We start from the raw sequence: 68,597 nt of genomic DNA on the forward strand, positions 1-68,597 counted from the left end.
TTGTGTCCCACCTCTGATGTTGGAGAAGAGGCAGGGAACTGTTTTAGGAAGGGTCTCTGACCCAGTAGGGTCCCTTGGAGAGATCCCTCCTTTCACTGGAGCACCTGGCCATTGGGGGAAAGACCACCCCATCCTGGGGGGGCCCTGTCCACTGGGGGAGCAAGATTGCCCCCATGGGACAGAGGGGGGAATCAGAGGCGGTATCATGATGTCACATTCGGAACTCAGTAACCTGAACAGATGTTTGCAGGGTTGCTGTAGACGTGTTGGTCCCAGGATATGAGAGACAAGGTGGACGAGGTGATCATTTGTATTGGACCAATATCTGTTGGTGGAAGGAACAAGCTTGCAAGCTACATCATTGTGAAGAAGAACTCTGTGTAGTATGAAAGCTTGTCCTTTCCACCAAGAGTAATTGGTGCAATAAAAGATATCACCTCACCCACCTTCTCTCTCTCTTGATTGGCTGCGGTCATTTATTCAAATAAGTGAATTCACCATATATTCAGATGAGGGAATTAAATCATTTGCATAAAGTCTCCAGAGTTCTTGACTTTTCCCACTAAGAGACACAATTGCTCACAGGTCAACAACACTGAAGGCAGGAGGGCTGTTTGCCAATCAAGTTGCCTATGGAAATCAGTGCACCTTCATTGTGTATTGAGAGAATCTGAACAATTTGCTCTCCAGGGCACTGTTTATTGATTGGCTCCTCCATCAGTCTTAGTGTTTTCTGCACCTCTCAGTCTATGTCTATTGCCTTATAATGTGGCCCGAAGACTCTAGTCCCCATTGCCAGTTACTGTGGCCCCTAGACTCTAGATACTGTTGTCATGTAATAGGGCTAGTGGACTGTAGCTTAGTCCCTGCCATTCACCTCCATGTTTCCCAGTTCTCCTCTGATCTAAGTCTGTGTGTTCCAGGTGAATGGGCACCCAGTGCCTCTCCCGGCGAAGATCTCAGATGCTGTGTCTGTGCGCGAGTCTCAGGGTGGCGTGCCTGTGGTCCAGGCCTTGGGGATGATGGTTCTGTTCAGCCCCAGTGAGGAGGTGACAGTGAGGGTCAGCGAGAGCCTGGCTAATTTCAACGATGACATCTGATGACCTGCTGCTGCCCAGCTATGGGGTGGTGGGGAACATCACCAAGGTCATTGATGCCTGGAAGGCCAGAGACTTCTCTGGGTGGTGAGTGGCTCTGCAGATGCTGCCCTCTCCTCTGATCTTTCTATGATGGCCTATAGGTACCTCCCTGGGGAGGAGATTTCTGATAGCAGAAGGCTTCTTAATCTAGCAGACAAAGGCAGAGTAGGTCCCAGTGTCTGAAAGATGATGTTAGAAAGGTTCAGATCAGAAATAAGATGCAACTTTTTCCACAGAGAAAATAATTAACCATTGGAGCACCTCACCCAGGGGTGACAGATTCTCCATTGCTTGCTAGTCTTTATATCTCGACAGACCAACCATCTGAAAGATACATTGCAGTCCAGCCACAAGCTACTGATCGTGAAAGCATCCCCTTACATGGCAGCCTAGTGTAGTTCTTTCCACACTGCAGGAAATTCCCTGGCCTGTGCTGACTACATGACCTAATGGTCCCTTCTGGCCTTAAAAATCAATGAATTAATTGCAAAGGAATCTTACTGAGACATCTTCCCAGTCCCGAGGGAGGCTGACTCATTCCTCTCCTGTTTTTGTCTTCTAGTCACATCTAAACAAAATCCTGGCTGCTGAAGCATCTTCCCTCCCTGGAGTGGATCCTGCTGCCATCTTAGCTAGGAATTGCTCATAGTGCCATAACTGTAGCCCTTGTGACTTTCTGTGTCCTCTAGGTATTTAATGAGAAAAAGACTTTGTTCTGATTGTCAATAAAAACAAATAAACCTGCAGATATGATTGTGAAGCAATAAACTCATTTTTGCAAACTTCATCCAGTGATTTTATTATCACAGCCAGTTTCTTTCTATCTTAATGTCATTTCCTGACACAATGGAAGAGAAGAAGACAGTCTTTTTATTCCATGTCTGCACAGCGTCGAGCACAATGGAGTGATGGTCCATGACAAGGGCTCCCAGATGCAACCACAATACAGGTAATAGAGGTAATAATAATAATGATGCATTCTGCTAGTAAAACTCATGAGTATGGATGAAGTTTAGCCCAAGAGGTAGAAAAAGTCTGTTTCTCAAATGGAATGTCTTCATTTGCATTTCCCATGGTAGCTGATATATCTGTGTAAATCAGTAAACTTGGGTGCTACATTAGCCTTGGGGAGAAGACAGACAACATGTGCAGGAGTTAACAAGCTGGCTACATCATTGAGGGCAGAGTTAGAGAGGCTTCAGCAAAGAGCTACAAGGATGTCTGAAGAAGAGGGCCAATAGAGCAAGACTTAAGGAGCTCAATCTTCATCAACGAGAAGGTTAAGAGATTATTTTACCTCCTTATTTGGCACTGATGGAACCACAAATGGAATACTGTCTCCGGTTCCGGTGTCTACAGTTCAAGAAGGATGTTGATAAATTGGAGAGGGTTCAGAAGAGAGGTACGAGAATGATTACAAGAATAGAAAATACGCTTTTATAATGAGAGACTCCAGCAGCTGTCTATTTAGTAGAACAAAGAAGATTAAAGGGTGACTTGATCCCAGTCTATAAGTACCTACATGGGGAACAAATATTTAGTGATGGACTCTTCAATCTGGCAGAGAAAGGTACAACACAAACCAATGCCAGGAAGTTGAAGCTAGACATTTTATACTGGAAATAAGGTGTAAATTTTTAACAGTGAGTGTAATTAACCATTGGAACAATTTATCAAGGGTTACAGTGAATTTTCCATCACTGGCAATTTTTAAGTCAAGATTGGCTGTTTTTCTAACAGATCTGCTCCAGGAATTATTTTGGGGAAGATCTCTGGGCTGTGTTATAGAGGAGGTCAGACTAGATAATCACAATGATGTCTTCTATCCTTGAAAGCTATGAATCTAAAATATGCCTGGACTAGTGCCTGTAAACTAGAGCAGCGTAAATAATTAATGTTTCAGTTTGCTGGCAATTCAGAGAAATAAAAAAATGATTTTAATTGAGCGTTTTTCCATTTCTCATTTTTTAAAAAAAATATTTGTGTTTGAAGAATGTTTTGAAACAAAAAGTCATTTTAATCCCAAAATTCAAAAATGTTTCATTTAGAAATTGTCAGCACAAAATGTTGAGACTTGATCTGAATGTTGATTCCCCCCCCCCCCCAAAACGAACAATTCAGCAAAACCACACAAATTTGCAAGACATTGCAGTGTTGCCAAATCCGAATTTTTCTCTGAAAAAAGCTTTGTCTGAAAAGTTTCACCCTGCTCTATTGTAGGCAGTGCCACAGGGTGTCACTCTGGTGGAATTCTGTGCTATTGCATGCATAATTAATTTTCTTTTCTCAGAAAAAGGCTTCCGCCAAAGTGTTGCTGCAGTTCCGCATTTTGCCCACCAGAGGGCGCCGTGGTGATAGAACAAAGCTGCACCTCCCCACCAATGAGGGAAGAATAAGAGCCAGCCTTCTTCCCAGTGCCTGCCAGGCCAGGCCAGAAGACAGGGGCTATGGGGAGACAGACAGCGTGGGGTGCTGGGGGGTCAGACAGGGGCTCACAAGGGCTAGTGGGGGAGGACAGACTGGGGCAGGGGCTCAATGGGAGTGGAGGCACAGAGCCATAGTGGGGAGGGAGGTGCAGGGCCACATGGGGATGTGGGAAGTGGGTGTCTGAGTGGGGTGGAGGGACATGTGGGGACAGGGCAGATGTCCCTGACTGAATGGGAGCGGCTCGGGGTCAGCCAGGGTCTGCATGGGGGAATCTCCCGAACAATCCCTCCCCACCCCCCCCAAATAACCTGTTCCATACTCTTCCCACCCACACCCAACAACCCTCCCAAATTCACACGCAGGCTCCTGCCCAGCAATTTACTTCCGTCTCCCTCAGCTCCTCCGTAACCCCCGACTCCCGCAAGCCTTTGCATTGCTTCTGAGGGGTACGGGAAATATAGTTGTGTATTGTAGTTTAAATGAATTATGACTCAGAGTATCATTAATATTAATTAATTTATGTATTATAATGCCTAGTAAGGAATCTATTTTTTCAAAAAACATTTCCTGAATCTTTTTTGTCGTCTGTGTTTTACAGACCTACTTGCTGACAGGTATTTTGAAATAAATGACCCAAAATAATTGAAACCGGTGTTTCAATTATGTTATTTTGACAAATAAAATATGCAGAATTTTAAAATTTTTTGGGCAGAATATTTATTTTGATGCAGAATTCCCCCAGGAGTAGGGGGTGGAGAATAGAGGGCTTTTTGATCTAGCAGATAAAGCCAGAAGGCACTCTAATGGCTGGAATTTAAAAGCCAGAAAAGCTTAAACTAACTATTACTGGCTGCTTTTTGGAGCCTCTAGGCTTCGAACCCACAAGGCAATTCTTGATTTAGTCCTTAGTGGCGCACAGGATCTGGTCCAAGTGGTGAATACAGCTGAACTGCTCACTAATAGCAACCATAATATAATTAAATTTAATATCATTGTGGGGGGAAATACCAAAGAAATCCACCACAGTAGCATTTAACTTTAAAAAGGGGAACTACACAAAAATGAGGAAGCCAGATAAACAGAAATTAAAAAGAGCGGTCACAAGAGTGAAATGCCTGCAAGCTGCATGGAAACTTTTTAAAAACACCATAATGGAGGCTCAAAGTAAATGTATATCGCAAATAAAAAAAAAAAACAGTAAGAGGACCAAAAAAATGCCACCATGGCTAAACAACAGAGTGCTAGAGGCAAAAAGACATCCTACCAAGGAAAACAGAAAGCTATGTAATCCCTAGCAAATCAAGTGTAAAAGTATAATCAGCCAGGCCAAAAAAGAATTTAAAGAACAACTAGCAAAAAAAACCACAAAAACTAACAGAAAACAAATGTTTTAGTACATCAGAAGCAGGAGGCCTGCTAAATAATCAGTGGGGCCACTGGACGATCGAGATGCTAAAGGAGCACTCAATGAAGACAAGGCTGTTGCGGCAAAGCAAAATGAATTATTTGCATAAATCTTCATTGCAGAGGATATGAGAGAGATTCGCATACTGGAGCCATTCTTTTTAGGTGAAAAATCTGAGGAAATGTCCGACATTGAGGTGTCACTAGAGGAGGTTTTGGAACAAAATGATACATGAAACAGTGATAAGTCATAAGCACTAGATGGTATCATCCGAGAGTTCTGAAGGAACTAATAACTGTGGTATGTAGCCTATTGCTTAAATCAGTCTCTGCACCAGGTGACTGGAGGTTAGCTAATGTAATGCTGATTTTTAAAAAAGCTCCAGAGACGATCCTAGCAATTACAGGCTGTTAAACCTAACTTCAGTAGCAGGCAAATTATCAGACACATAGACTAATACAGTATGTTGGGGAAGAGTCAACATGATTTTTGTAAAGAGAAATCATGCCTCACCAATCTATTAGAATTCTTTGAGGGGGGACAGAAAACATGTGGTCAAGGGTGATGATTGGCTATAGTATACTTGGACTTTCAGAAAGCCTTTGTCAAGATCCTTCATAAAGGCTATTAAGCAAAGTAACCAGTCGTGGCACAAGAGGGGAGATCCTCTCATGGATCAGCAGCTGGCTAAAAGACAGGAAACAAAGGGTAGGAATAAAAGGTCAATTTTCAGGATGGTGAAAGGTAATAGCTGGTATAGAGGTATATACTCCCACAGTATTCTTGCCAGCAAGTTAAAAAAGTATGGATTCGATTAATGGACTATAAGGTGGATAGAAAGCTGGCTAGATTGTCGGGCTCAATGGGTAGTGATCAACGGCTCAATGTCTAGTGGGCAGAAAGCATCAAGCAGAGTGTCCCAGGGGCCAGTTTTGTTTACCTCTTTATTAATGATCTGGATGATGGCATTAATTGCACCTTCAGCAAGTTCACAGATGACACTAAGCTGGAGGAAGAGGTAAATACACTGGAGGGTAGGGATAGGGTCCAGCGTGACCTAGACAAATTGGAGGATTGGGCCAAAAGAAATCTGATGAGGTTCAACAAGGACTAGTGCAGAGTTCTGCACTTAGGAAGGAAGAATCCCATGCACCGCTACAGACTGGGGACCGACTGGCTAAGCAGCAGTTCTGCAGAACAGGACCTGGGGATTACAGTGGACGAGAAGCTGGATATGAGTCAGCAGTGTGCCCTTGTTGCCAAGAAGGCCAATGACATATTAGGCTGTATTAGTCAGATCATTGCCAGCAGATCGAGGGGAATGATTATTCCCATCTATTTGGCACTGGTGAGGTCACACCTGGAGTATTGCATCCAGTTTTGGTCCCCCCACTACAGAAGAGATGTGGACAAATTGGAGAGAGTCCAGCGGAGGACAACGAAAATGATTAGGAGGCTGGGGCACATGACTTACGAAGAGAGGCTGAGGGAACTGGGGTTATTTAGTCTTCAGAAGAGTGAGGGGGGATTTGATAGCAGCCTTCAATACCTGAAGGGGGGTTCCAAAGAGGGAGCTTGGATGTTCTCAGTGGTGGCAGATGACAGAACAAGGAGCAGTCGGGGAAGTCTAGGTTGGATATTAGGAAACACTATTTCACTAGGAGGGTGGTGAAGCACTGGAATGGGTTACGTAGGGAGGTGGTGGAATTTCCATCCTTAGAGGTTTTTAAGGCCCGGCTTGACAAAGCCCTGGCTGGGATAATTAAGTTGGTGTTGGTCCTGCTTTGAGCAGGGGATTGGACTAGATGACCTCCTGAGGTCTCTTCCAACCCTAATATTCTATGATTCTCTGGTCTGTACTGGGACCAGTGCTGTTCAACATATTTGTAAATGAAATGGGAAAAGGGGTAAACTGTGTATATTGTGTACAACATTACTCAAGATAATTAAGATCCACAAGCTACTGGGGCTCGATAATGTCACCTCAGTTGTATGGAAGACTAATTCCCTGTCCTGGAGGAATTATTGAGCAAGATTCTCTGCAGCACAGCCATCTCATTCAAAATCTGTGCAAAGGCATCATCCCACATTCCTGCATGTGTCAACCCAATGCGGTTCTGCCTCTTTCCAAGAAGCAGTCAGACCAGCTAACGCACTGTGCTTCCCCTATCCCTCCAGAATAGGAACAGAGAGGGCAGACCACACAGTGGTCCAGTGCCTGGGTTGCTAGTCTTGCACTCTGAAGAGCTGAGTTCTAATCATGACTGAACTGTCTAGCAAATTGCTTCATCTATGTTTATGCCTGGAAGTATATGAAAGAAGGGAGGCCACTGAGTGTGCTGCTTTCTGATGGACAGCGAGGGGCGTGTGACATTCTATACCTTGGGGGAGTGTACTGTAACCCCCACATACCTTGTTTTCATATAATCATGATCTTATATATAAAGCATGCCTTGTAAGGTATCGGGGGAAGCTTATGCTCTGCTGGGACTTTCCAGTATAAAGAGCTGGCCATTCCCACCACACAAGCCATGCCAGTGATCTGATCGTAAATAGGCCTCTTGCAGCTGAGGAGGAGTTATTTATTGGGGTTGCAGTGTTCTTGTAGCTGTGTTGGTCCCAGGATATTACAGAGACAAGGTGGGTGACAGAATATCTATTATTGGACCATCAGAGGTTTTCTTCAGGTCTGAGATGGCTTGTCTCTTTCACCAGCAGAAGTTGGTCCAATAAAAGATATTACATCACCCACCGCTCCTCTCTCATTTATTGGGTGTCACAGACAAGAATTAACTAGCCCAGCGCTGGCCGAGGTTGTGAATTTCAGACGCACTAACAGAGCTGTCTGGTTTCTTAGATCCAAAACAAGTTAGGAGTTTAGGGGCCAGGGAATTGAGCCGTTAGTTTGCTAAGGAGCCAGCCAGACATTCAAGAATCTGCGCAGGAGGAAGAGCTCTGTGTAAACTCCAAAGCTTATAGATTCATAGATACTAAGGTCAGAAGGGACCATTCTGATCTAGTCCGACCTCCTGCACAACGCAGGCCACAGAATCTCACCCACCCACTCCTATGAAAAAACCTCACCTATGGCTGAGCTATTGAAGTCCTCAAATCGTGGTTTAAAGACTTCAAGGAGCAGAGAATCCTCCAGCAAGTGACCCAGGCCCCATGCTACAGAGGAAGGCGAAAAACCTCCAGGGCCTTCCAATCTACCCTGGAGGAAAATTCCTTCCCGACCCCAAATATGGCAATCAGCTAAACCCTGAGCATATGGGCAAGATTCACCAGCCAGATACCCAGGAAAGAATTTTCTATAGTAACTCAGATCCCATCCATCTAATATCCCATCTCAGGGGATTTGGCCTATTTACCCTGAATATTTAAAGATCAATTACTTACCAAAATTCCATTATCCCATCATACCATCTCCTCCATAAACTTATCGAGTAGAATCTTAAAGCCAGATAGATCTTTTGTCCCCACTGCTTCCCTTGGAAGGCTATGACAAAACTTCACTCCTCTGATGGTTAGAAACCTTCGTCTGATTTCAAGTCTAAACTTCCTGGTGGCCAGTTTATACCCATTTGTTCTTGTGTCCACATTGGTGCTGAGCTGAAATAATTCCTCTCCCTCTCCTGTATTTATCCCTCTGATATATTTATAGAGAGCAATCATATCTCCCCTCAACCTTCTTTTAGTTAGGCTAAACGAGCCAAGCTCCTTAAGTCTCCTTTCATACGACAAGTTTTCCATTCCTCGGATCATCCTAGTAGCCCTTCTCTGTACCTGCTCCAGTTTGAATTCATCCTTTTTAAACATGGGAGACCAGAACTGCACACAGTATTCTAGGGGAGGTCTCACCAGTGCCTTGTATAACGGTACTAAAACCTCCTTATCCCTACTGGAAATGCCTCTCCTGATGCATCCCAAAACCGCATTAGCTTTTTTCACAGCCATATCACATTGGCAGCTCATAGTCATCCTATGATCAACCAATACTCCAAGGTCCTTCTCCTCTTCCGTTACTTCTAATTGATGCGTCCCCAACTTATAACTAAAATTCTTGTTATTAATCCCTAAATGCATAACCTTACACTTCTCACTATTAAATTTCATCCTATTACTATTACTCCAGTTTACAAGGTCATCCAGATCCTCCTGTATAATATCCCGATCCTTCTCCGAATTGGCAATACCTCCCAGCTTTGTATCATCTGCAAACTTTATTAGCACACTCCCACTTTTTGTGCCAAGGTCTGTAATAAAAAGATTAAATAAGATTGGTCCCAAAACCGATCCCTGAGGAACTCCACTGGTAACCTCCCTCCAACATGACAGTTCGCCTTTCAGTAGGACCCGTTGCAGTCTCCCCTTCAACCAATTCCTTATCCACCTTTTGATGTTCATATTGATCCCCATCTTCTCCAATTTAACTAATAATTCCCCATGTGGCACGGTATCAAACGCCTTCCTGAAATCTAGGTAAATTAGATCCACTGCATTTCCTTTCTCTAAAAAATCTGTTACTTTTTCAAAAAAGGAGATTAGGTTGGTTTGGCACGATCTACCTTTTGTAAAACCATGTTGTATTTTGTCCCATTTACCATTGACTTCAATGTCCTTAACTAATTTCTCCTTCAAAATTTTTTCCAGGACCTTGCATACTACAGATGTCAAACTGGCCTGTAGTTACCCGGATCACTTTTTTTTCCCTCTCTTAAAAATCGGAACTATATTAGCAATTCTCCAATCATACAGTACTACTCCTGAGTTTACAGATTCATTAAAAATTCTTGCTAATGGGCTTGCAATTTCAGGTGCCAATTCCTTTAATATTCTTGGATGAAGATTATCTGGGCCCCCCGATTTAGTCCCATTAAGCTGTTTCAGTTTCGCTTCTACCTCTGATATGGTAATATCTACCTCTATATCCTCCTTCCCATTTGTCATGCTACCATTATCCCTAAGATCCTCTTTAGCCTTATTAAAGACTGAGGCAAAGTATTTGTTTAGATATTGGGCCATGCCTAGATTATCTTTAACCTCCACTCCATCCTCAGTGTTTAGCGGCACCACTCCTTCTTTCTTAGTTTTCTTCTTATTTATATGGCTATAGAACCTTTTACTATTGGTTTTAATTCCCTTTGCAAGGTCCAACTCTACTCGACTTGTAGCCTGTCTCAATTGATCCCTACATGTTCTGACCTCAATTAGGTAGCTTTCCTTGCTGATCCCTCCCATCTTCCACTCCCTGTATGCTTTCTGCTTCTTCTTAATCACCTCTCTAAGATGCTTGCTCATCCAGCTTGGTCTACAACTCCTTCCTATGAATTTTTTCCCCTTTCTTGGGATAAAGGCTTCCGATAGCTTCTGCAGCTTTGATTTAAAGTAATCCCAGGCCTCCTCTACCTTTAGATCCATAAGTTCTTCAGTCCAATCCACTTCCCTAACTAATTTCCTTAATTTTTGAAAGTCAGCCCTTTTGAAATCAAAAACCCTAGTTGCAGATTCATTTTTGTTAATCCTTCCATTTAGTTTGAACTGAATTAGCTCATGATCACTTGAGCCAAGATTGTCCCCTACAACCATTTCTTCTATGAGGTCCTCGCTACTCACCAAAATTAAATCTAAAATGGCATCCCCTCTAGTCGGTTCAGCAACTACTTGATGAAGGAATCCATCAGCTATCGCATCTAGGAAAATCTGAGCCCTATTATTATTACTAGCACTGGTCCTCCAGTCTATATCTGGGAAGTTAAAGTCTCCCATGATCATGCAGTTTCCATTAGTATTTACTTTATTAAAAATATTAAAAAGGGCTTTATCCATATCCAAATTAGATCCCAGAGGTCTATAGCACACCCCAAGCACTATCGTAGGAGAGGCTTTACTAGTTTTCTTCCCCAATGTAATTTTTGCCCAGACGGACTCTGTCTTATCCATTGCATCGCTTCTTATTTCTTTACATTCTACCTCATCATTGATATACAATGCTACTCCACCACCTTTACCTTTGCTTCTGTCTTTCCTAAACCGCACATACCCTTCAATACCTGTAGTCCAGTCATGACTACTATTCCACCATGTTTCTGTTATCCCTATAATATCTGGTTTCACTTCCTGCACCAGTAGCTCTAGTTCCTCCATTTTGTTACCTAGACTCCTCGCATTGGTGTATAAACATCTTAATTTTTGCTGTTTGGCCTCGCTCACATTTTGTACCCTATTAGGTACAGTCATTCTACAGCCAGTATAACCTATTAGACTAGTATCCACACCGCTCTCACTCCTTATAGACATTCTCCTACCCACGGCTGTATCCTTTCTTACTTCGTCTTCTTCCCTCTCAATGCTAAAATCTGGCGTGGAGATTTTCTGGACATCTCCCATCCATCTCCCCCCAATTCCTAGTTTAAAGCTCTCTTTATCAGTTGTGCCAGCCTCGATCCTAGAAGTCTATTTCCTTCCCTACTCAGATGAAGTCCATCCCGAGAGAACTGACCTCTGTCCGTGAATACCTCCCAGTGGCCATACATCCCAAAGCCCTCCTTATAGCACCACTGCCTAAGCCATCTGTTGACAGTCATAATCTTGTCACACCTTTGTTGCCCTTCTCTAGGAACAGGAAGGATCCCGCTAAAGATCACCTGAGCCTCAATTTCCTTAAGCGTCTTCCCCAGCCTAGCATAGTCTCCCTTAATACTTTCCAGCGAGAATCTAGCCGTATCATTTGTTCCCACATGAAGGATAATTAGGGGATTCTTTCCCGCTCCCTTTAGGATCCTTTTCAACCTCAGGTCTACATCCCGTATCTTAGCACCCGGAAGACAGCACACCTTTCTATTCTCAGGATCAGCTCTAGTTACAGGCCTGTCTATTCTTCTCAATAAAGAGTCCCCGATCACATAGACCTGCCTTTTCCTGTTGACAGTGCTATTCTCCAGTCTCTCCCCTGTTCCCTCTGGCTGCAAGTTCTTTCCATTCCTATTTTCCCTTACAATCTTCTTCAACCCATCCTGTATCCTCCTGGGGCTCATATTTGGTGTAGTCTCCCTTGACTCTTCCCCTTTTTCTATAGGACTAGCCTCTCTTCTCTTCTTCCTTACCCTTCCACCTTCAACAAGTACCTGCTGAGCCCCTTCTTCATTTTCCAACTCTGCAAACCTGTTCCTAAGCTCTATTTCTCCTTCACTAGCCCGTCTTTTTCTCTGCCTGGTTCTTTGAGTCACATGTTTCCACTGACCACTTTCCTCAAAATTCCCCAGCCCTGGTTCCATCTGTGAGTCTGAGCTTTTCCCTTCAGATACCTCATATCTTTGCTCCATCATCTGCTCAAACCCCTTCCTAAACTCAACCAGACTTTCCACCTGCATCTCCAAACCTCGGATCTTTTCCTCCATCAGCTCTATCAGACAGCATTTCATGCAGACAAAACTCTTACCAGTTCCCCCCTCCAGGATCATGTACATACCACAGCTTCCACATCCAGTCATCCTCAATGTGTCTTTCACTGCAGGAGTCAGTCCCACAGCTGCCTCTGTATCTGTCATCTCCTTCCCACCTAAATCCTGTTAATCTGGGAAACACAAGCCACACCAAGAAGACCACCCTCCCCCAGCAAAAGCAAACCCCAAACAAGCACCACAATTCAAACTCCCCTGTTTAGAGCTCTGTTTGCTAGCTCCTGTGCCACTGCCTGACTGGCTGGCTACCTTTATAGGGCCCCTAGTCAGAAGCCCCGTCCCCTAGGCAGGGCTCAGCTGCTCTCTCAGCACAAAGCCCCACCCCCTAATCAGGCTCAGCTGCTCTCCCAGCACAAAACCCCTACACACACACACACCCACACACACAAAGCTTCTCTCTCTCTCTCTCTCTCTCTCTCTCTCTCTCTCTCTCTCTCTCTCTCTCTCTCTCTCTCTCTCTCTCTCATATCAACAGAAGTTGCTCTAATAAAAGATATTAGCTCACCCACCTTGTCTCTCTCATATCCTGGGACCAGCATGGCTACCACACCACTGCCTACAAAAGTGCAGGATTCACACTGACAGCCCAGAGTTACCATCACACCAGGGCACTATTTTCAGGATTCAGGTTCCAAGAATAACGTCTTCATCACACCATGGCACTGACACTACCAGTGCAATGAGATACATATAGCAGGGTCTGAATGCCAGGAATTCGCAGTCCACACACCCTGGGACGCACACAGCCGGGTCAGACTGCATGCTCACAGTACAGCAGGGACATACTCAGGGATTGGGTGCAAGAGTTCAGCTGAACACGGGCACCTGCAAACTGTTGTCCTAACAGCAGGATCTACACTACTGGCCCAGGAGGAGTTACACGTCAGGGCACTAAATCACAATCCCAGTGCAGTGGGATCCAAGCACCAGGTCTTTAGTACCAGAACAGTGGGGTGGAATTAGAGAAGTTAGAGGAGAAAAGGCCCTTGGGTAGCACCCTGCCTCAGTCTATCTCTCTGCCAGTGCGCAAGGCTGCTCCTTAGAGCACGTTTGGCCCAGTCTCCTTTTAAAAGTTTCAAGCATTGGGGTTTCCAGCCCTTCCCTTGGGAAACTGTTCCACATGTAAGCGGGGATGGTCCTGCTATTATGGGAAACTTTCCTGGCTTACACACGACCCCGGTGAAATGGGCTAACGAAAGGATCTGAGTCCTGGCTCCCACTACCTTTACCCAGAGGCCTGCCTGACCTCGAGGGCTCCCCTTCCATCTCCTGTGTGGCAGAGTCCTCGTAACCCCAACAGGGCTGGGCCCAGGATTCCTGGGGGGCTCCACCCCCAACCTTGTTGTGGTCACTAAGGGCAGGGGCCAGGGTGTCCCCACTCCGGGTGCTCTCTCTGCACTCGATGCTTCCCTGATCCACTGATCATTACATACAGTTCAGAGTAAATACTACTTGATAAAACAGCAACCAATTTTAAAAAAATAAGGAAAAATGGGAAAGATGAAAGGAAAACCTGTCGCCCCGCTTTGTGGCACAGGGATGTCACAGCCAGCGTCTCTGGGATGTCAGGGCAGTTCAGTCTGTTCCTCACACGTCCCAGGCCCTGGCTGTGCTGCAGGGAGGCTGCGGGTCGGGCTTGCTCTGGCGGTGGCCACACGTCCCTAGGCTCTAGGTGGCAGGACCCAGCATCGCCCCCACCCCGTCGGGGTTACGATCCCCCCCCAAGTCTGGCCTGCCAGACGTCTTGGCTGGGGGGGCGTCTCCCTGCGCTGGGCCCGCTGACAGGGTCCCCCTCGCTCTCCCCAGCTGCTCCCCTCACCCGGCTCTGGTGTGTCAGCTCCAGCCCCAGCCCCAGCCCCAGCCCCAGCTCCAGCTCCTCCATTCTGCCTCACCACTGATGCTGCTGCTGCTGCTCTGCCTCCAGCCCCCTGGGCTGCTTCTCTGGCCCGTCTGGCCGGCGCGGCCCTGCTCCCCAGCTCTGCTCAGGCCCCTGCTCTCTCCTGAGCTCGGCCCCACTCTGTCTGACCCAGGCAATTCCAGCTCACTAGGCGGATGGGACCCCCCTGGCCTCCTGACTCCCGCATTAGCCTGTCCGCCCTGTCAATCAGGCTGACAGGAGCATTGGCCTCTCCCCATTGCCCCGGGGGGCTGTCAGTGTCAGGGTCCTGATTTCCCATCGACCCTTCCCCTTCCTTTTGGTCCCGGGAGCTTGCCAACCAAAACCCCAATGAGTTTTGGTAAAGGGGACCCCTTTACACAGAGCCTAAGACATAGATTGTACTGCCAGGAAGGTCCCCAGATAGCTTTGAGTTTCCCCCTCTTAATTTCGTCCTGTTACTCAGAGGACTGGTTTGTGCAGAGCAGGGTTATAGTCCTAAGAGTCACCTTCCCGGCAGTGAGAGAGCTGCACATCAGCCCCAGCCAAGGGGCATCCTCACCTTCACGGCCTTGGGGGGAGGTGTCTGTTTCACCAGGGGGTGGAGTGAGAAGGATGTTGCGCCCTGGGCTCTGGAGAGGGTGTGCACATGGACAAGGGGGCAGACCCGCTTGGTTTCTTGCAGGCAACTTAAACCACAACAGGGAGGTGTCCCGGGAAGGGAGGAGGCCCAGGTGAATGGGCGTGTCCCTAGGATCCTGGATTGGGATCCGGCAGAGAGAGAGACTGGGCTGTGGAGAAGGTATCTCCATGAGGTGGTGGGATCCCAGGCTAGGGGAGCAATGGAACCCCAGGCTGTAGAGAAGGTATCCCCATGGGGTGGGGGGATCCCAGGCTAGGGGTACATTGGGATCCCCAGCTGTGGAGAAGGTATTACCATGGGGCAGAGGGATCCTGGGCTGTAAAGAAGGTATCCCCATGGCATGGGAGGATCCCGGGCTATGGAGAAGGTGTCCCCATGGGACGGGGGGATCCCAGACTGGAGGATACATTGGGACCCTTGGCTGTAGAGAAGGTATCCCCATGGGGCAGGGGGATCCTGGGCTGTGGAGGTTTCCCCCTCAGGCCGGGGGGATCCCAGGCGCTGGGGGCGGGTGTCTGGGGGGATCCTGGGCTCTGTGCAGTGGTGCATTGTGTGGGGCAGGTGCAGGGGGAGGCAGGGCAGAGGCTGCCAGAGCCCCCAGGATCTGCTCACTGCACTCCAGCCCCTGCATGCTGCACCACAGCAGCCGCAGTCAGCAGCTGGAAGTTGCAAAGTCCTGTCCCAGCCTCTGCAGGGAGAAAAGCCCAGGGGGGGCCGCAGCCCCAGTGCCGCCCGGGGCAGAGCGAGAGAGTAGGTGACTGGGAGCAGCCCCTCTCCAGGGATGTTGCAGAGCCAGATACTGGGGGGGCGCCAGAGTCTGCTGGGATGGGGGCGAGGGGGGGGCTCGGATGAGTCACAGATTTAAACACTGTGTGAAGGGGAGAGAGAGCGAAGATGGGTCCCAAGGGGCAGGCATGTCCCCTCCCCATCACCCAACACTGCAGTCCCCCCCACACCCGACTCAGCTGAGGCTGGGGCTGGGAGTTGCAGCCTGACACGGAGCCTGCCCATGAGATGCAGGCAGGCGGCGGCCCCAGCTGAGCAAGGCCTGGTGTGGGTGGCTGACATGATGCTCCCCGCTCTCGCCCGCACCTAAGGCTGGTTTCGTTTGTTAAAGAGTGTCAGGGCCTGGTTCTCCCCGGCCCCCTGTTCTTGTGCCCCTGGACCTGGCGCTGTCTACACCGGGGATTAGAGCAGCTTAACTCTGCTGCTCAGGGGTGTGGACTTTTCACACCCCTGAGTGATGTGGCTGGGTCGACCCAATATTTTAGTGTGGCATGAAGGGCTCATTTGAAAGGCCTGGCAGAGGCTGATCACGTCAATGGAAAATTCAAACGACAATGGAGAACCCAAACACCTGGACATAGACGCCTAGTGTAAGCGGGGGATGGTCCCGCTATTGTCGGGGTTACGATCCCCCTCCATGTCTGGCAGGCCAGGCATCTTGGCTGGCGTGTCTCCCTGCCCTGGGCCTGCTGCCCAGGGTCCTCCTCGCTCTCCCCAGCTGCTCACCGCACCCAGCTCCGAACAGCTCCATGCCCAGCTCAGCTCCCAGCACAGACCTGCTCCCTTGGCTGCTCCTCTGGTTCAGCCCAGCACAGCTCTGCTCAGCTCTGCTGCTGCTCTGGCCTGCTAGGGTTACCAGGTATCCAGTTTTCGACTGGAACCCCCAGTCAAAAAGGGACCCTGGCGGCTCCGGTCAGCACCATTGACTGGGCCATTAAAAATCCGGTCAGTGGTGCAGCAGGGCTAAAGCAGGCTAGTCCATACCTGTCCTGGCTCTGCGCTGCACCCCGGAAGCGGCCAGCAGGTTCGTCTCCTAGGAGGGGCTCTGCACGCTGCCCTGTCCCCGAGCACCGGCTCTGCACTACCATTGGCTTGGAGCTGTGACCAATGGGAGCTGGGGTTGCAGTGCCTGTGGGCAAGAGCAGCTCGCGGATTCTCCTGGCCCCCCAGCCTAGGAGCCGGACCTGCTGTCTGCTTCTGGGACGCAGCACGGAGCCAGGATGGGCCGGGAGCCTGCCTTAGCCCTGCTGCACCGCTGACCGGAGCTGTCCGAGGTAAGCCCGTGCCCCAACCCTCTACCCCAGCCCTGAACCCTCCAAACCTGGAGCCACCTCCTGCACCCCAAACCCCTCCTCCCCAGCCCCACCCCAGAGCCTGCACCCACACCCCAGAGCCTGTACCCCCTCCTGCACCTCAACCTCCTGGCGCAACCTGCAGCCCCCTCCCACACCCTGACTCCTTTGGCCCCACCCCCCCAGAGTGGAGCCCCCTCCTTCCCGGCCCCACCCCACAGCAAACCCCTCATTCCCGGCCCCACCCCAGAGCTTGCACCCCCAGATGGAGCCCTCATCTGCCCCAGCCCAGTGAAAGTGAGGGAGGGTGGGGGAGAGCGAGGCACTGAGGGAGGGGGAATGCAGTGGGCGGGGCCTCGGGGAAGGGGTGGGGCTAGGGTGTTCGGCTTTGTGCAATTAGAAAGTTGGCAACCCTCTGGCCGGCGCGGCTTCACTCCCCAGCTCAGCTCCGGCTCCGGCTCTCTCCTGACCTGGCTTGCTCTGGCCCCTGGCAGCTCCAGCTCACAGGGAGGACAGGACCCTGCACTCCTGACTCCCTCATTGGCCTGCCTGGCCTGTCAATCAGGCTGACATGGAGCATTGGCCTCTCCCCCCTTGCCCCTGGAGACCATCAGTCTCAGGGTCCTGATTTCCCATCGACCCTTCCTCTTTCTTTTGGTCCTGGGAGAGGGCCAACCACAGACCCCCTAAGGGTCAGTGAGGGGCCAGCAGTCCCCTGACACTAGCAACCAAGGCCCCACCGGGAGGTGGATTTCCCCACCTCTCGGCAGGGAAGCTGAGTGCTGACCCCAGCGGGAGACCAAGGGATTGGGAGGTGTGGGGAGAGAGGGCTGGGGAAGCAGCTAGGGGACACGTGGGGGCTGACCCAGGAGGTCAGCCGGAGACAGAAGCAGAATGGTCCATGCTTTAACCTTTATTTCCCTGTGCTGACCTAAGGCCGTTCAGCTTCTGTAGCCAGGCAGCTAACCAAGAGTGAACTTGTTTTGCAAAGGCTGCTGGTGCCACTGTAAATGCTCCCTGAGAGGCTTGCTCCATGAAGGGCCCATACGCGGTTGCCGCAGGGATCTGGCGTGGCTGGATTTGCTGCAGGGGCCATGGAGGGAGACGGGTCGTTGGTGCCAAAGGTCCAGACTTGGAGCCAGGGAGGCCACGGGCCTGTCCCTATGGAGCTGTGCGGGCCCTGGGGGTGCGGCCCACTAAGGGGGTCACTCTTGTCTCTCCTTGTGTGTCTGGGCAGTGCCTGGCACTGTTAGGTGCTGCCCAATCTCAGGGTTGCCAACTGTCTAATTTCTGAAAACTGGAGCCACCTGCCCCAACTTTTCCTCCTACGTCCCCATTCCACCCCGCCTCTTCCCCTGAGCCCCTGCCCTCCTCTTCTCTCACAGCCCCGCCTCTTACCCCGCTTCTCTCCCCCCATGGCTTGCTGCTCTCCCCCATCCCTGTTAGGAAGTCTGCCAAACCCTCTGCTGCTTTAATGTGTATCCCTCCGCACTTGAAATGTGACATAAAAGTCACAGAGAAATGGGAAAGCGGGATACCGGGAGGAAGCACAGGCAGGAATGTCTGTGAGGGGAGGGCTCCTGCCTCATACTGGGAATGAGGGGCGATCAACAGGTTATCTCAAGTGCTTATATACAAATGCACAAAGCCTTGGAAACAAGCAGGGAGAACTGGAGGTCCTGGTGATGTCAAGGAATTATGACGTGATTGGAATAACAGAGACTTGGTGGGATAACTCACATGACTGGAGTACAGTCATGGATGGTTATAAACTGTTCAGGAAGGACAGGCAGGGCAGAAAAGGTGGGGGAGTAGCACTGTATGTAAGGGAGCAGTATGACTGCTCAGAGCTCCGGTACGAAACTGTGGAAAAACCTGAGTGTCTCTGGATTAAGTTTAGAAGTGTGTGCAACAAGAGTGATGTCATGGTGGGAGTCTGCTATAGACCACCGGACCAGGGGGATGAGGTGGATGAGGCTTTCTTCCGGCAACTCACGGAAGCTACTAGATCGCATGCCCTGATTCTCATGGGTGACTTTAATTTTCCTGATATCTGCTGGGAGAGCAATACAGCGGTGCATAGACAATCCAGGAAGTTTTTGGAAAGCGTAGGGGACAATTTCCTGGTGCAAGTGCTAGGGGAGCCAACTAGGGGGAGCGCTTTTCTTGACCTGCTGCTCACAAACCGGGTAGAATTAGTGGGGGAAGCAAAAGTGGATGGGAATCTGGGAGGCAGTGACCATGAGTTGGTTGAGTTCAGGATCCTGACGCAGGGAAGAAAGGTAAGCAGCAGGATACGGACCCTGGACTTCAGGAAAGCAGACTTTGACTCCCTCAGGGAACAGATGGCCAGGATCCCCTGGGGGACTAACATGAAAGGGAAGGGAGTCCAGGAGAGCTGGCTGTATTTCAAGGAATCCCTGTTGAGGTTACAGGGACAAACCATCCCGATGAGTCGAAAGAATAGTAAATATGGCAGGCGACCAGCTTGGCTTAATGGTGAAATCCTAGCGGATCTTAAACATAAAAAAGAAGCTTACAAGAAGTGGAAGGTTGGACATATGACCAGGGAAGAGTATAAAAATATTGCTCGGGCATGTAGGAAAGATATCAGGAGGGCCAAATCGCACCTGGAGCTGCAGCTAGCAAGAGATGTCAAGAGTAACAAGAAGGGTTTCTTCAGGTATGTTGGCAACAAGAAGAAAGCCAAGGAAAGTGTGGGCCCCTTACTGAATGAGGGAGGCAAGCTAGTGACAGAGGATGTGGAAAAAGCTAATGTACTCAATGCTTTTTTTGCCTCTGTTTTCACTAACAAGGTCAGCTCCCAGACTGCTGTGCTGGGCAACACAAAACGGGGAAGAGATGGCCAGCCCTCTGTAGAGATAGAGGTGGTTAGGGACTATTTAGAAAAGCTGGACGTGCACAAGTCCATGGGGCCGGACGAATTGCATCCGAGAGTGCTGAAGGAATTGGCGGCTGTGATTGCAGAGCCCTTGGCCATTATCTTTGAAAACTCGTGGCGAACGGGGGAAGTCCCGGATGACTGGAAAAAGGCTAATGTAGTGCCCATCTTTAAAAAAGGGAAGAAGGAGGATCCTGGGAACTACAGGCCGGTCAGCCTCACCTCAGTCCCTGGAAAAATCATGGAGCAGGTCCTCAAAGAATCAATCCTGAAGCACTTAGAGGAGAGGAAAGTGATCAGGAACAGTCAGCATGGATTCACCAAGGGAAGGTCATGCCTGACTAATCTAATCGCCTTTTATGATGAGATTACTGGTTCTGTGGATGAAGGGAAAGCAGTGGATGTATTGTTTCTTGACTTTAGCAAAGCTTTTGACACGGTCTCCCACAGCATTCTTGTCAGCAAGTTAAGGAAGTATGGGCTGGATGAATGCACTATAAGGTGGGTAGAAAGCTGGCTAGATTGTCGGGCTCAACGGGTAGTGATCAATGGCTCCATGTCTAGTTGGCAGCCGGTGTCAAGTGGAGTGCCCCAGGGGTCGGTCCTGGGGCCCGTTTTGTTCAATATCTTCATAAATGATCTGGAGGATGGTGTGGATTGCACTCTCAGCAAATTTGCGGATGATACTAAACTGGGAGGAGTGGTAGATACGCTGGAGGGGAGGGATAGGATACAAAAGGACCTAGACAAATTGGAGGATTGGGCCAAAAGAAATCTAATGAGGTTCAATAAGGATAAATGCAGGGTCCTGCACTTAGGATGGAAGAATCCAATGCACCGCTACAGACTAGGGACCGAATGGCTCGGCAGCAGTTCTGCGGAAAAGGACCTAGGGGTGACAGTGGACGAGAAGCTGGATATGAGTCAGCAGTGTGCCCTTGTTGCCAAGAAGGCCAATGGCATTTTGGGATGTATAAGTAGGGGCATAGCGAGCAGATCGAGGGACGTGATCGTTCCCCTCTATTCGACACTGGTGAGGCCTCATCTGGAGTACTGTGTCCAGTTTTGGGCCCCACACTACAGGAAGGATGTGGATAAATTGGAAAGAGTACAGCGAAGGGCAACAAAAATGATTAGGGGTCTAGAGCACATGACTTATGAGGAGAGGCTGAGGGAGCTGGGATTGTTTAGTCTGCAGAAGAGAAGAATGAGGGGGGATTTGATAGCTGCTTTCAACTACCTGAAAGGGGGTTTCAAAGAGGATGGCTCTAGACTGTTCTCAATGGTAGCAGATGACAGAACGAGGAGTAATGGTCTCAAGTTGCAATGGGGGAGGTTTAGATTGGATATTAGGAAAAACTTTTTCACTAAGAGGGTGGTGAAACACTGGAATGCGTTACCTAGGGAGGTGGTAGAATCTCCTTCCTTAGAGGTTTTTAAGGTCAGGCTTGACAAAGCCCTGGCTGGGATGATTTAACTGGGACTTGGTCCTGCTTTGAGCAGGGGGTTGGACTAGATGACCTTCTGGGGTCCCTTCCAACCCTGATATTCTATGATTCTATGATTCTATGAAATTCAGGCCTGGCATAAGCAGGAGACCCGTCCCTAGGAGTTAACAGCCTTGGGCCCTCTTCTTATCATGGGTCTGAATTTGGGTCTGAATTTGGCCTCTTCCCTTTAAGAGAAGGCCTAACAAGCAGCTTCCCGTCCCAGTGGCACTTCTCTAAACCTGGGGCAACTCCAACGTGAGCAGTCGCAAGGGACTTGCAAACCCCAGATCCAGCAGGCTGTCTGGGAGAGCAGGTCAGAAGGGCGTCGCGGCCGCATGGGAGCAGCCAGGCAGCCCCACTGATGAGCTAAGACACGGCCGCCCTGCACAGCAGCCTCCCACCTCCCTCTGCGTTGTCTGTCCAGCAGCCTCCTTTCCTGCCCGCTTGAGTCCTCCCCGCCCTGGAGCTGCCTGAGAGCACGGCCGGGGGAAGCGCTGGCTGGCTGGGCAGCTCGCGATCCGTCCCTCCTGGGGAATGTGCCATACCCTGCTCGGCATGGGCCCCCACACTCTGTCCTCTGTCACAGCCCTGCAAACCGTGCTCCCCAACGGGGCCGCCCTGTACTTGTGTGCTGCCACAGGAGCCTCTCCAGGGCTGGGCGACAGGCTGCCACTCCCCCACTCCCTGCTCTTGGTAACTGGGCTTTCAGTGGCTCATCAGTACATCTGACTGGACACGGCCGGGTCCCCTTTTTGACCAGACTTTTTGGCCAAAACCTGGACACCTGGCAATCCTAGCTGGGACAGGGACTCTCTCTCGCTATGTGTCTGGTCAGTGCCCGGCCATCATCTCAGTGGGGCCTGTAGATGCTGCCATAACAATATAGGCTGTTTAAAACCAGTACACCTCGTCTTACAGCAGAGATTAACTTCTATGGGATGGTTTGGAAAAAGAGCCATACGTCCTCATTTGTATTACAGGGGAACATGAGATCCTGCAATTTCAGGGCCATTCTGCTAAGTGTTGTGCATAGCGAGAGACAGGTCATGAGGATCTTAACAATCTAAACAGACTAAGGGTGGTGAGAGAAAGTGAGGGGAAGATCACACAGCAGCTGTGCCAGAAGTAGAAGCTAGGAGTCCTAGTCCAGCATGTATCCACTGGGCCACACTGCCTCCCAGACACAGGGGGACTAGTATTGCCACTGGTCAGCCAGGGAAACTGAGTCACATTGAGATTTTAAATCTGTGGCAGATCTGGGAATAAAACCCAGAGCCTATCGGCACTAGTCTATATGCACAAAGACATGATTCCTCTTGATAGTCCCACAGGGTGCAAGAAGGGGGGCATTATCTGTTATCTTTCTTGTATCATATAATAATTTCACTTTTTGCTACTTCTGTATTTTTTATTTTCCCTTCCCTATTTTTTCTTTCTTTTCACTTTTTCCACTTCGTTGTAATTTGTTTTTCTGGTGTTTTAAACTCTATTGCTATTGTTTCTATGACTTGGCTTTTCCCTGGGGGCAGCATCTGTTTCCACTCCCTTCTGGCAAACAACCACCAGACATCTTGGCTCTGGGCTGCCCAGACAATAAACCGCACCCAGCTTTCCCTGCAGCTGCAAGGGGAATCCCGGCTTGTCCCCTGTGCAGATTCCTGAATGTATGGCTGGCTCCTTAGCAAACTTGTCGCTCAATTCCCTGGCCACTAAACTTCTAATTTGTTTTGGATCTAAGAAACTGGGCAGCTCCATAGGTACATCTGAAATTCACAAGTTCAGCCAGTGCTGGGCTAGTTAATTCTGTCTGTGTCCTGGTACCCAATAAATGAGAGAGACAAGATGGGTGAGGTAATCTCTTTTATTGGACCAACTTCTGCTGGAGAAAGGGACAAGCTTTCCCAGATCTGAAGAAAATGAACAAACCCACACCTCTCCCCCTGGTTAATTACAGCTGGCCTCCTGATGACCAAATATGAGTCAGTCAAAGCCTCCCTGAAGTGAGAGGCCAGGCTGCTACTCACTTCCCATTTGGGTCTAGCAGGTGATGGTGAAACTCCAGTCCCAATGGAGCCGAGGGAACCTTTCCCAGTTAGTTCATCATCACAAGGGTTTGGCATTTGGTCCCTATATAAAGGGAAGAAGCAGAAGCAGAGATACAGACAGAGGGAGAGGGACAAAGTGGACAGCTCCCTCTTCTGCTCCACCTTTGCTGCGATAAATCAAAAGGGCTGGAGGTAAGTGCGCTAGCGGTGTCTTGTTCTGGCGCAGTAGCTGCTGCTGTTTGTTGAGAGGCTGATTGCAACTAATCCATCCAGCCCGGAATCCTGCTGCCGATCTTGAGCCAGGCAGCTCCAGGAGAAGAGACCTGAATCTCCCCAAAAGACCTGCCTAGAGAGGATGTTTCCTCCGTGGCTCATGAGTGGTTGGCTTGTGTCCTAGATTGTGAGGCCCCCCCCCCAATCCTACCTGGGATGACCATGGAGGGGTTTATTATCAACAGACATGTCTAAGCCTTTGGCAAGTCCTGCCGAGTGCTTTGCCTTGATTAGGTCATGTGGCAGTGTGTTCCACAGGCTGATTGCGTCTTAAGGAAAAAATGTTTTTTCCCCCCTTGAATCACTCTTCAATTTATCCGCTGGCTCGGAGAAAGGTGGTGGGCTAGACTCCTGGCCTGGGACTCTGGCCACCTGGGTTCTCATCCTGGCTGCACTGCTAGTTGACTTTAGGGAAAGTAACTTCCTCTGTCTGTGTCTCACTTTCCCTGTGTAGAAAATAGAGATAATGCTCACAGCTGCCTTTGTAATGTGCTTTGAGTGCCACAGGTGAAAAACTGGGTATGATGCTTCCTAAAGGGGCATGAGTGATTAGGGCACTAACCTATCTCTTAGGTGCAATGGCATCAAGTCCTTATTAAGCTACCGACTTGCAGGGTATCCTTGCGCAAGTCACTTAGCCTCCCTGTGTACCGGGGTCACCAACACTTCCCTGTACCCCCAGGGTAAGCACCATGATGACTGTGATGTGCTTTGCTAATGGAAGGCCACATAAGTATCTAAGCTACTTAATAACATCCAGCGCTGTTCACCAGTAGATCTCAAAGCACTTTACAAAGGAGGGCAGTATCATTATCCCCCTTGTACAGATGGGCAACTGAGGCATGGGGAGGGGCACGACTTACCAAAAATCACCTGAGCAGTGGCAGGAATAGAACCTCGACTCACACCCTCTAGCCCAGCAGGCTACTCATCAAGCAACATTGCCTCTGTAAGAGCAGCTAAGTCTGCTATAAAAACCAGACCATGGGAGGACATTTCTTCCCAGCCTCAGGGGTTGCATCAGGGAATCTCAGCCCTGGGCTGTTTCTGTGCAGCGCGCTATGTGCTCGCCGTTAATTTGAGATGTGTCTTCCAGCCACTGGACAATGCGCTTGGACATGGGGCTTGGAAAGGCGAATCTGCTCCTGTGGGCCAGGATGGTCGTGCTCTGGGGTGAGTTATCCAGGGCTCACAAAGACACCTCTTTCTCTTTCTTCGCAGCATGAGAAGCTCATTAACTAACTGTGGGTGATGCCCAGGAGTTTGGGATCATGTAGCTTTTACTTTCCCACTTTCCTCCCAGATCCAGGATAGAACCCAGGAGTCCTGACGGGGTTCGCCATGCTGCAGGGAGCAGGATGGGAGGCTGAGCAGGGGGCGCTGTGCTGTGAGGAGTGGGGCAGGGGCTCAACAGGGGGCGCTGTGCTGTGCAGAGTAGGACGGGGGCTGAGCAGGGGGTGCTGTGCTGTGGGGAGCGGAGTGGGGAATCAGCAGGGGGTGCTGTGCTGTGGGGAGTGGGGCGGGGTCTGAGCAGGGGGTGCTGTGCTGTGGGGAGCAGGGTGGGGGGACTTATTTGGGGTTGCGCTTCCCTTATAGTCAGTGCTGATCCAAGCAGATCTGGGGACTAAACCCAGGTTGCTGAGCCCCGTCCACATGACTCTTGTTCCTCATTTGCCCAGCTCTCCGAACACTCGGCAATAACAGACTGCACGAGCCAGCAGATCCTTGTGGATTTGTCTTAGTGCTTCAGTTCACGGCAACAGCGGTGGGTCTCTTTATAAACCATTCAGCCTCCCCTGGCTCTAATTGTAGGCTGAGTTGTAATGGAGCTGGCGCCAAATGACAATAACTCCTTTCATCAGAGCATGTGATGGGCTCCTGTACCAATTTCCAAACAAGCCCCTTTGTGCTTTCACCCACGCTGCCCTGTATGGTTGGCAGGAGCAGCCCACAAACCTTCACAAAGCCAGCACATTCTCCACCTTCAAATCCTGCCATGAGGACAACAAAAATCTTGACAATGGTTACGCCGCTGATCATCTGACAACCCGCCATGCTGAGTGGTGTTGTCTCATTGGCTGTTCCCTTATTCTCCCGCGTCTGTCTATATCCATCTGCAGTTGCTTCTCTTATGCTTACTTCAAAAACTCATCTTCTTGTTCTGTGGGCCATGATCAGTAATGCAAATCCTAGAACAACAGCTGTCTTCTTCTTCCACTTGTCTCTCCAGGCATGCCTAACCTTCCACTTAGTGTGGTATCTGGGGAAATTCTGGGGTCTTCCCCTCCAAGATTTCTTGGAAGAGAATTCATCACGGCTTTCATGCAGAACGGCTTACAGCAAACACTCAACAGTGACTTCCGGCTACTCATCACAGGCTATGCCCCGGCCACATCGATCACCATCTCCATGAAGAAGCCGGCACTCAGGGTGTCTCTCCAGGTGAATGCTGGCCAGACTGCAACGGTGATAATCCCACCCAATGCTGAGATGGTAGGGGCCAAAATCTTCGACAACACAGTCATTGTCCGGGCTGACTATGATGTCTCCGTCCTCTCTCTCAACTCCAAACCCAACTCAGCCGACACCACCCCCGTCTACCCAGTGCAGAGTTTGGGAATAGAATATTATGTTGTCACGCCGACCATGAGCATGGATCGCTATGGAGAGGTTGCCATTGTAGCCTGGGAGGGCCCCACGACAGTTGATGTGCACCTGAAAGGGGCTGTCATTTTCCAAGGAAAGACGCACCTCGGAGGGAGGAGGCTTACCATCAAGCTGGAGGCAAACCAGGCTGTCCAGCTGCAGAGCCCAGTGGACATATCCGGCACAAAAATCATTTCCCAGAAGCCTGTGGCTGTCTATGTTGGACACACCTGTGTGACAAGATCCATCCAGTGTGACCACGTGTCGGAGCAGCTCCTGCCTGTCTCCAGCTGGGGGACCACCTTCATCGTGCCCCCGTTGTCCTTTGAGATGCAGTCTGATATCGTCTACATCTCCACCTCCCAAGCAACTGAGGTGGCAGTTCAAGTTGGGATGAGCAAGAGCAGTAGGGAGCTGCAAGCTGCGAAGGCTGTGCAGTACAGAATCCCTAGCTCCAATGCCTTGTACTTCTCCGCTAGCGCTGGGATCCAAGTCATCTTCTTCTGCGATGGTGGGATCAAAGGAAACATCAGATACAACCCATTCTTCATGGCCATCCCAGCTGTCTCAAGCTACTGCCAGTCCTATCACATCTACGGGCACAAAGAGTTTGAGAACTACGCGCTGATCATCGCCAAGACATTGGAGTCCGCAGGGGTCACCGTCAATAAGAGACCACTGCGCAATGTCCTGTGGAGGCCAGTTGCAGGCACAGAATACTCTTGGGCTGAATACAGCCTTGGCAAAGGGTTCCAGGTCCATAACGTGGAGCATGCCAGCTCCCCCTTCGGCCTGCTGAGCGTTGGGATCGGAAACCAGAAGGCGTATGGCTCCCCAGCCATTTGTGCCAGTGGTGAGTACTGTGTTGTGAATTCTCTCACCTCTCCTTAGCAACCTCCTTCTCTCCCCTTGATTCAACCTCAGGATTGTTCTCTATAAATAAGTCAGAGAGATAAACACTAGGGTGGGAGAGGAGTCACATAAGGGTCAATGCTGACACAAGAACAAATGTCTATAAACTGGCCATGAATAAGTTTAGGCTTGAAATTAAATGAAAGTTTCTAACCACCAGAGGAGTGAAGTTCCGGAACAGCCTCCCAAGGGGAGCAGTGGGGACAAAAAACCTAACTTGTTTTGAGACTAAGTTTATGGAGGGGATGGTATGATAAGATTGCCCACAATGATGTGAGGTCCATCAGTGACTGCTGATAGCAAATGTTTCCAACCGCCGGTGATGGGACACTAGATGAGGAGAGCTCTGAGTTATGACAGAGAATTCTTTCCCAGGTGTCTGGCTGATGGGTCTTGCAGACACACACACAAGGTCTAACTAGCACCATATTTGGGGTTGGGAAGGAATTTTCCCCTAGGTCAGGTTTGCAGAGAATCGCGGGGGAGAGTTGCCTTTCCCTGCAGCATGGGGCACGGGCCACTTGCTGGTTTGAACTAGAATAAATGGCAGATTCTCTGTCCCTTGAAGTCTTTAAATCATGATTTGAGGACGTCAGTAATTCAGACAGAGGTTAGGAGTTGGTTATACAAGTGGGCGGGTAAGGTTCTGTGGCCTGTGATGTGCAGGAGGTCGGACTAGATGATCGTGATGGTCCCTTCCGGTTTTGAAGTCTGTGAGTTAGTGGGAGCTGCAGTTGCTCAGCTTCATCTGGATCAGCCCCTGGGTTCTGTTAGCCATCCCACGCCTGGCACACCAGCTAGTTCTGTTGAGCACTGGGGCCATGTCAGGCCTCACTCCGCAGCAAAATCCATTGGAGATTATGTTTTTTTTCAGATCCATGCAGAACGCTGAATTGCCGGGAGAAGGAAACATGCAGGATTAAGAATGGCCAGGCAATATGCTTCCATGACTACATGGGAACCTGCCAGGGGTCCCTGACCTCCCAGTACTATACCTTTGATGGTCTGACCCTGGACGTCCAAGACACCTGCACCTATACCATAGCCAAGTACTGTGGCCGTGATCCCACCCTGGAGCCCTTCACCATCAAGGAGAAGAACAGCAACATGGGGAAACAGGACAGTTCCAACCTTGGGTTGACCACCATCCACGTCTATGGCTACAACATCTCCATCTACAAGGGAGAGAGTGGAGAAGTCAGAGTGAGTTGTCTGGTTCGGTTCACTTTTTCACTTATAATTAGAACTGGGCACATTTTTCAGATAAATACTTTATTGAACAAAAGAGGCAGTTTCAGTCAATCCAAACCTAGTCATGAATTTGACACAGACGGTTTTAGCCAGTCACAAAATGGCTGAAGGAGTTGCTGCATGGCCAGTTTTTAGCCCATTCTTTAGGGTTCTCAGCCAGGAAACAAAAGATCCTTGTTCAAATCCTACCTCTAGAACAGGCCCCAAATACACTTTAGCAATTCCCCAAAAATTCAAATTCGGTTCAATCCGAACCACTTTTTCTTTTTGATTTTTTGCAGCCGGCACCAAACTGAAAAATCAGCTATTCATCCCATTCTACATATAATACAGTGTTGTTCTGTAAGTAGCCCTCCACCCAAACTGTATGGGAGTGAAAAACTGCAGAAGTGGAGACAGCTGAGCAAAAATCAGCATTTCAGTCTCCTGTGGAAAATCTGGATGTTTTCATCTTTGCTGCCGTTACAAATTGAGATGAAGTTGAAATATCAACATTTTTCATACAGCGAAAGTTCCCAAACATTTTGATTTGGAAGTGTCACATTTCTAGTGTTTCACAGTGCTCTAGAATCCACGTGCATGTTCAGATTGTCTTGAAAATTAGTATGCTTGTTCGAGGCTGAGGTAGGGACAGTGGCGTGAATTTGGCGTAGTTTGCCCATAAGAACAGCCATATTGGGTCAGACTAATGGTCCACCTAGACTGGAATCCTATCTCTGACGGTGACCAGTGCCAGATGCTTCTGGAAGTTTGAGGTTTAGGGACACTGGAGCATAGGGCTGCATCCCTGACCCTCATGGCTAATAGCCATTGATGGCCTTATCCTTCATGAACTTAGCAGATTCTTTTCTGAACCCAGTTATACTTTTGGCCTTCACAACATCCCCTGGCAACAAGTTCCACACATTGTGCATTGTGTGAACAGGTACTTCCTCTTATTTGCATTAAACCTGCTGCCTATTAATTTAATCAGGTGACTCCCAGTTTTTGTGTTACGTGAAGGGGTAAATTACACTTTACTCACTTTCTCCGCACCAGTAAGGATTTTATATACCTCTACCAGATCCCCCCTTAGTTGTCTCTTCTCCAAGCTGAACAGTTCCAGTCTTCTTAATCTCTCCTCCAGTGGAAGCTGTTCCACAACCCTAATCGTTTTTGTTTCCCTTCTCTGCACCTTTCCCAATTCCAAGATACCATTTTTGAGATGGGGTGACCAGATCTGTGCAGAGGGGTTCCAGAACCAAAGGGCCAATCGCTCTGTTTTGCCTGTCCTTGTGTTGTGTTTTCGTGCACAAACTATGGTACTGAATTACCCTAAATTGAGTTTACCTGGTTGAATCTGACCTCAGGTGGGGTCTAGCTCCCAGTTCCAGGCTGGGCAGAGCAGTGTGGTGTAGTGGCTAGAGCATTCAAAAGACCTGAGTGTTATTGCTGGCATTGCCTGCTGGCCTGCTGAATGATGGTGAGTGAGTCACATTTCTGCTATGTGATCCAATTTTCCCTTCTGTAAAATGGGGATTATGATACAGACCCCCTTAGAAATGCACTTCAAGATCTACTAATGAAAAAGCATAATGTAAGAACTAGTGGCCATTACTTTAACTTTTTATTTCCTGGTTTTGAGATGTTTAAGTTAGCCACAGTCTAGATTCTGGGAGTGCACAAGCCAGTGCCGGGTAATATTAACCCTGCATTCACAAAGTTTTTTGGCAGTGAATTTCCCTTGTCTTTTGCCTTGGTTAGTTTTTTGGATATTTGTGGCAGTGAATCATTACCTAGAGCCACAGTGGCAGTAAGAGCGAGTGTCGTGGAAAAAGAGCATAATGCCTCTGTTTCCCACCTTTCTCTTTCGTTAGATAAATGACAAGAGCGTCCAGCCTGCCGTCACCCTGGAGGCTGGGAAATCAAGTCTCCCAGAGCAAGAGACGTCCCATCCTGAAGCCGAGATTTCGGGCTCCAGGTGGGGTAACAGCGACTGCGGATGTGATGTGACTCTCGCAGCAGTATTTGGGGAGCACTTGGGCTGGCTACCGTGAGAGAGGCAATGGTGCCAGTGCCGACGAAGACGCCGCACAACTCCCATGGCACAAGCCTCTTCCGTCCGGCCTGAGGTTGGTAGCTGGAGTGGAGGACTCAGACCCCGCCTGCAGGGATTCCTGCCAGGGGAAATGTCCGGCGTGTGAGGAGAACAAGAGGCAGCTTTACGGGGAGGACAGTCACTGCGGGGGGATCAGCAAAGCGCCAGGAGGGCCCTTCAGAGAGTGTCACCCCAGAGTGAGCCCCGACGAGTTCTTCCACAGCTGCGTCTACAACGTGTGTCTGAATGAGGGCGACAAGAGCATCCTGTGCCAGGCGCTGGAGGCCTACGCGGATGCCTGCCGGGATCACGCGGTCACTGTCTATGACTGGAGGACGCCCTCTGGCTGTGGTGAGCATGGCAGCTTGTTTTTCTTATTCATATGGAGGGAATAGGGCTAGTCTGTCATTTTCCCCTGTTGATGGGGCGGATGGGGAGGGATGTGAGTGTGGGGAGGGAATGTGCAGGATCCTGGGGCATTGGGGTCAGCACTGACATTGAGGGGAGAGTGCCTGCTGCTGAGCTTCCACCCTGCTCCCTGCCGCACGGCACCCCCTACTGAACACCCTGTCTCGCCCCCCTGCAGCACGGCGCCCCCTACTGAATCCCCTGCCCTGCTCCCTGCAGCATGGAGCCCCCTACTGCACCCCCTACCCCGCCCCCTGCAGCATGATGCTCCCTACTGAACCCCCTGCCCCACCCCCTGCTGCACAGTGCTTCCTACTGAACCCCCTGCCCCGCCCCCTGCAGCACAGCACCCCCTACTGAACCCCCTGCCCCGCCCCCTGCAGCACGGCGCTCCCTACTGAACCCTCTGCCCCGCCCCCTGCAGCAGGGCGCCCCCTACTGAACCCCCTGCCCCGCCCCCTGCGGCACGGTGCTCCCTACTGCACCCCCTGCCCCGCCCCCTGGAGCATGATGCCCCCTACTGAACCCATGCCCCACCCCCTGGACCACTGTGCCCCTACTGAACCCTCTGCCCTGCCCCCTGCAGCAGGGCACCCCCTACTGAACCCCCTGCCCTGCCCCCTGCAGCACGGTGCTCCCTACTGAGCCCGCTGTCCCGCCCCCTGCTGCACGGTGCCCCCTACTGAAACCGCTGCCCTGCCCCTTGGAGCACGGTGCCCCCTACTGAACTCATGTCCCACCCCCTGGAGCACTGTGCCCCTACTGAACCCCCTGCCCTGTCCCCTGCTGCACGGTGCCCCTACTGAACCCCCACTCCACCCTCTGTAGCTCAGTGCCCCCCAGTGAGCCCATCACCATTATTTCCTGTGGCACCATGTCCCTCTACTGAGCCCCCTGCCCTGCTTCCTACAGCACTAAGTTATTTTTACACCCAATCTCTGCTTCTTCTTAGCTGCTGAGATCTGCCTGACTCCCAGTGCCAGGAGCTTTGGCTGCAGATATGCAGAGAACAGTGAATATTGTACATGACCTTTCATTGTCTGCATATGGGAATTAATTCCTTGACCCATCCCTGTGGGCTCGTACAGCATCCTGCAAGGTGGATAATGCACTGGCTGCTGCTCACATGTACAAATCTATCTGTAGCTCTCACTGTCTCTAGGCAGGTTATTTAGTTCACTGCAATCTCCCCCTCTCTGCCCCCATGACAGTCCTGCCCTGCCCTGAGAACAGCCACTACGAGGCCTGTGGGAACGCCTGCCCAGCTAGCTGCTCCAACCGAACTGCCCCCTCCTCCTGTCGGGAGCCCTGTGTGGAGACCTGCCAGTGTGACAACGGTTATGTCCTCAGCACTGGCCAGTGCGTCCCTGTGGGGAGCTGCGGATGTGACTACAATGGCCGATACTACAAACCCAGTGAGGAGTTCTGGGTTGATGAGAACTGCCGCTCTCGGTGCAGATGTGATCCCAGCCTGGGCACAGTGCTTTGCCAGGAAACCAGCTGCAAGAGCAATGAGAGATGCGTCATTGTGAACGGTGCCCACCGATGTAAGGCGACTACCTACTCCACCTGCATAGGTACTGGAGACCCTCACTACACCACCTTCGATGGGAAGAAGTATGATTTCCAAGGCACCTGCATCTACCAGTTTGCGGCTCTCTGCTCCAAGGACCCCACACTCACCCCGTTCAACGTCACAGTGGAGAATAACAACCGAGGCAGTAAGGCCGTGTCCTTCACCAAAACAGTGACCTTAGTGGTCTACGATGTGACCATCAGCATGAGCCAGGATCATCCACGCAAGATGCAGGTAGGGATGCAAAGGTATTATTGGGATCGCTTCTGAAATTTTGCTGTCTAGTCTATATCCTGGAAACACAACCCAGGTGGTTTCCATTTTCCCATACCAGAGTTTGAACTAGTTGAATATTTTCACATACAAATATTTGGTTGAAAAATGACCTATTTTCGGTGGGAAGAAATTCATGAAAATGATTACATTTGGGGTGGAATGATTTGGTTTTTGAAAAAATGTTTGATGGGCACTAGACATGAAAACTGGATCCACTTTGTTTTTCATCTTCCTTTCTTTTTTATTGTCACGTTTGGTCCCCTTTGTTTCAGGTTGCTCAGCCCCACTGCCATTGTCTGCCAATGTCATAGAGTCATTGAAAGGGGGGCTGAGTGGGACCTCGAGAGGTCCATCTGAGTCAACCTCTTGTTTCAAAGTGTAATTCTGAAATGATGTTCCAAATGTTTTGTTCAACCTGATCAAACGTGCCAGGGGGGTTCATTTTGGTGAGAAAACCTGGACAAATTCAGTTGCGGTTTAAAACCAACTGAATTTGTGGTGTATTTTTTTGGTTCAGCCTCTGAACGCTGCTGTTAACACTCAGAGGAGAATCTACCCGAGTGTTTGATCCAAATGTCCAAGCTCCTGAGTTCTGCAGCCCTTGTGCCATCAGCCAAATGCTTTGTCTTCACCATGACACCCTGGAGTAGAGGAGAGGCTAGCCATGTAGTTTCAGCAAACTCTGAGTTCCCAAATGGTGCCCTCAGTTGTTATACCCTATTTGAGGGTTCACGAGAGGAAGACAGTCCTATTATTTCTATTAGACTTCCCAAATGAGAACCTAGGTTTCAGCTCTCTCCATTTCTCTGTTGTTTCTATCAATATCCGGAACCTGGTACCAAGCTGTCCTGCAGTGGCTCAAGAACATGAATACCAACCTCAGGCAGACTGCTAAGAACCAGGGCACAGACCACAAACTGGTTATGAGCATAGGTGCCAACTTTTCTCTGCACTGGTGGGTGCTCATCCCCACCTCGCCCCCAGCCTCGCCCCTACTCCACCCCGCCCCGCCTCCTCCCGCCCCTGCCCTGTCCCCATTCCAACCCCTTCCCCAAAGTCCCCACCCCAACTGCGCCCCCTCCCTGCCCCTATTGGACTCCTTCCCCAAATTCCCGACCCGGCCCCGCTTCTTCCCCCTCCTCCCCCTTCCCTCCCTTCGCTTGCTGTCATGAAACAGCTGTTTTGTGGCATCAAGTGCTGATGGCATCAAGCTAGGGGGAGAAGTGGGGATGTGGCATGTTCAGGGGAGGAGGTGGAGGCGGAGTTTAACTGGGGTGGGAGGGCAGGGCAGTGAGTGCCGGTGGGTGCAGAGCACCCACCAATTTTTCCCTGTGGGTGCTCCAGCCCCGGAGCACCCACGAAGTCGATGCCTATGGTTGTGACTTCTGTACTTAGATTTCACCCACCAAATATCAAATGTAAACTCCTCACACACTACAACAGCCTAACCATAGAGTCACAGCCAGTCCCCGTGGGTAGTCCAGTCTGTCTGCTACCTTGTGATAGATGGTTCCTTACACCAAAAATCCTTACTTCACATTCAGGCTACAGCCACTCCCAAAGGACCTGTCACTTACCCCAGGTAGCCAATCCTATAATAAACTATCTAAAGATTTATTAGGGGGGTGGAGCACATGATTTATGAGGAGAGGTTGAGGGAACTGGGATTATTTAGTCTGTGGAAGAGAAGAATGAGGGGGGATTTGATAGCTGCTTTCAACTACCTGAAAGGGGGTTCCAAAGAGGATGGATCTAGACTGTTCTCAGTGGTAGCAGATGACAGAACAAAGAGTAATGGTCTCAAATTGCAGTGGGGGAGGTTTAGGTTGGATGTTAGGAAAAACATTTTCACTAGGAGGGTGGTGAAGCACTGGAATGCATTACCTAGGGAGGTGGTGGAATCTCCTTCCTTCGAAGTTTTTAAGGTCAGGCTTGACAAAGCTCTGGCTGGGATGATTTAGTTTGGGATTGGTCCTGCTTTGAGCAGGGTGTTGGACTAGATGACCTCCTGAGGTCCCTTCCAACCCTGATATTCTGTGATTCTATGAATAGACCATTGACTGTCCACGTCATGTCTTTTCCAGGTGGATGGCGTTTTTGTGGACCTGCCCTTCTCCCACCAGCACAAGTTCAAGGCCTACATCAGTGGCGTTCATGGTTTCATCAAGACCAACTTCGATCTGAGAGTAAGCTTTGACTGGTACAGCTATGCCAGGGTCATCATACCCAATACGTACGCCAACGCCGTCTGCGGCCTCTGTGGCAATGCCAATCAGGACCCCAGCGACGATCTGACCATGAAGAATGGAACTCAGACATCTGATGAGATTCAGTTTGCCGACAGCTGGAAGGTTCGTGATGTCCCGGGGTGCTCGTCTAGTTGCACTGGGGATTGCTCAGTCTGCAGTGAGGCTCAGAAACAACCCTACAAGGGAGACCAGTACTGCGGGGTCCTCACCCGAGAGAACGGGCCATTCAGGCAGTGCCACGGGGCCATCGACCCAGCTCCCTTCTTTGATGATTGTGTCTTTGACACCTGCCACTACAAGGGTCATCGTGACACTCTGTGCAGCGCAATCAGTGCCTATGTGACGGCCTGCCAGGCCAGGAGCATCCGGATAGGGCAATGGAGATCAGCCTCATTCTGCAGTAAGTGTCACTTCCTGAACATGTTGCTATATAAGTTTAATACAATCAAGAACTTGCCAGCGAGCACATGCACCAGCACCCTCTGCTGGGTGGAATCAGAACTGCTCACCCATGTGTCATAGGCAGAGCCTTTCAAAAAACAGGGGAAGTGGGGACATTTAATAAAAAACCCTAAATATTCAAGTTTGTTTGCATTTTGCAGGGCTCATAATGTAACAATTTTCCATTTTTCCAATTTTATTTGCGATTTTTATTAGAATTTTGGACATTTTAAAATTTCATTTTTCCATGTGTCTTGATCTTCTTTTGGCATTTTAGTCACTGTGCAATAAAATGAATTATATCCAGGTTGTTTTTCTCCACTTTTCTTGTTTTCTTTTTTTCCCCTTTATTACTCTGAAAATTTCAAAACTTCTCAAGAATCAAAGAGTTTAATTTTTTCTCTTTTTTTCAAAGTGGAGGAAGTTTTGAAAAGTGAAATAAGGAAAAATGAGAAAAATGGGGGGTGGGGGGGGAGGAAAGACACCAAGTTAGACATTATTCCTTGTACTGCACTCACTGGCAAAACAGGAAAATCAAAGATCTGACTGTTTGAATTGTCAACTTTTTCAACATTTTCAATTTTAATGAAAAATTTGAGAATTTTAAAAACCTGAAAGCTTTTTGTGAAAGCTTTTGGTTTTGAGAAAAACAACAACATTGTTTCATCCAAAACAAGTTTTGAATTAACAATGTTAACCTACTCTAAAGAAAGTCTCTTAATTCTCAGATATGTCCAGTGCTTTGATCTCTCTTGCTAATATGGTCAGTTTGACCTTCTTGCTAAATCAAAACTTCCAGCAATTTTGAGCTAACACAAGTCCAATAAAAACAAAATCTCATGCCTGACAGTCCTTCACCCCACAACATCAAGAGAAGGGGTTAAAAATGGAACTAGTCAGGAATTTTCCCCAAAAAATATTTATTTGTTGGAAAATGTCAGTTTGTCAAAACCAAAACTATTTGAGAAAAAGAAAAGAAGCAGAGTGTTGAAAGTGTCAAAACATCTTGTTTTAACATTTTTGAAATCAAAACTTTTAGTTTCTTGAGTCAAAATGACTTTTTGTTCTGAAATCTTAGTTCACTTATAATAAAAAATGTTTATTTTTTAAAAAAGGTCAAAATCTAAATGAAACATTTTGAAATGGTCAAAGCAGAATCTTTTGAGTGATCGCATCAGAACTGGTTTCAGATTATTGCACTATGAAAATGCTAAAAATTTCTGCTTTTTGCACCATTTCAAAAAAGGCCAAAATTCAGAATCTCATACTCTTGTGGGAGGGATAAAATTGTTTTCTGCCTGGCATTAGAGAAAACATTGACTGTATCTTCAAAAATCAAATAAATCTAATAGAGAACCACAGCCACACGACAATAACTTGCTAGTCATATGGTGATTTCATGGTGTCATGACAGAGGAGAGTTAAAGCACTTTGGTTGTTCTAATTGTTCATTTCCATGCCTCCGCATCTTTGGGTTGCTTTTCAGTTTAACTTTAACTCTCAGTTTCCTGGGTTTACAATGCCTGGTGGTAGGATAATTGCAACATCCCTGTAATGTATTTTACCTTAAATTACTGATATAGATTCTCAGCCTTAGCACCATTTAACAAGTTTTGTCTAGAAACTGATATTATTATTATTGACAGGTTTCAGAGTAGCAGCCGTGTTAGTCTGTATTCGCAAAAAGAAAAGGAGTACTTGTGGCACCTTAGAGACTAACAAATTTATTTGAGCATAAGCTAGATTAACAAATTTATTTGAGCATAAGCTTTCCTGGTGAGCTCTAGCTCACGAAAGCTTATGCTCAAATAAATTTGTTAGTCTCTAAGGTGCCACAAGTACTCCTTTTATTATTATTATTGTTGTTGTTGACTGCACACTGCTCTAACCATTAGACTCTGCTCCACTCCCAAAGCTGGGGATAGAACCCAGGCAGTGTGACTCCCAGCCCCCCTGCTCTAACCCACTAGACCCCACTTCCCTCCCAGAGCAGTAGTCACCACTTCTTTTCCAAGACTTCTTGGTATTAACAGAGATCTGCATGCTCAATCCAATGTTTCCTGCAGGCCTCACCTGTCCCCGGAACTCTCACTATGAGTTCTGTGGGAGCAGCTGTCCTGCCACCTGCCACAGTCCCTCGGCTCCGGACAGATGTGAAGAGCCCTGTGTGGAGGGATGTTTCTGCAACGCCGGATTCATCTTCAGCGGAGACCGGTGCATCTCCATCACGCAATGCGGCTGTGTGCACCAGGGCAGGTACTACCAGAAGGGAGAAGAGTTCTACCCCAGCGCCTCCTGCCAGGAGCGGTGCCGGTGCCAAGACAACGGGGTCATAGAGTGCCAGGCAGCCTCCTGCGGAGCCAGTGAGGAGTGCAGGGTGGAGAGTGGAGTCCTGGGCTGCCACCCCATGGAGTATGGAACCTGTGTAGTCTCCGGTGACCCTCACTACGTCTCCTTTGATGGACGGGCCTTTGACATCCAGGGCTCCTGCACTTACACCTTAGCCAAGGTCTGCAGCAATGACCCGCGACTGGTGGAATTCTCCGTGGTGGTTGAGAATGAGAGCGCTGGCCGCGTGGCTTGGACAAGGGCGGTGGTAGTCTCCGTGCATGGTTACACCATCTCCCTGGAGAGGGGGAGGAAGTGGAAGGTGGCGGTAAGTCCCTGCTTGAGATTAGTCTCAGTGAAGCCAAGTGAGTGACTCACACCATTTCTGATCCTGATGTGTGTGTGTATGCGTGTGCGTGTGTAACCAGGAAACCGCTGCTGACGGGTGAATTTCCCTCTCATTGGCACAGGTGGGTGGGGAGCTCTACACCCTCCCACTGACTACAGATGAAGGGAAAATTCAGATCAACCAGGAAGGGAACAACATCATTGTCCAGTCTGCCTCTGGCCTCCAAGTCTTTTATGACACTGCCTCCTACCTCCTAGTGTCCGTCCCCAGCACCTACAAGGGACACATGTGTGGTCTAGCTGGCAATTTCAATGGTGACAAAAACGATGACTTCCTGCTGCCCAATGGAAAGAGCACCCAAAGTTTGAGCGAGTTTGTCGCCTCCTGGAAGGTGCCTGTTGATGGTGCGATGTGCTCCAATGGCTGCGGTGAGAAATGCCCCATCTGTGATGGGGCCCAGACAGCAGCGTACCAGTCTGAAAGCTCCTGTGGGCTAATCAGAGCTACCTCAGGTCCCTTCAGAGACTGTCACTCGCAGGTCACCCCGGCCAAGTACTTCAACCACTGTCTCCATGACATGTGTGCTACCAACGGGACGGGAGAGACCCTCTGCCAGAGCCTCCAGGCCTACGCGGCTGCATGCCAGACAACCGGGGCCAAGATCAGAGCCTGGAGAACGGCCTCCTTTTGCCGTGAGTTTATAGAGCAACCTACAGCCCTGGTCTTTCCTTTGGCTTCGTTTCAAGCCCATTAGCCCCCAGAGGATTTTTTTTTCCTGATGGCAACTTAGAGCTCAGGTTTATTATATCTTAGAGTGTTTGTGGCCCCTCTGTAGCCATGCCATCTGCAGCGTGGCTGATTGCAATTTATGAACCTTTTTTTTTTATTGGTTTTGTCCAGCCAGACCACCTTTGGGTCAGATTTCCATGGGTCTTTGGGTCAGGATTGGAGGAACATTGGTGAACCAATGCAGGACACACTGTCCTCTGGCTTTGACTCCAGTGTCTGGTGCTCTGGGACACCGCACTGCAGTAAATGCTATGGTTAAGCCATACCTGAGGTGATCCCACCACTGAGTTAACCCATGACAGCACCCAGCTCTGAGCTAGGTGGCACTGTGCTAGACAGTGTAACTATGTCTCCAGTGGAAATTATTTTTAAACCTTCTCTCCATCCTCTTTCTCTCTTGCTTATCTCTCTCCAGCCCTTGCCTGCCCGCTCAACAGCCACTATGAACTGTGCACCAAGTCCTGTGATTTCACCTGTGCTGGCTTGTCCGCCCCTGCTCAGTGCACCTGGAAATGCTTCGAAGGCTGCCAGTGCAACACTGGCTACATGTTCGATGGGGAGGCGTGCGTGTCCATGGACAGGTGTGGCTGCATACACGATGGACGCTACATCAAGGTGGGTCCTGGCTGTTCTGTGCAGTTGGTGCCTTCAGAGCCTTAGAATAACAGGGCAGAATTGGTAAGAAGTATATGAGTTTTGTAAGAGTTTCTAGTTGACTCCACCAAGAGAGAACAGAGTCCATTAGTAGGACAGACCCAGGTTTCATTTTTCTATCTTCATTTCCTGGTCTTTGATTTTCATTTACGGTTTTCATTCTGTTCAGATGTCATTTCCATGGCCCGTCATCATGATCTGTCATTGTTGCCCTCGTTCTTGACTGTGATTGGTCATCACCTTCTTCTGTTGTTATCTTTTCATTCTTTCTTTGGTCATCATGCTTATCCTTTATATGTTATCCTTTACTTTGCCTGCCTTGTCTATTTAAATGTTAAGCTCTTTGGGGTGTGGGGTCTTTCACTGTATGTTTGTACAGTGTCTGGCACAAAGAGGCCTCATTCTTGACTGGCCCCTAGGCACTACCATAATAAATACAAAATATTGTTCTTGTTTCTTGGGTCATGAACATTGTCTATTGTCTTTGCCTTCTTTCTTGGGTCACCACTGACACCCTTTATCTTTTCCTTCTTTCTGTGGGATTCACTATCATCCTTTAATTGCCTGTTTCCTTGATCTTCACAGTCATCCTTTCTCTTTTCCTTCTTTCTTTGATTGGTATCCGCTTTGGTTGACACCATCATCCTTTGAAGTTTCCGTGTTTCTTTGATCATCACCATTGTCCTTTATCTTCTCCTTGTTTCTTGAGTCATTGCCTTTGTCTTTTTGTTCTTTATGTGGTCATTATCATCATCCTTTGTCTTTCCCCATCTGGTCTTTAGTCTCCTCTTGGTGAGAGTTTCCCTAGGTGTTCTGACACTGTTGCTGATGATCTTTGGAGGCTAATATCTGACTTAACAGAAAGTTTTAGAAAGTCGTTTATTTTTGAATTTCCCTCAGTCCAGGGAGAGTGTCATCTCCAGTGACTGCTTAGAGAAATGCACTTGCCACCCATCAGGTGGGCTCATCTGTGAGAAAAACAGCTGCCCTATTGGAGAGATCTGTGTGCTCAGGAATGGGATGCATGGATGCGTGAAGCAGGAAGGCCGGTGCATAGTCGCTCCGGGTGCTTACCTCACCACCTTTGATGGTGCCAAGGGGAAACTTCTCTACAGTGGGATGTACAAAGTGGCCTCACTCTGTGACGAGAGCTCCCCTGCATGGTTCAAGGTGGTTGTAGACATCAGCGAATGCACTAATGACGGAATACCAGCTGGTGCGGCCATCTTCGTTTTTTTCCGAGACGCTCTTATCACTGTGAACAATAACATGGAGACCTGGGTAAGAGGGGGCCGGGTTGGAATATGCTAAGCCAAGGGGGCAAATCTTTCTACATCAGTTGGAGCACAAGTGAAAAATTCTTCACTCTGATCTAGTGTCTCCAAGGCCTTGATAAATATTAGTGAATTAATCCCCATAACTCCTACCTGGGACTAAAGTAAGGGGCAGGAGGGGAAAAATACCAGAGCTTGTTGGGAATTTTCCAACAAAACTTTTTTTTCAATCAGGAAATATCAGTTTGTCAAAAACCGAATCTGTTTGGGAGGGTCAATTTCAATAAATCTCCCAGTTCAAAAAACTGTTGAAAAATTTGTAAATAAATTGTTGAAATGTCCCATTTTGACCTTTTCTAAATGACAAGTTTCAGTTTTCAGTTCAAAACAACTTCTCATTTAGAAACGTTTGTTAATTTATAAAAACAAAAAAAGGAAAAAATTTAAAAAATCAAAATCAAAATGAATCATTTCAAAATTATGGAAATGAAACATTTCAGTTGATCTGATTCAAAACAAATTTCAGATTATCAGGAGTTTTTTCAACATTTTGACTTTACTTCCCATTTCAGGATGGCAAAAAATGTCAAAAATCTCAATTATTTTCATGGGATGGGAAAACAATTTCCCTCTCAGTTCTAGAAAATAGAGATCCCCTATGTCTGCTGAAAGAAAAGGACAGGGCCCTATATCGCTCGAGCTCTGGTAGAAAGTACCCTTCCCTACTGCTCTTGGTGAGTGCAAGGAGATCTCCCACTATGGTTTCAATCTGCTTTGACCATTGAATGGGACAGGCCTTAGTATCCCCAGAAACTTAGGCATAAACTGATCAATTGTCTTGCCTAAGGTCAAATAGGGAGTTGGCTGAGCAGTTGGGAATAGAACCCAGGAGTCCTAACTACAAGCTCTCCTTGCTCTAACCACCCTCCCAGAACCCAGAATAGAGCCCAGGAGTCCCCCTGCAGCTGCATCAAGTCAATCTTATCCTAGACCCCATTGACTTGTAACATGGTCCATGGACTCTAGCTCAGTCCCTGCTGCTCCATCTCACTCACCCCCACATTCCCCAGCTCTCCCGTGACCTCCCCATCTGTGCTTTCCAGGTGAATGGGCGCTCAGTGCAGCTCCCGGCAAAAGTCTCTGATGCTGCATCTGTGATGGAGTCTGAGGGCAGCGTGGCCGTGGTCCAGGCCTCAGGGATGCAAGTTCTGTTCAGCCCCAGTGGGGAGGTGATGCTGAGGGTGGGCGAGAGCCTGGCTAACAAGCTGTGCGCACCCTGTGGGAACTTCAATGGCGACATCTCTGACGACCTGCGGCTGCCCAGCGGGCAAATTGTGGGGAACATCGCCGAGGTCATCGATGCCTGGAAGGCCAAGGATTTTTTAGGATGGTGAGTGGCTCTGCAGATGCAGCTTGTTCAGTCAGTGCCTAGCAATGACTGCTTGTAGTTGGGATACAGAGTTGGGCTGGTTGTATAAACCCTGGGTACTAGCAGAGTGTAGGGACAATTCTGTCCTGGGAGTAGCAGGTTGTAGTAGATGGGCATTCAATGTGGCTTCTCCGTCTTTTTTTGATTCTGTCCACAGTGACTGAGACACAAAGGCAAGATGCTTCTCTGGCTGGTAAGTGACCTGCTCTTTCTAATACATCATGGCATCAGCTCTGCATACATCTGATGGTTTAACTGGGCTGGTATCATCAACTCTAATTGCTTTACAATAAAGTTTTCTGTGACTTAATTTCCTAGGTTTTTATTAATGGGTCAGAGGCTGGGCAAAAGTTTGGAATTGATCTATGAAGGGAGTAAAAGGGAGAATAGAGCCAACCTGTTTAATCGTAAATGTCTTTTTGATCAAACTAAGAATTTCCATGGACAATTTTTGCCTTGGTCATAATTGTTTGGGCAGTTTGGGAAAAAATGTTTGAAACTAACCTAACTGAAAAATGTTTTAAAAGGTTATTTTGTTTGGAGGCAATTTTTTCCCATTTGGTTATTTCACCCCTTTCTGTTCCTTTTCTACTGGAAAAAAGGGAGGAGTAAAAGAACAAAAAAGAAAAAAAATTGCTTTTGAAATGAAATAAATTTTTTTGAATTTTTTTCTTTGAAAAAAATTCCGACATTTTTTGAAACAAAATGTGTTTGTGATTTTTCATTTAAATTAAAATTTAATTTTAGTAGAAGAGCCCCTGATGACAGATTCTTTTATTCATCAGCAATAGCACATCAACAAACTTCTTTCCCATTGTAGGATAAAATTAGATGGAATAGCATAGACCCTGACAGAGAAATCTTATATGTTCACATAGTCCCTCAAGCTTATTTGCCCACAGTCCATCATGACTAGGGGCGCAGGACTGGACAGGACCTCCTGGGTCACTGAGTCCAGTCCCTGCTATCACAGGCCACCATGTCCTATAATTCCGGTCATAAATGTATTAAGCTCCATCTAACACTAGTTAGGTTGTTTGCCCTCATTCCTTCCAAAACGTCACTCCCCTAGAAATCTTCTGCTAATTTCCAGCCTAAATTTGTTCATGTCCATTTTATTCCCATTTGTTCCGGTGCCAACATTGTCCTTTAGCTTCAATAGCTTCTCCCCCTCCCTGATGTTTAGTCCTTGATGCATCTACAGAGGGCAATCATATCCCCTCTCATCCTGTGTTTTAAGCTAAGGAAACCAAGCTCTTTCAGTCTCCGCTTATAAGGCTGCATTCCCCCGATCATCCTCGCACCCATCTTCTGCACCTGTTCCAGTTCTAACTGATCTTTCCTGAGAAGGGGTAACCAGAATTGGACACAGTATTCCAGATGAAGTCTTCCCAATGTCTTATATTGTATTGTATTCCCAATGCCATTGTATAAGGCCTAAGGACACCTTTCAAATAGTGCACACCTTCCAACTTCTGCCATCAATAAGGCCAGGGGTGCTACAGACAAGAGCCTTTATCACTACACAACCCTGATTCATCCCTGAGCAGGTCCAATCTGGTCACTGAATGAGACCGGGTATAAATTCTCTGTTATCATGGAAATAAAGATCCTAATGCATATACATAAAGGGCCTGAATTAAGATAACACAGGCAACCTTAATACTGGCATTTCCTAACTTTTTGAGGGTTTGATTGTGGAAATATAAAGTTCTTTTAGTGTAGTTTGAATTTTCTGTAACGTTTTTGTTTGATTTCTCTATGTACAGTGTATTTCTAATCAAAAGCCTTTGAAATTGTACTCTTGCTAAAAGCTGTCCTTGGAATCTTTCTTTGTTGACACATCTTTTAAACAAGTCGTCTATCCATGCAAAATTTACGAGTGAGGTTTATCTTGAATAGATTTGGGGTAACAAATAAATTCGGGGGGATGGATTTCTGATTACTTTTACCCATTTTTCATCATAATTGAACTTTTATGAACCAGTGGATAAACGTGAAGTGCTGCACAGATAAATTATATGCTCATGCATCTAAAAGTTATATGCCGTACACATAAGCTTGATGGGCCATGTGTGCAAAAGAATAATGGGTATACGCTTGTAAAATAGATACACTCTGTGTACATAAGCATGTGTACACATAAGTAAGATTCATAGATTCTAGGGTCAGAAGGGACCATTATCTAGTCTGACCTGGCTAGAACTGGCCAGAGAATCTTACCCAGTCATTTTCCCATCAATCCCATAACTTCTTGTTAGAGCGATAGCATAACTTTTAAAAAGAGTTCCAGTCATGACCCAAAGACTGACAATAAAGGACAGTCTGTCCCACCCCTAGGTTAGCTATTGCAACAGTTAAAATGTGTGCCTTATTTCTAGCCTAAATTTGTCTTGCTTCAGGTTCCAAGCCCTGGATCTCATTCTGCCTTTTTCTATTGGATAAAAGAGCCCCCTCTGGTCAGAAATCTCCTCCACCTAGAGGAGGTCCTTACAAACCATGATTAAGTCACCTTTTAGCCTTTGTTGGATAAGAGAGATAGATACAGCTCCTTTAGTCTCTTGCTCTAGGGTGGGATTTCTTGACTGTGGATCATTCTTGGGCAGAACTGGTTACGAACTTTATGACAAAACAGGTTTTCTTCAGAAAATGCCAACTGGTCAAAACCAGAACTTTTCATGGGAACAAACAAGTAACAACACATTTTTTTATGAGATAGTTTTTTCAGGTCCAGGATGAAATTTTTGGCCAAAACCAGTAAAAGATCCACCCCAGAATAGCCAAGAGCCTGGTGGGGAGGGATGTTGGAGAATGACAGAGCAGAGACTGAACGTAGGTCATCAATGGCTCCAAGTCTAGTTGGCAGCTGGTATCAAGTGGAGTGCCCCAAGGGTCAGTCCTCGGGCAGGTTTTGTTCAATATCTCCATTAATGATCTGGAGGATGGTGTGGACTGCAGCCTCAGCAAGTTTGCAGATGACACTAAACTGGGAGGAGAGGTAGTTATGCTGGAGGGTAGGGATAGGATACAGAGGGCCCTAGACAAATTAGAGGATTGGGCCAAAAGAAATCTGATGAGGTTCAACAAGGACTAGTGCAGAGTTCTGCACTTAGGAAGGAAGAATCCCATGCACCGCTACAGACTGGAGACCGACTGGCTAAGCAGCAGTTCTGCAGAAAAGGATCTAGGGGTTACAGTGGATGAGAAGCTGGATATGAGTCAACAGTGTGCCCTTGTTGCCAAGAAGGCCAATGGCATTTTGGGATGTATAAGTAGGGGGATTGCCAGCAGATCGAGGGACATGATCGTTCCCCTCTATTCGACATTGATGAGGCCTCGTCTGGAGTACTGTGTCCAGTTTTGGGCCCCACACTACAAGAAGGATGTGGAAAAATTGGAAAGAGTCCAGTGGAGGGCAACAAAAATAATTAGGGGACTGGAACACATGAATTATGAGGAGAGGCTGAGGGAACTGGGATTGTTTAGTTTGCGGAAGAGAAGAATGAGGGGGGATTTGATAGCTGCTTTCAACTACCTGAAAGGGGGTTCCAAAGAGGATGGATCTAAACTGTTCTCAAGGAGCAATGGTCTCAAGTTGCAGTGTGGGAGGTTTAGGTTGGATATTAGGAAAAACTTTTTCACTAGGAGGGTGGTGAAACACTGGAATGCATTACCTAGGGAGGTGGTGGAATCTCCTTCCTTCAAAGTTTTTAAGGTCAGGGTTGACCAAGCCCGGGCTGGGATGATTTAGTTGGGGATTGGTCCTGCTTTGAGCGGGGGGTTGGACTAGATGACCTCCTGAGGTCCCTTCCAACACAGATATTCTATGATTCTATGATGATTCTATTTTTCAGGCAAGTGTCTTAACTCCCAGGCTACTGGATATTCTAGGGGGGAGCTTTATCTCAATGAAAAATTTTGAGAGGTCTTGTTTTGTCACAGTGCAGAATGGGACATTTTTTTAAATCTTGACAAGTTTTGCAGGGCAGTAAACATTTCCTTCCCATCTTTTCTCTTGTAGCTCTTTTCTGAACCCTTTTCAAGTTGTCAGCATCTCTTTTTTAAGTGTGGACCTCTGAACTGGACCCAATGCCAGGAATGAGCTCATAAATGCTATACATTGAGATAATACCATCTCCAACTTGACATTCCACTACTTATACTGATGGATCATGCACATAAATCTGATGGACTGTGTGCAGCTGGGAAGTATTAGTGCCATTGTATAAGGCCTTGGGCTGGAGCATGCTTATTTGCTCCATGGGGTTGGTGCATATGCAGTCTGGTCACATGTAGGGGCATGAGGAGGGGCTGGAGCATGCTCAGTGGGGATGGAATTTTTGTAGAATTTAGTTGTAAAACTCAAAGTCTCTACTGAGCATGCGTGAACTGAGATTTTTAAGACGCTCATAATTTGCTCAAAGTTAGGTTTTTTCAGTGGTGGCAAAAGGCACCTCCCTGACCTCAGGGTGACTGTCTCATTAAATTTTAAGTCCTTACTCCAAAACATGGAGGTGCTAGAACTTCTCAAAGAGACTGTGGAAAGATTTTTTTTTAACATGGGCAAAACAAGGTATTGTTCCTCAATTTCATTCTCAGAAAAGTCTAAACTGTTTTAGTTGTTGTGCCTCAGGGTAACTTTCAAAAACAAAACAACCTGAGGCAGAGGCCCAGCATGGGAAATTTCAGCCTGAACAGCTGACGTTTGGCAAAGTTAAAAGCAACTGAAAATAGGGCTTTGTTGGGAAACCTTAACCATAGATGGTGCCACCAGCCAGGCCTATAATGTAAATGTATCTACCTTCAGAATGCTGCAACAAGGAGGGTAAGTAGTATCATCCCAGTTTTACAGAGCGGGAAACTGAGGCACAGCAATGAAGTGAAACAGAACCCCAACCCCTCCCATTCTAACTGCTACAGCCCACTTCTGTCCCAGAGCCAGGACTAGAACCCAGGCATCCTGACTCCTAACTCCCCCTGCTGTAATCACTAGACACCACTCCTCCCTCAGAGACAGAAACTGGGAGTCCTGACTCCTAGCCACCACCACTCTACTCTAACCACTAGACTCTACTCCTCCCAGAGCCAGGGATAAAACCAAGGAGTTCTGGCTCCCAGCCCACCCTGCTCTAACCACTACACCGCACTCTCCTCCCAGAGCCAGGGGTAGAACCCAGGAGTCCTGGCTCCCAGCCCCTCTGCTCTAACCGACCAGATGCCTCTCCTCTGCCAGAGTGGAGAATAAAAGACTGTATCACAATAATGCATATACAAAAGAGGGCTGAATTAAGTTTTTATAGGGCCACCTTAACTGTGGCATGTCCTAAGTTTTGACTACGTGACTTAGCAACCTTACTGTTCTTTTAAGATAGCTTTTGAGTGTGAGATATATATATATATATCTCCAGTCGCTCATCCCACCCTCCTACAATGTAAACATATACCACCAGAATGTGGCAGTGAGGAGGGTGTTATCCCAGTTATACTAAGGGGGAAACAGAGGCACGGTCATACCCAGACCAGCCAACCAGATGGCTTGTTCCCTGTTGACTCTGGGTTTTCACACACTTCTGCAGAGAAATGGGAAAACCACACGTGTGTCTCCCCCTGCTCCCCCCATCTTATTGCCTGCCTTTTCCCCCATGATTCTGCCTCGCTGGGGAAGGGCAGCCAATCAGAGCCTGGTCTCTCAGCAAATGTCACAAACAGCACTGTCCTCCCCCATTCTGTAGGAAGTGAAAAGGCTCAGCTTTGGAAGGGGGTCATAGAATCATAGAATATCAGGGTTGGAAGGGACCTCAGCAGGTATTTAGTCCAATCCTCTGCTCAAAGCAGGACCAACCCCAACTTAATCATCTCAGCCTGTCAAGCCTGACCTTAAAAACCTTTAAGGAAGGAGATTCCACCACCTGCCTAGGGAACCCATTCCAGTGCTTCACCACCCTCCTAGTGAAAAAGTTTTTCCTAACATCCAACCTAAACCTCCCCCCACTGCAACTTGAGACCATTGCTCCTTGTTCTGCTACCACTGAGATCAGTCTAGATCCATCCTCTTTGGAGCCCCCCCTTCAGGTAGTTGAAATCAGCTATCAAATCCCCCCTCATTCTTCTCTTCCGCAGACTAACCAATCCCAGTTCCCTCAGCCTCTCCTCATAAGTCATGTGTTCCAGCCCCCTAATAATTTTTGTTGCCCTTTGCTGGACGCTTTCCAATTTTTTCACATCCTTCTTGTAGTGTGGGGCCCAAAATGACACAGTACTCCAGATGAGGCCTCACCAATGTTGAATAGAGGGGAACGATCACGTTCCTCGATCTGCTGGCAATGCCCCTACACATACAGCCCAAAATGCCATTAGCCTTGGCAACAAGGGCACACTGTTGACTTATATCCAGCTTCTCATCCACTGTAACCCCTAGGTCCTTTTCTGCAGAACTGCTGCCTAGCCAGTCGGTCCCCAGCCTGTAGCGGTGCATGGGATTCTTCTGTCCTAAGTGCCGGACTCTGCACTTGTCCTTGTTGAACCTCATCAGATTTCTTTTGGCCCAATCCTCTAATTTGTTTAGGGCCCTCTGTATCCTATCCCTACCCTCCAACATATCTACCTCTCTTCCCAGTTTAGTGTCATCTGCAAACTTGCTGAGGGTGCAGTCCACACCATCCTCCAGATCATTAATGAAGATATTGAACAAGACCAGCCCCAGGACCGACCCTTGGAGCACTCCGTTTGATACCGGCTGCCAACTAGACATGGAGCCATTGATCACTACCCGTTGAGCCTGACGATCTAGCCAGCTTTCTATCCACCTTATAGTATAGGCTGCTGCCCCTTCAGCCCTATAGCCCCCCACCCACAACCTAGCAGGGCCTGGGCCTGTCCATAAACTAAGCCCCACTCCCTTGTGGGTGGAGTTTCCCTTCCCATTCCCAGCCAGGCCCCTCCCACCAGGGGTGGAGCTACCCCGTCTATGTGTCAGTGGGGCTGGGCTGTGGGATTTGAGGAGTGCAGGAAGTGGCCGCTCTCAGCAGCTCCCCATAGAAAACGAGAGACTTGGGGTGAGGGAGGAGGGTGGGGAGCAAGATGGCACCAGTGCTAAGGGGGCAGCTGGTCACGGGGGTTGGGTGTGGGGATGACTGGGGGCGGAAGAACATGGCACCTGGGAGTTCAGAAACGGGGGGAGAGGGCAGAGCCAGGCCAGCCAGCACCACCTATTCAGGGAACTGGGATCTTCTACTTCCCAGACTGGATCGAACTGGTGCAGAGTCCTGGGGATGGGCAGGGAAGCAGTGCCAGAATCTTTGCCTCCCCTTCTTGGGGCAAGCTGGGTAGGGCATGGGGAGCAGAGTGGTCTAGGCGGCGTACAGAGGACATACAGAGGGACTCTGTTACAAAGAGGCAGCCAGGGCGTCCATCCCAGCTCACACCTGGACATGTTTTCTCTTCTAGCCACGCTTCTAACGTCATGCGAGCTGACCTAGAAGCTCCGTTGGTCCCTGCACATTAGACGGCGCCAGGGTGGGTTTGGCCCAGGAATTCCCACTACACACAGGGCTGGAGACAGCTGGGACTCACCGGGCCATGCGTGTGGCTGAAACCCTGGGCTGATGTGTACATAGCTGTGTGAGGAAATTGGGCGCGCCACTTTCCCCGCTTTGGCGCACACACACACACACACACACGCATTATCTAGCACTGTCTACCGTCAGGGTTGAATTATCAAAAGCATCCAAAGGAATTACGCACTAGAGCTGCTTGAAATTTTTTGGCTGAAACTGCAGAATTGGCGACACCAAAACGTTCCACAAATTTGTGTAGATTTTTGCCAAATGGCTCATTAAGAAAAAAATCCAAGCAAAAAAACAAAGGGCTTTGTCTTGATGTTTTCTAAATAAAATGTTTCAATTTTAATTTCAAAAATCCCAAAACATTTTAAAGAGATCAAAATTTAAATGAAATGGTTCATTTGAACCCCAAACAATTTTTGTTCAACTTTTCAATGAGCCAAAAATGACAAAAAGTTGCATTTTTGGTCCAACCCGGAACAGTTTTTCCCCCCTGACTTTTCAAAATGGTAAATGAACCAAAAAAATCAATTTTGCCCATCCCTATTAGGCTCACAGAATTTAAGGCCAGAAGGGACCATTATGATCATCTAGTCTGATCTGCACATTGCAAGCCACAGAATCTCATCCACCAACTCCTGCAATAGATCCATAACCTGTGATGATTTAAATTAAAATTAAAAGGGTCTCTGCCAATCTGACATGGGGACAAATTCCTTCCCAATCCTAAATATGGTGATCAGTTAGACCAGGGATGGGCAAACTACAGCACACAGGCCAGATCCGGCCCACCAGCCATTTTAATTTGGCCCTCGAGCTCCTGCTGGGGAGCAGGGTCTGGGGCTTGCCCCCTCTGGCGCTCCAGCCAGGGAGCAGGGTCAGGGGGCCGCTCCACGCGACTCCCGGAAGCAGCGGCATGGCCCCCCCTCCGGCTACATGTTGGTAGCAGCCTGGAGGCTCCACTCTGCACGCTACCCCCGCCCCAAGTGCTGTCCCTGCATCTCCCATTGGCCAGGAACTGCAGCCAATGGGAGCTGCAGAGGAAGTGCCTGCAGACGGGACAGTGTGCAGAGCTGCCTGGCTGCACCTCTGTGTAGGAGCCAGAGAAGGGACATGCCACTGCTTCCGGGAGCTGCCTAAGATAAATGCCGCCTGGAGCCTGCACCCGTGAGCCTCCCCCCACACCTCTACCCCCTGTCCCAGCCCTGATCCCCCTCCCACCCTCCAAACCCCTCGATCCCAGCCCAGAGCACCCTCCTATACCCCAAACTCCTCTTTCCCAGCCCCACCCCAGAGCCCCCCCACCAATATCCCATACTCCGCCCCAGGCCAGAGCCCCCTCCTGCACCCTGAACTCCTCATTTCTGACCCCACCCTGGATCCCACACCCTCAACCAGAGCCCTCACCCCCTCCCACATCCCAACCCCAATTTTGTGAGTATTCATGGCCCACCGTACAATTTCTATTCCCAGATGTGGCCCTTGGGCCAAAAAGTTTGCCCACCCCGGGTTAGACCCTGAGCATGTTGGCAAGACCCACCAGCCAGACACTTGGGAAAGAATTCTCTGTAATAACTCCGAGCCCTCCCCATGCAGTGTCCCATCGTCAGTCATTGGGGATATTTGCTATTAGCAGTTGAGTGTGGTCCATGTACATCACACCATCCTCTCCATAAACTTATCAAGCTCAGGCTTGAAACCAGTTCGGTTTTTTGCCCCCACTGCTCCCCTTGGGAGGCTGTTCCAGAACTTCTGTCTTCTGATAGTTAGAAACCTTTGTCTAATTTCGAGCCTAAACTTGCTGATGGCCAGTTTATATCCCTTTGTTCTTGTGTCCACCTTTGCTCTTAACTGAAATACTATTAGGCACCCAGCACAACCAGGTGTGGGGACATGCTTCCCAGTGGCTCCTTTGCAAATTCTACCCTGAACGGTTGAAAGGTTGCTTTCTCGTTGTCCATTTCCAGCCAGCCCTGCTGATTTTGGGGATAAAGCAATAAATGTTTTTACAAACTTTTGCCCCTGTTCGGTTGTTTTTTTTCCACAGCTGTAGTTCAGCCTGGCCCTCCTGCCTCATTCCTGCTGCTCTGGTGAGATCAATGGGCTCATCTACCCGATGTGCCCCTTACTGTGCCAGATCAGACCTATGGGCCCATCTAGCTTGGTATCAGGCCTCTGACAGGGCCAGTGTGGAATGCTTCAGAGCAAAGGGTCAGCTGCCCATAATGTTCCAAGACAGAAATTCCATCCTGTACCCCGAAAGAGGGTCAACTTGTACCCCAAATCCAAAGGAAAATGTGATGGCATAATCCACATCGTTTTAACCTACCCTGCAAAGAGTCCTGCTCCCTCCAGGGCACTGGGACCCCATTGCAAATGCTCCTCAATTCTGGTGGGAGCCCCTTGCTATCCCAGCCCTGAGCTAATCCTCCCACAATTTTGCTGGTTCCCCTCAATCCTGACTGACAGCCCCTGTTATCCCAGCGCTAGGTTCCCTCCACCCACCCCGCTCTGTAATTGCTTAGTAGATTGCATCCTGGAATGGGCCACAAGATACCCCATGAGAACATGCTTCAATACAGAAATAAAACCCCCTCCCACCACACACCCCTAGTTATCACCTCCTACCCCACACTGGAACCCATACGGGGTATCATCATCAAATGATTACAACGCACACTTGATGGGGACCCCATCCTAAAAGAAATCTTCCTTGAACCCCTTCTTCTGGCCTTCAAACAGCCCCCTAGCTTTGCCAAGCTCATCCTCATAAGCAAACTCCCCACTGAACAGGACACGCCAGCACAAAGCAGCACCCGACCCCACCAGGACAAAGGATGTAAAACCTGCAAATATATCCCCACTGCTACAATGATCAACACTCTCCACAACACACCTTTCCCCTACCCCTCCATATACGTTTCATCCTACATACACTTATCACAACATGTGGGGTACCTCATCCAGGGCACTAAATGCCCCAACAATAGCTGTGTGGGTGAAACCAGACCATCACCGCGCTCTCGAATGAACACACACAGAAAAATGATAAAAGACAAAAACATTCAAGCACCCCTGGGTGAATACTCCACAAAGCCATCACTCCACATCTGACCGCTCTGTTCCCATCCTCAAAGGAAACCTGCACAACATCTTCAGAAGACGAGCTTGGGAGTTTAAATTCATAACTCTGCATCCGATGAAGTGAGCTGTAGCTCACGAAAGCTTATGCTCTAATAAATTTGTTAGTCTCTAAGGTGCCACAAGTACTCCTTTTCTTTTTGGATAACTCTGCTAGACACTAAAAAATTATGGACTGAACAGACACACTGGATTTACAAAAAGAAAAGGAGTACTTGTGGCACCTTAGAGACTAACAAATTTATTAGAGCATAAGCTTTCGTGAGCTACAGCTCACTTCATCGGATGCATTTGGTGGAAAAAACAGAGGAGAGATTTATATACACACACACAGAGAACATGAAACAATGGGTTTATCATACACACTGTAAGGAGAGTGATCACTTAAGATAAGCCATCACCAACAGCACGGGGGGGGGGGGGGGGGGGGGGGGGGGGGGGGAAGGAGAAAAAACCTTTCATGGTGACAAGCAGGTAGGCTAATTCCAGCAGTTAACAAGAATATCAGAGGAACCATGGGGGGGGGGGTGGGAGGGAGAAATACCATGGGGAAATAGTTTTACTTTGTGTAATGACTCATCCATTCCCAGTCTCTATTCAAGCCTAAGTTAATTGTATCCAGTTTGCAAATTAATTCCAATTCAGCAGTCTCTCGTTGGAGTCTGTTTTTGAAGCTTTCTTGTTGAAGTATAGCCACTCTTAGGTCTGTAATCGAGTGACCAGAGAGATTGAAGTGTTCTCCAACTGGTTTTTGAATGTTATAATTCTTGACGTCTGATTTGTGTCCATTCATTCTTTTACGTAGAAACTGTCCAGTTTGGCCAATGTACATGGCAGAGGGGCATTGCTGGCACATGATGGCATATATCACATTGGTAGATGCGCAGGTGAACGAGCCTCTGATAGTGTGGCTGATGTGATTAGGCCCTATGATGGTATCCCTGAATAGATATGTGGACAGAGTTGGCAACGGGCTTTGTTGCAAGGATAGGTTCCTGGGTTAGTGGTTCTGTTGTGTGGTGTGTGGTTGCTGGTGAGTATTTGCTTCAGATTGGGGGGGTCTGTAAGCAAGGACTGGTCTGTCTCCCAAGATCTGTGAGAGTGATGGGTCGTCCTTCAGGATAGGTTGTAGATCCTTGATGATGCGTGGAGAGGTTTTAGTTGGGGGCTGAAGGTGATGGCTAGTGGCGTTCTGTTGTTTTCTTTGTTGGGCCTGTCCTGTAGTAGGTGACTTCTGGGTACTCTTCTGGCTCTGTCAATCTGTTTCTTCACTTCAGCAGGTGGGTATTGTAGTTGTAGGAATGCATGATAGAGATCTCGTAGGTGTTTGTCTCTGTCTGAGGGGTTGGAGCAAATGCGGTTATATCGTAGCGCTTGGCTGTAGACAATAGATCGAGTGGTATGATCTGGATGAAAGCTAGAGGCATGTAGGTAGGAATAGCGGTCCTCGTGGCTGGACTTTACAAAAACTAGACAAGCCATTTACAAAACACACTTTGCTTCTCTACAAAAGAAAAAGGACACTAAGCTATTTAAATTACTATATGCCACAAGGGGCCACAACAATGGTTCCCGTAACCCACCCAGCAATATTGTTAATCTATCCAACTATACTCTTAGCCCAGCAGAAGAATCTGTCCTATCTCGGGGCCTCTCCTTTTGCCCCTCCACCCCCACGAACATGATACAGTTCTGTGGTGACCTAAAATCCTATTTTCGACGTCTCAGACTCAAGGAATATTTCCAACACACCTCTGACCAACATATTAACCCACAGAGACCTTCCTGCCAACACTACAAAAAGAAGGATTCTGGGTGGACTCCTCCTGAAGGTCGAAACAGCAGCCTGGATTTCTACATAGACTGCTTCCGCCGACGTGCACGAGCTGAAATTGTGGAAAAGCAGCATCGCTTACCCCATAACCTCAGCCATGCAGAACACAGTGCCATCCACAGCCTCAGAAACAACTCTGATATCATAATCAAAAAGGCTGACAAAGGAGGTGCTGTCGTCATCATGAATAGGTCGGAGTATGAACAAGAGGCTACTAGGCAGCTCTCCAACACCACTTTCTACAAGCCATTACCCTCTGATCCCACTGAGAGCTACCAAAAGAAACTACAGCATTTGCTCAAGAAACTCCCTGAAAAAGCACAAGAACAAATCCTCACACACACACCCCTGGGGCCCCGACCTGGGGTATTCTATCTGCTACCCAAGACCCATAAACCTGGAAATCCTGGACACCCCATCATCTCAGGCATTGGCACCCTGACAGCAGGATTGTCTGGCTATGTAGACTCCCTCCTCAGGCCCTTTGTTACCAGCACTCCCAGCTATCTTCGAGACACCACCGATTTCCTGAGGACCCTACAGTCCATTGGTGATCTTCCTAAAAACACCATCCTAGCCACTATGGATGTAGAAGCCTCTACACCAACATTCCACACAAAGATGGACTACAAGCCGTCAGGAACAGTATGTCCGATACTGTCACGGCTAACCTGGTGGCTGAACTTTGTGACTTTGTCCTCACCCATAACTATTTCACATTTGGGGACCATGTATACCTTCAAATCAGCGGCACTGCGATGGGTACCCGCATGGCCCCACAGTATGCCAACATTTTTATGGCTGACTTAGAACAACGCTTCCTCAGCTCTCGTCCCCTAATGCCCTACTCTACTTGCGCTACATTGATGACATCTTCATCTGGACCCATGGAAAAGAAGCTCTTGAGGAATTCCACCATGATTTCAACAATTTCCATCCCACCATCAACCTCAGCCTGGACCAGTCCACACAAGAGATCCACTTCCTGGACACTACGGTGCTAATAAGCGATGGTCACATAAACACCACCCTGTATTGGAAACCTACTGACCGCTATTCCTACCTACATGCCTCTAGCTTTCATCCAGATCATACCACTCGATCTATTGTCTACAGCCAAGCTCTACGATACAACCGCATTTGCTCCAACCCCTCAGACAGAGACAAACACCTACAAGATCTCTATCATGCATTCCTACAACTACAATACCCACCTGCTGAAGTGAAGAAACAGATTGACAGAGCCAGAAGAGTACCCAGAAGTCACCTACTACAGGACAGGCCCAACAAAGAAAACAACAGAACGCCACTAGCCATCACCTTCAGCCCCCAACTAAAACCTCTCCAACGCATCATCAAGGATCTACAACCTATCCTGAAGGACAAGCCATCACTCACAGATCTTGGGAGACAGACCAGTCCTTGCTTACAGACAGCCCCCCAATCTGAAGCAAATACTCACCAGCAACCACACACCACACAACAGAACCACTAACCCAGGAACCTGTCCTTGCAACAAAGCCCGTTGCCAACTCTGTCCACATATCTCTTCAGGGGCACCATCATAGGGCCTAATCACATCAGCCACACTATCAGAGGCTCGTTCACCTGCGCATCTACCAATGTGATATATGCCATCATGTGCCAGCAATGCCCCTCTGCCATGTACATTGGCCAAACTGGACAGTCTCTACGTAAAAGAATGAATGGACACAAATCAGACGTCAAGAATTATAACATTCAAAAACCAGTTGGAGAACACTTCAATCTCTCTGGTCACTCGATCACAGACATAAGAGTGGCTATCCTTCAACAAAAAAGCTTCAAAAACAGACTCCAACGAGAGACTGCTGAATTGGAATTAATTTGCAAACTGGATACAATTAATTTAGGCTTGAATAGAGACTGGGAATGGATGAGTCATTACACAAAGTAAAACTATTTCCCCATGGTATTTCTCCCTCACCCCACCCCCACTGTTCCTCTGATATTCTTGAACTGCTGGAATTAGCCTACCTTGCTGTCACCATGAAAGGTTTTCCTCCTTTCCCCCCCCTGCTGCTGGTGATGGCTTATCTTAAGTGATCACTCTCCTTACAGTTCAGAGTAGCAGCCGTGTAGTCTGTATTCGCAAAAAGAAAAGGAGTACTTGTGGCACCTTAGAGACTAACAAATTTATTAGAGCATAAGCTTTCGTGAGCTACAGCTCACTTCATCCGATGAAGTGAGCTGTAGCTCACGAAAGCTTATGCTCTAATAAATTTGTTAGTCTCTAAGGTGCCACAAGTACTCCTTTTCTTTCTCCTTACAGTGTGTATGAAACCTGTTGTTTCATGTTCTCTGTGTGTGTGTATATAAATCTCTCCTCTGTTTTTTCCACCAAATGCATCCGATGAAGTGAGCTGTAGCTCACGAAAGCTTATGCTCTAATAAATTTGTTAGTCTCTAAGGTGCCACAAGTACTCCTTTTCTTTTTGCGAATACAGACTAACAGGGCTGCTACTCTGGAAACTGGATTTACAGTTTAGTATAACAATCTGTAACTTGCTAACCCCCTCCCCTCCAGCTTCCCACTCCCCAGGACTGGAGAGGTGCTAACAGGCCACTTAACCTTGAATGGTCCCTTGAAATAAGTGTTAATTTATGCTAAACAATCTGTTCTACTTTGTGTTTAACTAAAAAGAAAACGAGTACTTGTGGCACCGTAGAGACTAACAAATTTATTTGAGCATAAGCTTTCGTGAGCTACAGCTCACTTCACTGTAGCTCACGAAAGTTTATGCTCAAATAAATTTGTTAGTCTCTAAGGTGCCACACGTACTCCTTTTCTTTTTGCGAATACAGACTAACACGGCTGCTACTCTGAAACCTTGTATTTAACTGTGACACTCAGAAGAGTTCTGTGTAAGCTTGAAAGCTGGTCTCTCTCATCAACAGAAGTATATGACCTCACCCACCTGTAGCTCACGAAAGCTTATGCTCAAATAAATGTGTTAGTCTCTAAGGTGCCACAAGTCCTCCTTTTCTTTTTGCGAATACAGACTAACACGGCTGCTACTCTGAAACCTCACCCACCTTGTCTCTCTTACCTGGACCAACATGGCTACAACTCTACATACAAATCAAGATCCATACAGGTTAATCTCCAGATGGCAAACTACTGCTTATAGCCAGGGCCGGATTTCCAATTAGGTACAGTAGGCACTTGCCTAGGGGTGCTAGCGTTCAGGGGTGCCTAAAAGTTAAAAACTTAATACATACATGGTTAAAGGTGGGTAGTGTAAGCTTCTTTTAAAAATTATAAACAACCCAACAATACAGCAGAACCTCAGAGTTACGGATGCCTCGGGAATGGAGATTGTCCATAACTCTGAAATGTCCATAACTCCGAGCAACACCTTCCAGACTTCCGCCACTCTGTGTGTGTGTGTGTGTGTGTCCCCGTCCCTTGGGAGCACCGGTGCTCAGGGCTTCAGCCCCATGTCTCTGTTCCTGGCTTCTGTACAGAGGGTGGGGACAGGGGGGTGGGGGCCCCAGGGCTTGGGGCTCCCCACAGTTCCTCTCCCAGTTTCAGTGGGGGAGGGGCATGCCGGGGCTTGGGGCTTTAGCTATGGGGAAAGTACTGGGGCTGAAACTAGCTCTCCCCTCGTAGCTAAAGCCCTGAGCCCCAATCACCTCCTGAAGCCGGGAACAGAGCTGCGGGGCTGAAGCCCCAAGCCCAGCGCCCCCTGTAGGGCTGAAGCCCTGAGCCCCAGCTCACCCCCCCCCCCCGCATTCTAGAGCCCTGAGCCCAGTGCTCCCAAAGGTCAGAAGCCTGGACCCTTCTAAATACTGAAGGAGACCATGTAAAAGATATGGATTGCGAGGATGTCATCAGCGCGTTTGCGGAGCAAAAGTCAAGGGATAAACATGTGCAGTAAAGTAGCACCTATCTGCTACCTATGTGATTGTTTTAATTACATGTATTTTTTGTTATTGTATTGAATAAATATTTAAATTTATTTAAATTTATTTTAGCTCTAGAGGTGTTCCTGGCAATTACAGACCAGTAAGTCTAACATCAGTACCGGGCAAATTAGCTGAAACAATAGTAAAGAATAAAATGGTCAGACACATAGAAGAGCATAAATTGTTGAGCAAAGTTCAACATAGCTTCTGTAAAGGGAAATTCATGTCTTATTAATCTCTTAAAGTTCTTTGAGGGGGTCAACAAACATGTGGACAAGGGGGATCCAGTGGACATAGTGTACTTAGATTTCCAGAAATCCTGTGACAAGGTTCCTCACCAAAGGTTCTTATGTAAATAAAGTTGTCATGGGATAAAAGTGAAGATCCTTTCATGGATTGAGAACTGGTTAAAAGACAGGGAACAAAGGGTAGGAATAAATGGTACATTTTCAGACTGGAGAGGGGTAACTAGTAGTATTCCCCAAGGGTCAGTCCTAGGACCAATCCTATTCAATTTATTCATAAATGATCTGGAGAAAGGGGTAAACAGTGAGGTGGCAAAGTTTGCAGATGATACTAAACAGCTCAAGATAGATAAGACCAAAGCAGACTGTGAAGAACTTCAAAAAGATCTCACAAAACTAAGTGATTGGGAAACAAAATGGCAAATGAAATTTAATGTGGATAAATGTAAAATAATGCATATTGGAAAAAATAACCCCAACTATACATACAATAAGATGGGGGCTAATTTAGCTACAACAGATCAGGAGAAAGATCTTAGAGTAATCATGGATAGTTCTCTGAAGACGTCCACGCAGTGTGCAGCGGCAGTCAAAAAAGCAAACGGGATGTTAGGAATAATTTAAAAAGGGATAGAGAATAAGATGGAGAATATCTTATTGCCCTTATATAAATCCATGGTATGCCCACATCTTGAATACTGCATATAAATGAGGTCCCCTCATCTCAAAAAAGATATATTGGCATTAGAAAAGTTTCAGAAAAGGGCAACTAAAATGATTAGGGGTTTGGAAAGGGTCCCATATGAGGAGAGATTAAAGAGCTAGGATTTCAGCTTGGAAAAGAGGAGACTAAGGGGGGATATGATAGAGGTCTATAAAATCATGAGGGGTGTGGAGAAAGTGAATAAGGAAAAGTTATTTACTTTTTCCCATAATATAAGAACTAGGGGCCGCCAAATGAAATTAATGGGTAGCAGGTTTCAAACAAATAAAAGGAAGTTCTTCTTCACTCAGCACACAGTCAACCTGTGGAACTCCTTGCCTGAGGAGGTTGTGAAGGCTAGGACTATAACAGGGTTTAAAAGAGAACTGGATAAATTCATGGAGGTTAAGTCCATTAATGGCTATTAGCCAAGATGGGTAAAGAATGGTGTCCCTAGCCTCTGTCAGAGGATGGCAGGAGAGAGATCACTAGATCATTACCTGTTAGGTTCACTCCCTCTGGGGCACCTGCCATTGGCCACTGTCTGTAGACAGGATACTGGGCTGGATGGACCTTTGGTCTGACCCATTATGGCCATTCTTAAGTTCTAAATTATCGTTTCTATTTCTTTTCATTTCATATTTTACAGAAAACATGAAGGTCAGCTGTAGGCGGGGGGCGGGGGGTGGGGGGAAGACACTGTGCCTGGGGGCGCGTAAGGTGTAAATCCCGCCCTGCTTGTATCTGTTGCTGACACCTCCCAGCTGTCAATGTCAATGTCTCACTGCTTCACATCCTGATTCCCTGTGTCCTGGAAGCAAGTCTCCTGGCCTCCTCGTGTGCGGTTTGCCCTCTTTCAGGTCGCCGTGCAGCAGCTGTTTTGGCATTCTGGTGTTGTCCATCCTCAACACACGTGCCCAGCCCAGGGTACTGCAATGCCCAGGCCAGATTAGCCGTTAGGCTAAGGCGGCTATAGCCTTAGGCCCTCCTGGTTTTTAGGCGCTACTGGTCAGGTGGGGGCACGGCCGGGGCCAGGGGATGGCGGGGAGCGAGCTTGCTCATGCAGCCTTGCTGGAGCGCTCAGGTAAAGCAGCCCTCTGTGGCTGGGAAGGAGCTCAGCTGCAGCCAGCCGGCAGCCTGCTGCATCTCCGCACGCTGCAGGAACACACTGCCAGGGATCCGGTTAGCCCTGGTGACCGGACACTAAAGATCCAGTTACCGTGGGAACCTGTGCCAGCCATGAGTGTCATATGAGCAGGCATTGCCCGCCCCCTTCCCCCCCCCCGATTTCTCCAGAGCTCTGCTTAGCTGTTGGGGAGGGAAGAGGCTCCCTCTGTCCTTCTCCTCCACTGAGGCTGGCAGGCAGTTCCAGGATGCTGACTCCTGGGTCCTAGTGCCCATCACCATCATCTTCTATATGTACTGGGTCCCCTTTCTGGACAACTGGTGAGTGCCTTTGTGGTGTGGGGCTGGGGTGGCAGGGGGAAGGGGCAGTACCAGAGCAGGGCAAGCTTGCACAGAACCTGCACACACTCTATCCAGCTCCAGCCAGAACGATTGCCCCTTCCATGAATAAGTAATGAATTCCCACACATTTGTAGGGAAAACAAAACAAAACATCCAATTCTGGAGACCAGTCCTTTAACTTTTACAGAATCTTCCATCGAGGGGCTTCAGAGTTATGATGCGTTCAATACTGCACTGAACTCTACTGAAAATCAAGGCAATCCAGTGTTTTTCTTTGATGTATTTTTCTGTACTGGGGTGCACAGGCCACCAAGTTCTTTCGTTATGCTCAGCCTCGTTCCACAGGCCAACGCATCTTTGTACTGTTAAGCGGTTGCAAAAGCACTGGAGGAAGCTCAGCACACAATGCTGTAGGTTTCTCCCTCCCCTCTCCCGCAAGGATTTTAAATCCACTTCTTGGCGGGCTATGATAGAAAGACTGGCTGAATAGGCTAACGGCAGGTTCTGTCCATTTGCTGGTTCTCTAGCCATCAATCCACCATAAAAGTACTCACCTTTGATTTCTTTTAAGTTTCATTCCAAAAACTTAAAGCTAAATAAACCTGAAGTTACTCCTCTTTTCTGCCCCACCCCCTCAAACTAACTTTCTCCCGAGTGGAAAACATTGGGTAAGCCTGGGTGATTCGAGGGATAGAGCAGGCCAGTCCTGCTGACAGCCACCTGTGTAGCTTACTTCAGGGAGAACGATTTTGCACAAGAGGATTTTGGTCCTTCTGCTTTCAGACCTGGTATACGAGCCTCCATTCACTTCTCCCCCCTCGGAGCACTTTAAGTGTGTGTGGGGTTGGGGGAGGGGAGCAAGGTTGCTGATTTAACATGCAAACGAAACAGGAATACCAGCCTTTAAACACAGACCTGATGTAACAAGGGTGTCACTACAGCAGCCATGGTTGAACTGTTCTTTTGAAAGATCTATTGGTTCTTTCGCTGTGATTTTGTGGAAGACTTTTGTTCAGGGGGCAGAGAACACAACAGGGAATAGGTCTGTTTTGTCAGCTCCTAGTTATCCAAAAGCTGACAGTCTTAGATTAGTTTGTTTGAGTTGTACAGTGCTTTGAGAGTCTATAGTACAGAGTGTAAATATTATGACTGGGCTGGGCCCCATCTAAAGATCAGTGCCACTTCTAGCATACCTTTTCTTACAGAAGTTAAAACAAACAAATGCAACCTTAGGAGGTGGTGCACACAGCCGCATGCTTACACCTCATGTCAGAATGTGATCATACTCTAGTAGATCTACTTAGTCAGCCAAGAGGCAGGGGACTGGATAGTACTCTCTTGTGGTCCTTCCAGTCCTACGATTCTATCTCTGATTCTAATTGTTGCAGAGCTTGGTGACAGGATGGCCTGATGTAGTCATCTGGAGTAACTCCAAATGGATATCATCCCCCTATATTGGGTCAATGTGGAAACAGAAAAGGAGTACTTGTGGCACCTTAGAGACTAACAATTTATTGAGCCTAAGCTTTTGTGGAGCTACAGCTCACTTCTCGGAGCATTTGGTGGAAAATACAGAGGGGAGATTTTATAACCACACACAGAGAACATGAATAATGGGTTTATCATACCACCTGTAGGAGAGATTTCAGAGTCAGCCGTGTTAGTCTGTATTCGCAAAAGAAAAGAAGTACTTGTGGCACCTTAGAGACTAACAAATCATCTGATGAAGTGAGCTGTAGCTCATGAAACGTTATGCTCTATAAATTTGTTAGTCTCTAAGGTGCCACAAGTACTCCTTTTCTTTTTGCAATACAGACTAACACGGCTGCTACTCTGAAACCTCTCCTTACAGGTGTATGATAAAACCCATTGTTTCATGTTCTCTGTGTGTGATATAAATCTCCCCTCTGTATTTCCACCAAATGCATCCGATGAAGTGAGCTGTAGCTCACGAAAGCTTATGCTCAAATAAATTTGTTAGTCTCTAAGGTGCCACAAGTACTCCTTTTCTTTTTTACTGTAAGGAGAGTGATCACTTCAGTGAGCCATCACCAGCAGCAGGGGAGGAAGGGGAAAATTTCATGGTGACAAGCAAGGTAGGCTATTTCCAGCAGTTAACAGAACATTGAGGAACAGTGGGGGCTGGGGTGGGGGGTTGGGGGGGAGAAATAACATGGGGAAATAGTTTTACTTGGGTAATGACTCCTCCATTCCCAGTCTCTATTCAAGCCTAAGTTAATTGTATCCAGTTTGCAATTAATTCCAATTCAGCAGTCTCGTTGGAGTCTGTTTATGAAGACTTTTTTGTTGAAGGATAGCCACCCTCAGGTCTGTAATCGAGTGACCAGAGAGATTGAAGTGTTCTCCAATTGGTTTTTGAATGTTATAATTCTTGACGTCTGATTTGTGTCCATTTATTCTTTTACGTAGAGACTGTCCAGTTGACCAATGTACATGGCAGAGGGGCATTGCTGGCACATGATGGCATATATCACTTGGTAGATGCGCAGGTGACGAGCCTCTGATAGCGTGGCTGATGTGATTAGGCCCTATGATGGTGTCCTGAATAGATATGTGGACAGAGTTGGCAACGGGCTTTGTTGCAAGGACAGGTTCCTGGGTTAGTGGTTCTGTTGTGTGGTGTGTGGTTGCTGGTGAGTATTTGCTTCAGATTGAGGGGCTGTCTGTAAGCAAGGACTGGTCTGTCTCCCAAGATCTGTGAGAGTGATGGGTCGTCCTTCAGGATAGGTTGTAGATCCTTGATGATGCGTTGGAGAGGTTTTAGTTTGGGGCTGAAGGTGATGGCTAGTGGCGTTCTGTTATTTTCTTTGTTGGGCCTGTCCTGTAGTAGGTGACTTCTGGGTACTCTTCTGGCTCTGTCAATCTGTTTCTTCACTTCAGCAGGTGGGTATTGTAGTTGTAGGAATGCATGATAGAGATCTTGTAGGTGTTTGTCTCTGTCTGAGGGGTTGGAGCAAATGTGGTTGTATCGTAGAGCTTGGCTGTAGACAATGGATCGTGTGATATGATCTGGATGAAAGCTAGAGGCATGTAGGAAGGAATAGCGGTCAGTAGGTTTCCGATATAGGGTGGTGTTTATGTGACCATCGCTTATTAGCACCGTAGTGTCCAGGAAGTGGATCTCTTGTGTGGACTGATCCAGGCTGAGGTTGATGGTGGGATGGAAATTGTTGAAATCATGGTGGAATTCCTCAAGGGCTTCTTTTCCATGGGTCCAGATGATGAAGATGTCATCAATGTAGCGCAAGTAGAGTAGGGGCATTAGGGGACGAGAGCTGGGAAGCGTTGTTCTAAGTCAGCCATAAAAATGTTGGCATACTGTGGGGCCATGCGGGTACCCATCGCAGTGCCACTGATTTGAAGGTATACATTGTCCCCAAATGTGAAATAGTTATGGGTGAGGACAAAGTCACAAAGTTCAGCCACCAGGTTAGCCGTGACATTATCGGGGATACTGATACTGAAGCTATAACATTCCATTCACTCACTCACACACACTCACAAGTTCTGCAAGGTTGTTATTATAGTTACCAGCCTAGAAGTTGCTCGGGGCAAGTCACTGGCGAGGCGGCTTGGACAGAAGGATGGAGCCGGGCCTTGTCAGATGCGCATTTGATGCTCCTGGAAATTGGTTGCAGAACCAGACCCAAAGTCCTCAGGGTCTGTCTTTCATAGAATCATAGAATATCATGGTTGGAAGGGACCTCAGGACGTCATCTAGTACAACCCTCTGCTCAAAGCAGGACCAATCCCCAATTTTTGGCCCAGATCCCTAAATGGCCCCCTCAAGGATTGAACTCACAACCCTGGGTTTAGCAGGCCAATGCTCAAACCACTGAACTATCCCTCCCCTTCCTGTATAGGGATCCATCCTCATACAAGTCTATGGGGTTTACCTCATGCTGTTCTCATGTTTGAAGTGATAGTCAACCACGCAGATGGCACAGCAATGACGATTCTCTTCGGTTCTTTGGCCTTCCTGCCCTTGGGGTGGTTGGGGGTGGATTCTGGTGCGTCCTCAGGGTTATCGCCCAGCGCAGTCTTCGGCCCTTGTCAGAGGGTAGATTTTCTTCCTCCAGATGTGGTGTCGTTTATTATGAATCTAAGGCTGGCGTTTCAACCTTTTATTACTCATCCAAACAGACAACCACAATCACACTCTATTTCACTTCACATATTTCCTATCACATCTACATTTTATTTCCTAGTCCTTCTTTAACAAAACCATTCTAAAATCTCTGGGGCACGACAGGCTCCAATAGACCTATTCATACCATGTGTTACATATGAAAAAAAGCCAAGCAAGATAAGAATGCAAGAGTGGGGATTAACAGATTTCATTCCTGAATTCAGAAAAACAGTTGCAACAGCAACTGTCCTTAATGATAACCTTATCACTTTAGAACAAGATGATTCAGGATGTGTGTCTACAATTAACATAGACCTTGTAAACTGACAGGCATAATTCACAGACTCAGCAAGCTGAGAGGCATATTTCTTTCTAATGATCAGGCCAAATCCAGGGTCTGTTCTGGGTCATTCTTTCTCACACTCTCCCATAACATAAATGACTTTCCCATAACATAAATGTATTAATTATTATTTTAATCCAACATAACTCCAGGCACTGGGGGATACCATGTTGGTCAGCAACCAGCCAGCCTTCCTGTCTGAATGTCAATGGAATCTATACATTCCCACATTTTCCAATGAAGTGCCCCCGTCAGAAAATCTGCAGCCAGCTGTAGCTAGGAATTGAGTTATTCATCATGCAGTGCAGAAGCAAAATTATTGATCTTTCCCCCTTCCACACATTTTTCTTTCTATTAACCAATGACCCCCATAGCACATAGTCACTGTCAGGGTTCCCCCCACTTTGAACTCTGGGGTACAGATGTGGGGACCCACATGAAAGACCCCCTATGCTTATATTCTACCAGCTTACGTTAAAACTTCTCCAAAGCACAAATGCCTTTCCTTGTCCTTGGATGGTATTGCTGCCTCCACCAAGTGATTTACACAAAAATTCAGGAAAGGGTCACTTGGAATCCCTATCCCCCCAAAATATCCCCCAAACCCCTTCACCCCCTTTCCTGGGGAGGATTGAGAAATAAATACCAACCAGTTGCCTTAGCAATGTGAGCACAGACCAGACCCTTTGTCTTCAGCACACTGAAATCAATCAGGTTCTTAAAAGAAGAACTTCATTTATAAAGAAAAAAGTAAAAAAAAAAATCACACTTGCAAAATCAAATGGAAGGTAACTTTACAGGGTAATAAAAGATTTAAACACGAGGATTCCCCTCTGGGCTCAGATTCACAATTAGAAAACAGGAATGAAACTACCTCTGTAGCATAGGAAAAGTCACAAGCCAAACAAAAAATAACCTAACGTGTTTCTTGCCCTACTTACAGTTTCTATGGTTTTAGCTGAATTATTCCAGGTATGGTTTTGGGGAGATAGTGTACCTGCTGGCTTTTCCCTCCATCCAGCGAGAGAACAACCCACAGAACAACAAACAAATCTCATCCCCCCACCATTTGAAAGTATCTTCTTTTCTCATTGGTCCTTCTGCTCAGGTGCCAAATAGGTTATGTGAACTGCTTAACCCTTTACAGATAAGGCAATCCAGTACAGCTGCCAAGGATACATAAAGTTTGCTACCCTTCTCCCTATATTCATGACTCACACCCCAAATCACAGATGGTGCTAGACAGTCCGTTCCACACTGGCTGTGATTTCTTCCTGGAGCTTTCAGAGAAAGCAGAGTTTATAAGACACATGCAGCTCTAGACATACAACTGATTATATAAGAACTAACAGTATTTCCCATATTTCAAGGACGATTTTAACCAGTTGATTCTGGGAAACTTTCACGGGAGAGTGCATCAGCCACTTTGTTAGAAGCTCCTGAGATATGTTGGATGTCGAAATCAAAATCTTGAAGAGCTAAACTCCACCGAATAAGTTTTTTCTTATTTCCCATGGCAGTATGAAGCCACTGTAGTGCAACATGGTCAGTCTGCAGGTGGAAACACCATCCCCAAATGTATGGGCGTAGCTTCACCAGAGCATACACAATGGTGTAACATTCCTTCTCTATGATTGATCAGTGGCTTTCCCTCTCAGACAGTTTTTTGTTGAGAAACACAACAGGATGGAATTCTTGATCCGGTCCTTCCTGCATTAAAACTGCTCCCACACCACGCTCGGATGCATCTGTGGTTACTAGGAAAGGTTTGTCAAAGTCTGGGGCCCTTAGCACAGGATCAGACATGAGTGTCATTTTAAGATGGTTAAAGGCCTTCTGAAACTCTTCAGTCCACTGAACTGCATTTGGCTGTTTCTTTTTGGTTAGGTCTGTCAGTGAGGCAGCAATTTGGCTGTAAAGCGGTACATATCGTCTATAATATCCAGCCACGCCTAAGAAGGATTGAAGCTGTTTCTCTGACTTTTTGACAGGCCACTTTTGGATAGCATCCACTTTGGCCTGTAGGGGGTTGATAGTTCCTTGACCCACCTGGTGTCCAAGGTAAGTCACCTGTTTAGGCCTATTGACACTTCTTAGCCTTAACAGTTAGTCCTGCCTCCCTCATGCTCTCAAAGATGTTTTGTGGATGCTCCAGGTGTTCTGCCTAAGAATTAGAAAATATGGCCACATCGTCAAGGTAGGTGACTGTAGATTCTCCCAGTCCCACTAGGAAACTATATACAAGTTTCTGGAAGGTGGCAGGTGCATTTTGCAGCCCGAAGGGAGCATATTAAATCATACAGCCCGACATGTGTGGTGAAGGCTGACCTTTCCTTGGAGGATCATCTAGCAGTACCTGCCAGTACCCTTGGTTAAGTCCAAGGTAGAGATGAACTGGGCCCATCCCAGTTTCTTAATAGTTATCTGTGCGTGGCATTGGATAGTTGTCTGGGCGAGTTACAGCATTTAGCTTACGGTAGTCCCGCAAAAGCAGATTTCCCCATCTGGTTTGGGAATTACCACTGGATACCCATGCACTTTTCACCCATTTCACCCGTCTGTAGCATGTCCTGGATAACCTGTTCTATAGCAGTTTTGGTTGAGGAGCCACCCAGTAGGGTTGGGCTCTAATTGGGCAAGCATTACCTGTGTCAACGGAGTGGTATGCCCGTTCAGTCAGTCCTGGGATGGCTGAGAACATCGGCACGAAGCTAGTGCAGAGCTCTTTGATCTGCTGTCGCAGCATATGTCCGAGGGTCATGGAGAGGTTCACCTCTTCCACGCCACCATCACTTTTTCCTTCA

General features: G+C 47.9%; 2 protein-coding genes and 1 long non-coding RNA gene across 3 annotated transcripts; all 3 read left to right on the forward strand.

Annotated features, from left to right (window-relative positions):
• The first annotated feature begins 1,144 nt into the window (after positions 1–1,144).
• Positions 1,145–1,924, forward strand: LOC122457377. Its single transcript, XR_006276884.1, has 2 exons — positions 1,145–1,184; positions 1,702–1,924. It is a non-coding gene; the product is annotated as an uncharacterized LOC122457377 (long non-coding RNA).
• A 21,656-nt stretch (positions 1,925–23,580) lies between these two features.
• LOC122457432 (IgGFc-binding protein-like) lies at positions 23,581–30,586 on the forward strand. The gene is made up of 5 exons (XM_043502306.1): positions 23,581–23,660; positions 24,838–24,914; positions 25,972–27,240; positions 28,174–28,502; positions 30,407–30,586. The coding sequence occupies exons 2-5, from the start codon at positions 24,848–24,850 to the stop codon at positions 30,584–30,586; spliced, it is 1,845 nt and encodes a 614-aa protein (XP_043358241.1). The 5' UTR covers positions 23,581–23,660; positions 24,838–24,847.
• Positions 30,587–30,598: 12 nt separating this feature from the next.
• Positions 30,599–50,572, forward strand: LOC122457370 (IgGFc-binding protein-like). The gene is made up of 9 exons (XM_043501974.1): positions 30,599–30,978; positions 32,247–32,845; positions 34,972–35,536; positions 37,644–38,233; positions 38,376–38,946; positions 39,459–39,658; positions 40,598–40,978; positions 42,075–42,361; positions 49,847–50,572. Exons 2-9 carry the CDS (start codon positions 32,816–32,818, stop codon positions 49,902–49,904), a joined length of 2,682 nt encoding a protein of 893 aa, XP_043357909.1. The 5' UTR covers positions 30,599–30,978; positions 32,247–32,815; the 3' UTR covers positions 49,905–50,572.
• The last annotated feature ends 18,025 nt before the right edge of the window (positions 50,573–68,597 follow it).

The sequence above is a fragment of the Dermochelys coriacea genome, chromosome 24, assembly GCF_009764565.3.
Source record: "Dermochelys coriacea isolate rDerCor1 chromosome 24, rDerCor1.pri.v4, whole genome shotgun sequence".
NCBI classification, from domain to species: domain Eukaryota; kingdom Metazoa; phylum Chordata; order Testudines; family Dermochelyidae; genus Dermochelys; species Dermochelys coriacea.

What these genes read in the sequence shown, in the direction of transcription:
- LOC122457370 (XM_043501974.1), top strand. Translation starts at nt 32,816, where the DNA reads ATGAGCCAGGATCATCCACGCAAGATGCAG. An exon ending in ATCATCCACGCAAGATGCAG is followed by an intron (nt 32,846 to 34,971) that starts GTAGGGATGCAA and finishes TGTCTTTTCCAG; the next exon opens with GTGGATGGCGTTTTTGTGGA. An exon ending in GAGAACGGCCTCCTTTTGCC is followed by an intron (nt 38,947 to 39,458) that starts GTGAGTTTATAG and finishes ATCTCTCTCCAG; the next exon opens with CCCTTGCCTGCCCGCTCAAC.
- LOC122457432 (XM_043502306.1), top strand. Translation starts at nt 24,848, where the DNA reads ATGCGCTTGGACATGGGGCTTGGAAAGGCGAATCTGCTCCTGTGGGCC. An exon ending in CAGGATGGTCGTGCTCTGGG is followed by an intron (nt 24,915 to 25,971) that starts GTGAGTTATCCA and finishes TTGTCTCTCCAG; the next exon opens with GCATGCCTAACCTTCCACTT. An exon ending in CCCAGCCATTTGTGCCAGTG is followed by an intron (nt 27,241 to 28,173) that starts GTGAGTACTGTG and finishes GTTTTTTTTCAG; the next exon opens with ATCCATGCAGAACGCTGAAT.